The 72089-nt window shown below is 49.5% G+C and overlaps 1 pseudogene; it reads right to left on the minus strand.

Moving 5' to 3' along the window:
• Nucleotides 1–20306: 20306 nt before the first annotated feature.
• LOC141171693 (fish-egg lectin-like) lies at nucleotides 20307–32515 on the minus strand (annotated as a pseudogene).
• Nucleotides 32516–72089: the final 39574 nt, after the last annotated feature.

Below are 72089 nucleotides of genomic sequence, written 5' to 3' on the forward strand. Positions count from 1 at the left end.
ATTCCTCTCCATCCGACGCCCGGTGGGATCCTCAGGGCCTAACCGGGCTTTCCCATCCTGGACGTAGAGTACAAGGTCGGGTGTCAGGGGCCGGTACCCCTCTTGCAGCCGGAATCCCTCTGAATAGATCAGGTAGGCGAGGACAGGTGGCGTACTCCGCTCCGTCTGCATCCTCCCCGGGAACCATTTGCTAGGGAGCCACACTCTAAAGCTCCCGGGCCTTCTTGATCCTGGTCCTCGGCAGGGTTGAGACATTCCTTGTCTGCAACCTACCATTCGTCCCAAGATCAGGGTACGAGGGCTGTGTCCCATGCCGGTGCAGGCCCACACAGGATCTGCGCTCCCGGAGGGAAGTCACATTACACACAGTAGTTTGACAGCACACAGCAACCAAGGCCGACTAGCCAGGTTGTGCCAAGATGCACCAAAGACCGCTTGACAGACCGACTGCCAGCAGACTAGCAAGGGCTAGACAAAAGACCAGAGAAGAACCAAGATCAAAAATGGCATTCTATTAAGTACTAAATTTAAAGTGTAACCAACTAGTTGTTCCTCCACCCACACCCACTAACTGGTTCCTACTACTTTGTGTTCCCCAGTCTCCCTGTAACCAGGGGAGCAGCACCTAGTGCATACTAGCTCCCTCTGGTGGAAATGTGGTGTTGGATGCAAAAGGTTAGGTCACTACCATCACACCGGCCTTACCTCAGAGGAGGAACACCACACTCCATTGAAGAAGTGCAGCATTCCTGTGGCGGTCGAACCCTCAGGGGCGCCACATTCCCCCCTGGTAAAACACAGCACGTCCGCGGGCTGCAAAGGAAGTAACACCCAGGAAATTTTCTTTTTATAATAACAAACTATCATCCCTTTATGGGAGGCACATTTCTTAAACGTTGCATAACAAGGTATAAAAGTGTAAAAGTGCAAAAATACAAAATTATAAAAGTATAAAGCATAAATTAGGACAAGAGACTTTTGACAATGGCAGCAGACTTGTTAAAAGTGGCGACGGTCAGTTCAGTAGCAAGAGGGACCTGCCCTAAACCCTCTACGTGGGCCCTGGGGTGGCTGCAGGGCATGAAGATCCGGGGTTGGACCTCCACAAAAGCCACTCCAGACAGGTTTTGCTTCTGAGGTCTGAGGTAGAAGAAGAGGCACGGTTTTACATAAAACCAATAGGAAGCACCTAAATAGATGCATAACTATATACAAACGCAGTCCGCCGCCTGCCATAGTCCGCAGGGACCAAAGTCTCTGTAAACAGGGGAAAACATAAAATAGCAGCATTGAACTTAAAACTTTAACAACAGCAGCAGCCGGGGGCTGCTTTAGACCTCGGGCTCTCTTCTTGGAAAAGGCTCATTCCTTCCGACGGAGGCTAGCCGGTCACCTGAGACTGAGGGCGGGGTGGCGTCGCTCCCAGACACTTTGTGGACGTCCAGGGCATACCACCCACGCTCCCCCTGGTGGCGAGAGAATGTCACTGTGTCGCCCAGGAGGAGGTTCCGACCGGGGTGTCCCTTCTTGAGGCGCGGCTCGACGTCCCGCCGGCTGACGAACACATCGTCCTGGAACTGGGAACACCGGATGAACCCCCACCCCGCCTCATGATGAAAACGGACGACTTGGCCTTCGTACCTCGGACTGGGACGGGTGGCCTCCTCCTGACGCGCCCGAGTCTTTGCAGCTTTGGTCCTGACCTCGAGGCGCTCGCAGCGCTGCTCCCGCCGACGCTGCTCCCATGCGAGCTGGAATATCTGATTGCTGCACCACTGGCTCCTCCTTCGCGCTTCAGCCCGGGTCTCCCGAGGGAAGCCCATTAGGTCGCCCCCCTGGTTTTCCCAGGCCCACTCCTCAGCCTCGGGCCAGGTTACTGCTGGTGCAGGTAGCGGGGTAAGAACGGGTTGCTGCGAGTCCTCTGTAGACGCGGACCAGTCCGGGTTGGAGCCGGTAGTTTCCTCCGCAGCTTCAGGCACCTCTGAATCAGAATTTGGGCGGCATCGCAGGTCCCCACCAATGGCTGCCGATTGCAGCTCTGGAGCTAATGCTTGCTCCCAGGTGACCGCGTGGGGAACTAAGTACTCCGTCATGAGGTCCAGGATAGTCACTGTAGGCTCTGCAGCCGGGGCAGGGGTTGCACACTCACCCGCCGCGAGGTCACCCTCGACCTCCGTCACCGAGTTGACTGGTCCTGGGACCTCAACTCCTTGGCGGCGGTCCCGGATACGCAGCAGCATCTCCTCCCGCCACGCAGCCGTCGCCGCCTCCTGGGCCTCTCTCTGCCTTCTTAGGAGTTCCGGAGCTTCTTGCTGGAGAAATGCAATATCTCCAGGGGGTCAACACGCTGCCGCCTTGCTCTCTGCCGGGTGAAGGGCCTGAACCGGGTTCAGTAGACGCATGGTTTTGTTCCCCAGAGGCATCCATGTCTGCCTCCGTTGACTGCCAAGCTCCGACTGCCATGGCCGCACCTTGTTGCTTTTCTTCTTCCTCCTCTTTCGGGGCGGTTCCTGGGCGGAATGCTGACAGGCCCGCTTTCGTTCAGCCCATCCGGTTTGACGGGCATTACCCCGCGGACAGTCTCTGATGGGAGGGGCAGTCTACATTTTTGGCGCCAAGCGGGAGCCCAGCCCACGATGGGAGGCGTTCAAAGACAGTCTTTTTACAGCGTTATGGTGTCTGTTCTTCTTGGGCGGGCGCCATTTTAAATGTAAAACAACAGTTCAAGGTGTAAGGCACACAGTACCCGATAGCAATGGGCACTCTTCTCCGTTGCTGCGGGCACGATATCCTGCCGACTACGCCAGGTTGAGACGCCTCTACTAAGAAAGCCCGTGTTTTACCCTGGGTGTTGGGGGACTCGGTGTCGGGCCCTGTTGGAGAGATGGGATGCAGCCGTGGCCCGGGCCCGATCCGTGCTCAGGGCCGTCACATTAGAAAGAGATGGTGTGGGCTTGTCCGGGTTGAGTGGCTGATAAATGACTACGCCACCTGTGGTGCCTGGTATAGGGTCGCCAGCGCTGCTACAGTCCGCTGAGGCCCGGTGTCATGGCGGCTAAAGTTCTCACTGCTCCCCACAGGTGGAGCAAGGCCTCAGGGCAGGCAAACAGGAAAGAGAGGGGGTAGCAGTAGCGCGGGGAGTACGGGCACCGCGTCGCGTGGTATGGCGTGTAATGAACAGTCTGGAGGCCATAGGGGTGAACTTCCAAGGCTTTACTCACTCAGAGATGTTAGCGGGAAGGCGACTCCCTGCTCCTCGCGGAGTCCTGCGGCCACCAGGGACGGGGGTCCGACTATCTCCGAGGAAGTCCAGTGTTCGGTAGCGACCCTACACCAGAGTGTTCCTGCACTACGGACTTCACCCTTTCCCGTCTGTGCGTGTGTAGATAGGCCGGGTCTCCCTCTGAGCTCCTCTCAGGTGTAGGGGTCGGGTGGCAATTCCTCTCCATCCGACGCCCGGTGGGATCCTCAGGGCCTAACCGGGCTTTCCCATCCTGGACGTAGAGTACAAGGTCGGGTGTCAGGGGCCGGTACCCCTCTTGCAGCCGGAATCCCTCTGAATAGATCAGGTGTTATGTTCTGCTACCGAAGCTAAGGAAAGAGAGGAGATCTGTCCCTACTATAGGACTCAGCTGAATCCCTACGATGTAACAGGGAACCTGATCCTGCGATCAGACCTGCTAAAGTCCTAATCTAGTCTGTACGGAGACCTATAGATGTGGGGAGGGAATCCCTACAAGTACTAAGGACTGGGAGGAATATGAGACACCTCCTAACAGAAATAGTAGCAGACAGACGAACAAACAAAATAGATAGAACATAGAGGTCCGTAGACCAAGCAAACTAACAGAGCTAGATACAGAGCACAGGCTAGCTAGAAAGTAGATATACAATGAAGTCCAGCAAAGCCAGAAGGGCGGAGCAGGATTAAATAGGCCAACAAGGTCATGTGACCAGCAAAGGAAAAAAAACCTAACAGCAAGGTTCTAACATCAGGTAGGCGAGGACAGGTGGCGTACTCCGCTCCGTCTGCATCCTCCCCGGGACCCATTTGCTAGGGAGCCACACTCTAAAGCTCCCGGGCCTTCTTGATCCTGGTCCTCGGCCGGGTTGAGACATTCCTTGTCTGCAACCTACCACTCGTCCCAAGATCAGGGTACGAGGGCTGTGTCCCATGCCGGTGCAGGCCCACACAGGATCTGCGCTCCCGGAGGGAAGTCACATTACACACAGTAGTTTGACAGCACACAGCAACCAAGGCCGACTAACCAGGTTGTGCCAAGATGCACCAAAGACCGCTTGACAGACCGACTGCCAGCAGACTAGCAAGGGCTAGACAAAAGACCAGAGAAGAACCAAGATCAAAAATGGCATTCTATTAAGTACTAAATTTAAAGTGTAACCAACTAGTTGTTCCTCCACCCACACCCACTAACTGGTTCCTACTACTTTGTGTTCCCCAGTCTCCCTGTAACCAGGGGAGCAGCACCTAGTACATACTAGCTCCCTCTGGTGGAAATGTGGTGTTGGATGCAAAAGGTTAGGTCACTACCATCACACCGGCCTTACCTCAGAGGAGGAACACCACACTCCATTGAAGAAGTGCAGCATTCCTGTGGCGGTCGAACCCTCAGGGGCGCCACATTGGCATCGTCAATTCCAGGTGGGTTGGGTTGCCCCCCACCCCCCTTTTAACCGTAAGAAAGTACATACACTATGGCTTGGGGTAACACAGATGGTTGAGTCTGAAGAGCTGTTTACTCATACTATAGCCTGGGAATCAGAGGTCTGCTCCAAAGCTTCAGTGTCTGCTAGTCAGCGGAGTAGCCATCGCCTGTAGATATAATTACAAATTTTTAACTGCATCTAGCCCAGGCAATACTTTGGGCCTAGTAGCAGTGTCTGCTAGTCAGCGGAGTAGCCCAGCTGTTAAGCAAGCTACACCACCTGTGGTTTGGACACTTAATTTTTTCAAAGGAAACGCTTCGGGCCCCCGGGACACTCAGTGAAGAGCATCGGGGAGGCGCCCCAAGGCACGGGGGCTGGGACTGGTAGTAGTACGCCTTGCGGTGTTCCGCCAAGCTCGATCCTTATAAAAGCTTTTTAACTGCAGCAGCTTTAGTGGACGCTACTGGAGCTGGAATTACCGCTGCTGCTGGCATCAGACTTACCCTCCAATAGATCCTTGTAAAAGGATTTAAAGTGTACTCATTCAAATTACAAAGCCAATTTAAATTACAGAGATTAGACCTGCCTCCACCGTGGGGGGTCTCGACCCACCAGCGAACAGGCACCAGTTTTGGGAGAGGGGGGCTGCCCGTCAGGGTCCTCCTCGGCTCTGGCACAAACCCGGCGACACGGAGGTCGCACGGGCAGGAACGGACTGGCCGTGTCGGCTTCGCACTCCAGCGTAGTCCCTCTGCCCGCTCGCGCCTGTAACATTAAAAAAGGGATGCGCAAGCAGCTTTTCTTCCAAGGGCTGTTCCCCATCCAGCAGGAACGTGGGGGAGCTCAGGTCGGCCTTCCACCGTACTCACTTACCTCCCTCACCCTCTTTCCTTCTTCCGCTCTCCATCTAACCCCTCGGCTCTGTGGTGTCCGCTCTCCCTCCAGCTCTCTCCTTCTCACAGGTGGACTACCGCGTGTATTCACACTGTGGTGAACCTTTTGGGTACAGGCATAAGAAGTTGTCGAGGTAATGGATAATCTGTGGCCCCTTAGAAACGTCCATGACAACCAGTTCGAGGAAGCAACTAAACGCCTCAAATAGTGAGCAGGATCTGGAGCACCCCATGGGCAAACTGCGATCTATATAGTATGCTCCTTCCCAGAAGCAGCCAAATGGGCGCCCCCTCAATGTCTGTTTTGGCCATTAGGGTGCCCCTTCCCAACTTCTTGACCCGCCTGATTGCCTTGTCAAAGGATGTACAGTATATACTACTGTACTTGGTTCCGCGTCGATGTTGTCGTTTACTGACCTGCCCCTTGGATATGACAAATGGTGGATTAGTTCGAATGTATTGGGTTCTGTTTTTGGCACGACTCCCAACGGGGATACCACTACGTCTTGTAAGGAAAGTGTTCTGAATGGAACCGCCATTCTACCTAAAGATATTTCTTTTTTTAATTTTCTTGTCACGACGTCTGGGTGTTGGTAGGCTGATTTTAGATTTTTACTCCAGCCTTTCTTGGTTTTAGAAGGGCATGACATGCCTATATCTGTGTCTCCCCCTTCCTTTTACTCCTCCACCTCTTTTCTTTTCGCATGACTATATGTACTTGTCACTTTTCCATGTGTTAGTTGTGTCTTCTGAGCAGTTTGTCAGCTTTTGGACACCTTTGAAGGTGTTTTCTATGTGTTTCTATGTGTTTTTGTTTGCCTGCCATTGGTTTTAACAGTGTTCGATGGTGTTCGACGAACAGTACGACGAACAGTTCGGCGAACATACTGGTGTTCGACGAACCGAACCGAACCCGAACACTACGGGGGTGGCTCAACTCTACTCCTAAAAGAAAAGTAAGTTGCAGAAACGAAAATAAAAGAAAACAAAACTGGTGGAACAAGAAGTCCCAGGAAGTCAATTTGACCAAAGCTCAGAGAACTAACAAGGCAACTTAGCCAGAGCACAGGCAAACAACACTGATGTCCATCGAGGAATAGGAGACAGGTGCTGAGTAATAAAGAGTGAGGATATCACGTGACCATGAAACCAGCACCAGAGGAAAAGACTAGAAGCCAGCAAACCACAAAAAGATGGCCTGAAGTAAAACAACATAGATTCTAATAATATCTACCAGGATGGGGGATATATAGCAGGATGGGGGCCAGGATAATGGACCTATATACCAGGATGGGGGATATATATACCAGAATGGGGGATATATATACCAGGATAAGGGACATATATACCAGGATGGGGGATATATATACCAGGATGGGGGATATATATACCAGGATGGGGATCATATATACCAGGATGGGGGATATACATACCAGGATAAGGGACATATATACCTGGATGGGGGACATACATACCCGGATGGGGGACATATATACCAGGATGGGGGATACATATACCAGGATGGGGGATATACATACCAGGATGGGGGATATACATACCAGGATGGGGGCCAGGATAAGGGACATACATACCAGGATGGGGGATATATATACCAGGATAAGGGACATATATACCAGGATGGGGGACATACATACCAGGATGGGGGATATATACCAGGATGGGGGATATACATACCAGGATGGGGGATATACATACCAGGATGGGGGCCAGGATAAAGAACATATATACCAGGATGGGGGACATATATACCAGGATGGGGGATATATATACAAGGATAAGTGACATATGTACCAGGATGGGGGATATATATACCAGGATGGGGGATATATATACCTGGAAGGGGATAAATATACTAGGATGGGGGATATATATAGCAGGATGGGGGATATATAGCAGGATGGGGGATATATGTACTAGCATGGGGGATATATATAGCAGGATGGGGGCCAGGATAAGGGACCTATATACCAGGATGGGGGATATATATACCAGTAGAGGGGATATATACCAGGATGAGGGATATATATAACAGGACGGGGAATATACAGTATATACCAGGATGGAGGATATATATACCAGGATGGGGGGATAATATACCAGTATGGAGGAAATATATAACAGGATGGAGTCCAGGATATGGACTCCATACAGACTGTGCTGATGCTTTATAGTAAGTGTTTTGTCTCTCCCAAGTGCTGGATTCACAGCTATACTACTCAGTACGGCTATATAATGTTCTCTTTGCTGCTCCTGCTGCTTTTTAAAGTGTCCTTAAGCTGAGAGTCACAATCAAACATGTGGAAAAATAACTTATGTCCAGGATGGTGGACATATATACCAGGATGGGGGATATATATACCAGGATAGGGGATATACATACCAGCATGGGGGACATACATACCAGGATGGGGGATATATATACCAGGATAGGGGATATACATACCAGCATGGGGGACATATATACCAAGATGGGGATATACATACCAGGATGGAGGATATATATACCAGGATGGGAGATATATAGATACCAGAATAAGGGACATATATACCAGGATGGGGGACATGTATACCTGGATGGGGTATATATACCATATACCAGGATGGGGGTTATATATACTAGGATGGAGAATAAACATAACAGGATGGGGGACATATACCAGGATAAGGGACATATATACCAGGATGGAGGATATATATACTAGGATGGGGGATATATATATATATATGTATAAATATATATATATTTATGTACCATGATGGGGCCCAGGATAAGAGACATATATACCAGGATAAGTGACATATTACCAACATGGGACCCAAAATAAGGGACATATATACCAGGATAAGGGACATATTACCTGCACGGGGCCCAAGCTAAGGGACATATTACCAGGATGGGGGGCATATATAACAGGATTGGGTCTAAAATAAAGGACATATATACTGGGATGGGGGATATATACACCAGGATGGGGCCCAGGCAGGATAAGAGACATATATACCAGAATGGAGAACATATATATATATATCAGGATGGGGGGCCATCGGACTCTAGTTACGCCACGGGTCAAGGGATGAACCCATAAGCCATTTATTTTTACTTAAATGCATTGTGTTTTTGGCTAAACATTATTTTTGCAATTGGGTTTCATGAAAACATTTGCACCATTTTCCTTCTGTAATATGTGTATTGCGCTATTGCTCACTGAAGAATGAGTTAACTGAGAAACTGTCAGTGAGCTCAGTCTGAGGGTCCAATGCCAGAGTTTGTAACTCTTTTATCCGTCTTTTTGGATCCTCTCAGCTGATTTATGACTGCAGAGAATGTCAAAGTTGAATGTGCAGTCTGTTAAAGTAAAACGGTGCAAATTTTTTAAATAAAATTATTTTTGACCCCAAATCCATGCATTTATGAAAAAGTAAATAAACAAAAATATTCTTCAAAGGTGGTGATCAGATATTTACTCAGGGCAAAGTGGTAAAAAAAATTGTATTAAAAAGTATTTTTTTTTCCCTAGAAATAGATATGTTGTGTCTGGTATTGCAGCTCATCCCAATTGAAATGAATGGAGCTGAGCTGCAATACCAGATATGGTCCACGAGTGAGAGTGGCGCTGTTTGTTGAAAAACGCAGCCGATTTTGATATCTCCAAACAAATCATTTTGTGGTTGACGAAAAAGCAAAAGGCATCAAAAGTTACTAAAAAAAACCTTTATTGTTCACCACTTCCGTCTATGACCCTTATAGAAACATAAAAGTAAAAAAATAAATAAATTGGACTAATTTTTCTTCTGTGCTTTTAGAAATATCTCTCATTTGAGGCAAGGCCCAAAGAAATCCGGCGTCATAGGTGACATGTTTGATTGTGCTGCACTCATCCATAATGCTGTGCCGCACTCATCCACAATGCTGTGCCGCACTCATCCACAATGCTGTGCCGCACTCATCCACAATGCTGTGCCGTATGGGGCCTTATCAAAGACACCAATACTGAAAGAAAGAATAAATAAATTGTTAGGATTTGGGTCGATATAGAACAAAGGGTTCAAATGTTATTGCTAAAATGTTCCATTAATTATTTCACTTGCTGACGTAGCACCATCATATTCCACAGCGCTGTACAGATGTAATCATCACTGTCTACATTGGGGCTCACAATCTAATTCCCTATCAGTATATCTTTGGAATAATCAGAGAACACAGAGGAAACCCAAACAAACTTGGGAAGAACATACAAACTCCTTGTAGCTGTTGTCCTTGGTGGGTTTTGAGCTCAGGACTAGAGATGAGCGTTGTTCTACTCGAACTGTTCGCCAATCTCAAATTCGAGCTGTTTTGGGCGGTGTTCGAGCCGGTCGGCGAACACGAACAATTTGAGAAAAATTCGGCTGTTCGAGGTTATGTTCGATAACTGTTCGTGCACCAAAATCATAACTGGATTTTTTCTCAGTAATGATGAAAATTAATGTTAATACGCAGTTTGAGTGTACAGCGGGGTGGGGGGAGGGGCAGGGGATGGATCTCTGCAGGAACAATGAAGATCTCCATTTTTTTTTCTCTTTCCCGCATTTGCAGTGGGGAGGTGCAATCTGTCAGCCTATCAGCAGCGCACACATGGAGCGAAGTGCTTTTTTTCACACAAGCAAGTGCATGTGTCATTGCAGTGTATGTCACATGTCCTTGCCCTATAAGACCAAGCCATTTTCCCCGTCGCCACCATTTTCTCACTGCTGCAGCTGCGTGTTAGACGGCACCACTGTTGCTGTGTGCGCTATACCTTGTTAATTTCAAGCCAATTTTCGCACAAATCTACAGATAGCTTGGGAGTAGGGAATAGTTGTGATTGCAGTCCTTTTAAGGACTAGGTTACAGCATTTCCTACGACTTTTATCAGGCAGGTCTGTGCTCTTAAATAGATCGGTTGTGGGAGTAAAGACTAATTGTAATTGCAGTCCTTTTCAGGACTAGGTTACATCAGTTCCTATCAGTTTTTGCCAGGCAGGTCTGTGCCAGTGCTGTGCAAGTTTTTTTCACAGCATTTGGCTGAATCTAGCAAAGCTAATCCTTTTTGGCCTATTGCAGAGTGTGTTAGTCAGTGGAGTAGCCTATCTGTGTTGCAAGATATACCACCTGTGTATAGAATACCAATTTTTTTACTGCACCTAGTGAAGTAAAATCTTTTGGGCATAGCATCATTCTATTAGTCCATCTATACTGACCTCCATCAGGTTGCAAATTAAAACTAATTTTTATCTGCATCTACAGTACCTCTGAAAAAATATTTGGGCTTCTAGCTGTGTGTGGGACTTGTTCTATTAATCCATCTATACAGACCTCCATCAGGTTGCAAACTGAATCTAATTTTTTTCTGCATCTAGCTCTGAAAAAATATTTGGCCTTCTAGCAGTGTGTCGGACTTTCTCTATTAGTCCATCTATACTGACCTCCATCAGGTTGCAAATTCAAAATAATTTTTATCTGCATCTACAGTACCTCTGAAAAAATATTTGGGCTTCTAGCTGTGTGTGGGACTTGTTGTATTAGTCCATCTATACAGACCTCCATCAGGTTGCAAACTGAATATATTTTTTTCTGCATCTACCTCTGAAAAAATATTGGGCTTCTAGCTGTGTGTGGGACTTGTTGTATTAGTCCATCTATACTGACCTCCATCAGGTTGCAAATTAAAAATAATTTTTATCTGCATCTACAGTACCTCTGAAAAAATATTTGGCCTTCTAGCAGTGTGTCGGACTTTCTCTATTAGTCCATCTATACTGACCTCCATCAGGTTGCAAATTCAAAATAATTTTTATCTGCATCTACAGTACCTCTGAAAAAATATTTGGGCTTCTAGCAGTGTGTGGGACTTGTTCTATTAGTCCATCTATACTGACCTCCATCAGGTTGCAAACTGAATCTAATTTTTTTCTGCATCTAGCTCTGAAAAAATATTTGGCCTTCTAGCAGTGTGTGGGACTTTCTCTATTAGTCCATCTATACTGACCTCCATCAGGTTGCAAATTCAAAATAATTTTTATCTGCATCTACAGTACCTCTGAAAAAATATTTGGGCTTCTAGCTGTGTGTGGGACTTGTTGTATTAGTCCATCTATACTGACCTCCATCAGGTTGCAAATTGAATATAATTTTTTTCTGCATCTAACCCAGCCAATAGTTTTGGCCTAATACCACAGTTTGGCCACTCAGCTCTGCTCGGTTACCATCCATTGTTTTTTTGTGCAAACAACTCCAGAGTTGTGAATTAGTTAACCACCAAAATGAGTGGAAAAAGGCCTGCTGCTGGTGGAAAGGGGAATAGGCGTGTTGGGAAGGGGAAAAAAGGTTGTGTCCGTGGGGTAGGTGTTAAAGCAACAGTAACATCTGCAGAAGAAAGACCATCTTCCAGCCAAACTAAAATGTCTACTTCTTTTAGCGGACAATGTGATAAGATCCCTTTCTTACGGCCACGCCAATCGCTACAAATTCCAGATGAGGCACAAAAACAGCAGGTGCTTCAACGGATATCAAGTGCTCCTTTAAGTGGGCTCTCCTCCACATCAACTTCAACATCACAAATACTCCAGTCCTCAAAGGTGTCACCCAAATCGCACTTGCTTCCTCACAGCTCCCAAATCTCCAGCTGCCCGTCTGAGTATGAGGTAGAACAGATGGTTGAGTCTGCAGAGCTGTTTACTCATACTATAGCCTGGGAATCAGAGGTCGACTCCAGCGCTTCTGTGAATCCAGACGAGGAAATGATCTGCACTGATGCCCAGAATCTTTATGAGTCGGATCCAGGACCAGACGCAGAAGGTTCTGACCATAATGTAGACCCTCATTCCCAAACTGTAACTCCTGTTGGTGGAGACAATGAGGAAGACGATGATAAGACTCAAATACCTGATTGGAGCGACAACTTTAGTTTTTTGTCAGGGCAGGAACAGGTTGGCTCTGAGGACGACGGGTGTGATAACACACAGGGTGATGATGATGAGGTTGGAGATCCCACTTACTGTCAACCCACAGTCAGCCAAGAGATGAGGTCAGCAGAGGAGGTGGAGGAAGATGCTAGTGACGACGAGCTCAGGTTGCGCCTTCCTGGACAGAGACGTAGTACTGGAAGCACGTCAACAACTGCATCCTCAAACACAACTCTGCCTCTCACCACAAGTCGTGGTGGCTCTTCAGGTCGCATGGGTGCTAAGCCTTGCATAGCCTGGGCATTTTTTCAGATCGATAAAGATGACCCAACTCGTGTTATCTGTAACATTTGTCAGCAAAAGCTAAGTAGAGGCCAAAAAATACATAGTTTGAGTACTTCATGCATGAACCGGCACATGGACATGAAGCATAAGTTGCAGTGGGAAGCTCAGTGTGCTACAATGCGGCCTAGCCGGCCGGGCCAACCACCGTCTGCCATATCTTGTGCATCCGCGGCCTCTTCATCCTCTGTGACTGGGGGGACAGCAGTCACACCTGTTTTGGGGCGCAGACCTGCCACCTCTTTACCCGCAACAGCCAGCGTGATTGGCAGGTCATCATTTTCTTTGGAGGTGGTAACACCAGCTGGTGTTGAGCGCTGTCCGACATCGATAGCACCACCTTTGGATCAAGGCAACCTAACATGTCCGCCTGCATCTTCCTCACAGACCGGCAGTTTGCCGGGGACACCCTTATCAACCCCGTCTAAGCACAATAGCCAGCCCTCGGTCCCTCAGATGTGGACAAGTAAAAGACCATTTCCTCCTAGCCATGAGAAAGCTAAGAGGTTGAATTTCACCATCTGCAAGCTCTTGGCTACAGAAATGCTGCCTTTCCGCCTGGTGGACACAGAGGATTTTCGAGACCTTATGTCCGTCGCAGTGCCCCAGTACCAGATGCCCAGTCGGCACTACTTCTCAAAGAAAGGTGTGCCTGCGCTCCACCAGCATGTCGCACACAACATCACCGCTTCTTTGAGAAACTCTGTGTGTGACAGGGTGCATTTCACCACAGACACTTGGACGAGTAGGCATGGACAGGGGCGTTACATGTCGCTGACTGGGCACTGGGTAACTATGGTGACAGCAGGACAAGGGGCTGCTGTCCAAGTCTTGCCGTCCCCACGAGTTGTGCGTCAATCCTCTTTATGTCAAAGTTCCTCCACTGCTTCTGCCTCCTCAACCTCCTCTCGGTCTTCCACCTGCACCCAAAGCCTGTCTGGTCATGCCACAAGCTTTCTAACTGCGCAGAAGGGATCCTGCACACCTCCTTACTATGCTGGCAGTAGGGCTCAACGTCATCAGGCGGTTTTTACTTTGAAATGTCTGGGAAATGTGAGTCACACAGCTGAGGAGTTATGGTCAGCTCTGGAGAACCAATTTCATGAATGGTTGTCTCCACTGGACCTGAAACCAGGGAAGGCCGTGTGCGACAATGCTGCAAACCTGGGTGCGGCCCTTCGCCGGGGCAATGTCACACACGTGCCTTGTATGGCTCACGTGTTGAACCTGGTTGTCCAGCAATTTTTAGCCCACTATCCCAGACTAGATGGCTTTCTGCAGAGGGCACGGTCGCTGTGTGCTCACTTCCGCCGTTCGCATCCCGCAGCTCAGCGACTTACATCTCTACAGAAGTCGTTGGGCCTGCCACTTCACCGGCTAAAATGCGATGTGCCTACCCGGTGGAATTCAACTCTGCACATGTTGCAGCGACTGTGGCAGCACCGACAAGCCCTGGTGCAATACGTTCTGACGTATAGCCTGGGCCAACGAGATTCAGAGGTGGGGCAAATCACGCTGGAGGAGTGGTCTCAGATCAGGGACCTATGCACCCTTCTGCACAGTTTTGAAATGGCGACGAAGATGTTTAGTGCTGACGATGCCATTATCAGCATGACTATTCCGGTGATTTACATGCTGGAGCACATGTTAAACAGAATTCGGAGTCAGGTGGTGGCACAAGAGGAGGTGGAGGAAGTAGAGGAGGAGGAGTTGTATGCGGAAGGGCTAACATCTGCAAGGTCCAGACGGTTGGCAGCACCAAGGCGGCAGGCATGTGAGGGTGGGGGAGATGGTTTTACCAGGGCGCATGGTAGCAGCCAAACTAGTGAGGAAGGTGCAGGAGCCCAGGAAGAAGTGGAGGACGAACTGATGGAAGACTCATCAGATGAGGGATACCTTGATCACATTTCTGTTGTGCGAGGTTGGGGGGAGAGGACAGAGGAAGGAAGCATGATTGTTACCTCGCCACCAACACAACAGGGACTTGGTGCTCCTGGATGCGCAACACACATGAGTGCCTTCTTGCTGCACTACCTGCAACATGACCCTCGAATTGTGAGAATTAGAAATAATCCTGACTACTGGGTTGCCACACTGTTAGATCCCCGGTACAAAAGTAAATTTGCAGAAATTATTCCTGCCATAGAAAGGGATGCACGCATGCAGGAGTATCAGCAGAGACTGTTGCAGAATCTTACATGTGCTTTTCCACAAAATACCAGTGGTGCACGTAGTGAATCTCACAGTTCCAACTTGCCAACCGTGGGACCGTCAAGTGTTCAGCACTCAAACCGTAACAGAACCACAGTATCTGCTGGTAACATCAATTTTGCGGAATCATTTCACCACTTTTTTAGCCCATCCTTTGCAAGGCCACAGGAGACAAGAAGTCTGACACATAGTCAACGCCTAGAGACGATGGTACAGGAGTATCTCCAAGTAAACATTGAAGCCACGACTGTGTCACTGGACCCTTGCTCTTTTTGGGCTTCCAATCTGGATAAATGGCCGGAGCTAGCCACTTACGCCTTGGAGATCTTGTCATGCCCCGCAGCCAGCGTTCTGTCTGAACGTGTGTTCAGCGCTGCTGGTGGTGTGCTGACAGATAAGCGCACGCGGCTCTCCACTGATAATGTAGACAGACTCACGTTCATAAAGATGAACAAATCATGGATCCGAAATGACTTTTCTACCCCTGTGTCATCCTGGGGAGAGTAAAAGCTTGATGTTTGGTTAAAATCACCCTACCAACCGTTTTAAGCTTTCAAATTACTAATCATGTTTATCTGTATCTTGACTGGAAAATAATTTGGGCTTTGTAGCAGTGCGCAGCACTGATCCTATTAGGCCATCTATAATAAGCTCCACCAGATTTAAAATTAAAAATAATTTTTAGCTGCATCTAGCCCGGAAAATAATTTTGGGGCTCCGAGATGCGCAAGACACATAAGTGCCTTCTTGCTGCACTACCTGCAGCATGACCCTCATATTGTCAGAATTCGAAGTAATCATGACTACTGGGTTGCCACACTCTTAGATCCCCCAAACTTTTTGATCAACCTTTTCATTTTAATAAAGACCAAAAAAATTGTCATTTTTGAAATTATAAGCATTAGCAGGTTGTTAGAAACTGAAATCAAACAGTTTTCAACTCAAAACTTTATTGTAGGTGATGTTACATTTTCACATAGGACCCCTTGTTCGAAAGGAGCTTCTGAACTCTCTCGTCCATTGAATTTGTCAGGTTTTGGATGGTTTCTGCTTCAATTGTTTTGCATGAGGACAGAATACCCTCCCAGAGCTGTTGCTTAGATGTGAACTGCCTCCCGCCATCATAGACACTCCTTTTAATGATGCTCCAAAGGTTCTGAATGGGGTAGAGGTCAGGGGAGCATGGGGGGTCACACCATAAGTTTGTCCCCTTTTATGCCCATATCAGCCAGAGATGCAGATGTTTTATGTGCAGCATGAGATGGTGCATTATCATGCAGAAAAATGATCTTGCTGTGAAATACACGGTTCTTCTTCTTGAACCATGGCAGGAAGTGCTGTTTGAGAAAATCCACATACATTATGGAGTTCATCTTTAGCGCCTTCAGGGATCCTAAAGGGGCCGACAATCTCTCTCCCCATGATTCCAGCCCAAAACATTACTCCACCTCCTCCTTGTTGGCGCTGTAGCCGTGTTTGCGTGGGGTGTCCATCAACCAGCCATCCTCCACTCCATCCATCTGGACCATCGAGCGCTGCACGGCACTCATCCGTGAACAAAACAGTTTTGAAATCAGTCTTCATGTAATGTTTGGCCCACTGGAGCCGTTTCTGCTTGTGTGAAGTGGATAGAGGAGGTCGACAGGATGGCGTATGCACAGCTGCAAACCTCTGAAGGACCCTGCATCTTGTTGTTCGGGGGACGTTGGAGGCACCAGCAGCTTCAAAAACTTGTCTGCTGCTATGACAAGGCTTTCTTGCCGCTGCTCTTTTAACCTGACGTAATTGCCTGTAGGAAAGAGTCCTCAATTTGCCCTTATCAGCACGCACACGTGTGTACTGTGAATCAGCTACATACTTCTTGATTGCCAAGACACTTCATCCTGATCATCGCACAATGTTGATTGTAGTCATGCCTTGACCTAAACACTCCACAATTTGTTGCTTCTCAGCAGCCGACACATCCTTTTTCTTTCCCATTTTGGCAGAAAATGTAGGCTGCTTAATAATGTAAGAGAGCCTTCTTAAGTAGTCTTGCCTTTCATTGGACACACCTGCCAAACTAATTAGCACAGGTGTCTGCAATTGCTTACAGTGATATAAAGAGCCCTGACGCACATCACCATCAATGAGTTTAACTGACAAACAAACAAATTCTTCCCTTATCACTCCTAAACACTTTTTGCATAATAATTTGGAACGCAGTGTACATGTGCTTTTCCACAAAACACCAGTGGTTCACGTAGTGAATCTTACAGTTCTAACTTGCCAACCGTGGTCTGTATGGAATTGTTCAATAAAGGGCCCAAAATTAAGATAACATAGATGGGAGAGGTCTCTATGAATAGGAATTCCTAAGTATTTGATACCCTGTGAGGGCCAGGCAAAGGGAAAGTTGGACTGGATGGAATCCTATATGGATTTGGGGAGGGAGACATCGAGGGCCTCAGACTTCGCTGCATTGATTTTAAAATTTTACCATGTAACAAAGTGATCTATTTCAGCCATAACAGCAGGGATGGATATATGTGATTGAGTGATATATACTAGGACATCATCAGCAAATAGAGAGCACTTGTACTCGGTGCCTCCCACCTCAATCCACCTAATATTGGGGTTATGGCGAATTGATGAGAGCAGGTGCTCCGTCACTAGGATGTATAAGAGAGGGGACAGAGGACATCCCTGCCTTGTCCCATTGGTGATTGTGAAAGGTGATGAAAATGTTCTTACGCACCCCCTGGGCCTTGGGACACCCGGAGCCGGACCCTTTTTGGTGGATGCTGGTGGTTGTAGTCTTCGTGGCGGCGACCCGGTTCCGTGGCTCAGGACGGTCAAACCAGTGGCGGAACTATTTATGTGGTTTTGATGTTTAAATGTCCGACTACGCCACCCGTGGATTGCGGTCAGAGTGAACCGCCGCTACAGGGCAGACCGCTGAGGCTGGTGTTGTGGGTGCAGCAGAGCGTAGCATAACTCCCCACGGGAGGAGTATAGCCTCAGGGCAGTGTATGCGGAGGACGGGGGTGATGGTGCAGGGCAGCAGCAGTAACGACACGGAGTCAGTGATGCAGTCCAGGGCCTTTACTCACAGTTCTTATTATCCAGACCACGTCTGCAGGTAACGGCTGCCCACGTCGTACTGTGCTCACCAGGTGAGGGGCTCAGACAACTCCCAGATAACTTTGGAGCACTTCACAGGACCCCCTTTGTGTGTCCTTTGTCTGGCCTTTCTTACCAACACTTCTGTCCGGCTGCCTCGGGCCTCCTCTTGGTAAACTTGGCGCCAGTTTCCCTGACCCTATGTGGTGCCTTCCTAGCGGGTGTAGCGAGGGGCTGCGCCACATAAAATGTCAGAGCCTCCGGTTTCTAGCTGAGGGTCGTTTCCTGCCTCCACTAGTTCGGGGACCGGTCTCCCCCTTTGGCCTGACCCCTCCACGCAGGTGGATTCGGGCGTGCGGTGGCGACTCGCCCGTCCGCACCCCTGGGATCCCTTCATTCCTCGTTCCTGGAGCCTTCTCCGCTCCTCTTCCTTCCTTCTCCCTCTTCCAGGCCTGGGCCTCTGTTACTAGGCCCGCCTCCGGAGCAGAGCTCATGCAGAGCCCCTGCTCCCTGCCACTTCTGCTCAGACTTCTCTGCACTGAACTAAGATGGTGCCCACCTTTTATACTCCCTTCTCAATGCACCCAGGAACTGCTTCCTCCCTGCTCCTGCACTACAGGGTTCCCCTTCCTCAGTGTTCCCTCCCCCCACTCCAGCCAGGGACAGGGACTGTCGTGCCCATCTCAGGGGCATATTGGTCGCCCTGCCCCACGGCAATGTGGTGTAATGCATGCAGGTGTCGGGTCCTGATCCACACTCCATCCTTACCTGAGAGTGAGATATCACACCTCTGGGTGAGGTGCAATACGTCTGTAGCAACCGAGCCCTCAGGGTGCTACAGTTCCATTTATCTTCAGCCTAGGTGACGTATTGCGATACAGGGCCGTGATTTTGGCTATAAAAGGGTCCCCTAGACCCCTACCCCAAGCTTTTTAAGAGAATCATATATGGCGTGCCAGGAGACTCTATGGAATGCTTTCTCAGCATCCAACGAGAGTATCTAATTACAAATTTTTAACTGCATCTAGCCCAGGAAATACTTTGTGCCTAGTAGCAGTGTCTGCTAGTCAGCGGATTATCCCGGCTGTTAAGCAAGCTACACCACCTGTAGTTTAGACACTTAATTTTTTCAAAGGAAATGCTTCGGGACCATGGGATACTTAGTGAAGAGCATCAGGAGACACCCCAAGGCATAGGGGCTGGGACTGGCAGTAGGATGCCTTGCGGTGGACAGCCGAGCTCGATCCTTATAAAAGCTTTTTAACTGCAGCAGCTTTAGTGGACGCTACTGGAGCTGGAATTACCGCGGCTGCTGGCATGAGACTTGCCCTCCAATAGATCCTTGTAAATGGATTTAAAGTGTATTCATTCAAATTAGAGAGACAATTTAAATTAAAAAGCTTAGAGCTGCCTCCACCACAGGGGGGCTCGCTCGACCCACCAGCGGACAGGCACCAGTATTGGGAGAGGGGGGCTGGCCGTCAGGGTTCACCGCGGCTCTGGCACAAACCCGGCGACACGGAGGTGGCACGGGCAGGAGCGGACTGGCCGTGTCGGCTTCTCACTTTTTGGATTTTAGAAGGGCATGACATGCCTATATCTGTGTCTCCCCCTCCTTTTACTCCTCCACCTCTTTTATTTTCGCATGACTATATGTACTTGTCACTTTTCCATGTGTTAGTTATGTCTTCTGAGCAGTTTGTCAGCTTTTGGACACCTTTGAAGGTGTTTTCTATGTGTTTCTATGTGTTTTTGTTTGCCTGCCATTGGTTTTAACGGTGTTCGAAGGTGTTCGACGAACAGTTCGACGAACAGTTCGGCGAACACACGGGTGTTCGACGAACCGAACCGAACTCGAACACTACGGGGGTGGCTCAACACTACTCAGGACCCCAGCGCTGCAAAGCAACAGTGCTAACCACTGAGCCAACAATGGGACATTGAGGTCATGGACCTGATTATGGCACAGGGATGTCATGGAGTGGGAGAAGGTGATCTCTTCAAAAAGTATGGTGGACTCAACACATCGTACAAGAAAGCACTGTGTGATACGTTCCTACTAAACAGCTCCTCAGATCTTAGCTTCCATGAGTCTGACATGGAGTAGTAAGATATAGTCCCATTATCTAGCATGTGATCCTTTCCTTACCTCTTGTGTATAGCACCAGCTGAGTTGACACTAAAGAAGGAGCTATCGGGGCTGACCTCCAGCATGTTCAGGCTGCCCTCCAGAAGGTGCCATTTAACACCCTGGCATGAATTGGGGACACAAATTCAGGGTAGAAGACTTGGTTGGAGCTGTTGACACCCCAGCAGCCATATGGTCCACAGCTGTAATATTTCAGACAGTCATCAAGAGGATAGAACGTCACGTTTGAAGACCTTGAGACGGTGCAATTCTGCATCAAGCAAAAGATGTTGCTCTGGGCGTCCACTCCACTAAGGTACTGATTGCCACCGGCATCCACCTGCTTCAGGGAACCCGTAGATAAATGGGGAGTGATAAGAGTTATAATATGTTGGGTAATTCATAATATGGGGAGTTAAAAAGCCCTCCAAGAACTACATAAGCACAGATTATTGGTTATCCACAAAATTTTCGTAGCCCCCAAAAAAGTCTCTGATGACTTTTTCTTTTACGCTGACTCGCCCAGGGGGATATGGGGGAAACTCGGTACCCGGGCCTTGAGCTTCTGTGGGATGTCACGGCAGTCAGCTCCCGGGCCCGTACCCTGGGGTCACTTTTAAAAGGGGATTTGTTAACAGTTTGTCTCGTGACGCCACCTGTGGTTCCCGGTAATGAGTACCGGCGCTGCTGCAGACCTCCGGGGGTGATGGGATGGCAGCTGCAGATCTCTGGGGGTGATGGGATGGCAGCTGGGATGTTTCTGCTCCCCAGAGGTGGGGCAGATTCCCCGGGGCAGTGTAGGTGCAGATGGTGATGCTGGGCATTGTAGTGGAGGCGCGGTAGCGTGGTGGAAATAACGGACAGAGACAGTGGAGTGCAGTCATCCGAGTTTACTCACAGTTCTTTTTAGGTTCCTCGGGTACACTGTCCAGGTGTCAGACTCCCGTGTCGCACTGTGTTTGCAAGGCAGGGGTTCAGCACTCCTTCAGGTAGATTAGAAGCACTTAACGGGTCCCCCCTTCTTTATGTTCCCTCCTTGGCTGACTTCCTGCGCTGGGTCTTCTCCCTCCTGCCCTGCGCTCCCCCACACACAGTCCCGATCGGGTGCTTTGGGATCCCTCTGGGCAACCTAGAGTTCCCGGACCTACTTGGTGCCCTTCACGGCGTCTAGGGTGAGGTTGTGGCAACTGCACCATGAAAGTGCAGAAGCCTCTGGTTTTCTAGCCGAGACCTGGAGTAACACAGCTGGTCCAGGGACCGGTTCCCTTCCTGCGGCCTAATCCCTCTGACTCTTGGCAGATTCGGGCGTACGGGTGCCGTCCTGCACTCACCGTACCCCCTGGGATCCCTTCTGTTCCCGGAGCATTCCTCCCTTGCTCCCACTCCTCTTCTGGGCCTCTCTCACTAGGCCCCACTTTGGAGCAGAGCTCCTGAAGAGACTCTGCTCCCCTCCTCTCCTCCTGCTGCCACTTACTTACTGCACTGCACTCTAACTAAGATGGCTTCTCTTTATATATCTATTCTCTAAGTGCTCCCCTGTTCTACATCCTCCACCCACACCCACTACTGGTTCCCCCTCTCTTTGGTTCCCCCCACTCCAGCCAGGGACAGGGCAGCAGAAAAAGTGCATAATGCCCTTCCAGCCGGCCTGGAGCAGTGTAGTGTTGAATGCGGGTGTTGGGGTCCCGGAGCAGTACTCCATCCTTACCTGAGAGAAGGAGATGCCACACCTCTGGGTGAGGTGCAGTACCTCTATGGCGTCTGAACCCTCAGGGGCACCACAACGCCAATTGAAATCAAGTTGCGGCTGATGGGGAAAGAGCCACTTCGTGCAAAAAAAGTGGAAGACAAACGATTTGATTTCAAGAGTTTGCTCGAATTTGGCAAGGAAATTTGATTCCCATCAATAGTCGATGGAAATCCAATGTTCCTTACCCCCAAAGCTTAATGAACCAATTTCACCACAAATGACCCCTCCGGTCCCTTTGAAAAGCTTTGTCCGGTGTCGTCCTTCAGTGCATGAAGTTCTCTTCACTATGTGTCGGTGTTTCCGGTGTTGAATTGATCTCAAATGTCACATTATTCATTACCCGAGGTTTAGTCAGGTGAAAAACACACCAAGATATCAGAGGACTACTCCATACTGGAGGACCCTGCACACAGCTAAGGTCGCCTCGAGGTGAAGTCAAAAACCACAGTTGGAGCTTGATGGAGGACCAGGTTGGGGACTGTGGCGAAGAGACAGGTGAGCGTCAAATTGAATATCAATCTCTTTTTTTTAACCCTTTTCCCGACCCTCTACAGTTCAGTAAAATAGCAAAATATTCCAAAGAATTCAATTTACCTCAATCTGATTTGCTCATCTCTAGCGTGAACCAAAAATAAGAACAATTTGCCATAAAGAAATCATTGAGGATCTCTTTACCATATGTCTCAATATGACCAGCAACCTGTTGGGTATGGTCAAAATGTGGGAAAAATTACCCATCTATTGCTAACCACCATTCATTTACTAGAGCTGACAGCAAACCTTATCAAAAAAGTTGGCATTTTGGGGATTTTTTTACGTGTCATGGGGTTCCACATATTGTCCTGATATCTGAAGACAGTACTAGCGTTATTGACCCCTCAGGCGCCAGCTGGTCCGACAGACACATGAATGAGCTACCCGGGAACTTGCTGCCAAATGCCAAGTTGAATATCTGTCCGGCATCATTAACTCCCCACACTTGTCTGGCACCAGCATCGATCTGTTCAGGTTTCCGGGTATCAGGACACATTCGTAATCTAAAAAATCAAAAATATCAGAAATATATCACACAAATGACGCACTCCTGTTCTGTATAGATAGAAGTTGCGCCCTACTGAATAATTTCTTCTGGTGGGCTCACGGGTGATCCAGTCTACGAAACAGAAATGTGGAGCTGAATGCTGGGGCTGTCATACAATACTCTTCGTCATTGACTTTTAGGATTGCTACTGCCAACAGGTGGCGCTAGAGTTAAAGTCCTCTTCCTCTCTGAAGAGACAATTTGCATATTTAATTTCCCAGAGGAGCATTGCAAGGCTTAAAAATCTCCTCATCTTGGCTTGTCAGGCTTGACATGTTACTCTCCACAAGGAGAAACGTTACCCCTTGGATCCCTGTCAGGCGCCTCTCACCCAGCCAAACCAGATCTTAGGCTTAGTGCCCACGATGCAGAAGTGAAGCAGAAATTTTCCTGAGCATTTCTGCATTTCCTTGGCAGAAAAACGCATGCGTTTTTTTCCTTGCGGCTTTGATGCGTATTTGACGCGTATTTACATGCGTATTTGCCATGCGTTTTTCCAATGCATTGTATAGGCAAATACGCATGCAGAAACGCACAAGAATTGGTCATGTCCGTATTTTTTGTGCGAGTAAAATCTGCGCAGAAAAAATACGGACCATGTGCACAGAACTTGCAGAATGTCCTAGGAAGTCATGGGATAAGGTATGGAGCGTTTACACGCTGCAAATACGCACCAAAAATGCATTGTGGGCACACAGCCTTACACTTTGCACTGACGAGGAGCAGTACCCTGAAACACAGTATCTGCAAATTAAGATTCTAGTTTCTAGCTTTATCGTAAATCATGTTGCAAGGCACGTTTAAGGGTCATATTGACTTTTAGGATTGCTACTTCCACCAGGTGGCACTAAAGTTCTAGTCCTCTTCCTCTCTGAAGAGACGATTTGCATAAGATACTCCTTGGAGTACGCCGGTGTCTGGCAGGGACAAGAAGGCTGTAATGGTACTCTAAAGGCCCCCATACCCATTAAGGGTATGTGCACACGATGCAGAAATGAAGCAGAAAATTTCTGCATCATTTCTGCATCTCCCTGGCAGAAAAAACGCATGCAGATTGTGCATGCGTTTTTCCTGCAGAATACATGCGGATCCACATGCAGATTCACATGCGTTTCCGCATGCAGATTGACAAGCGCTTTCCAGGCGATTTTAGCATCACTTGGAAAGTGCTTGACAACTAGGTCACACTATATAAATCCATGCAAACAGCATGGATTTATATAGTCTGACCCGAGAGAGTGTATATACTTACCTCCGATGGCCCGCGCTGTCCTGCTTTACAAAGTTCCCGGCTGCCGGCAACTTTGAATTGAAAGACCTGCCGACGTCAGCGTCATGTGACCCGTCACATGACTCTGACGTCAGCGCAGGTCCTACAACTCACTGCAAGTGCCGGGAACCAAGCAGGAGCGCTGCGCGGGCCGACAGAAGGTAAGAATACATTTATTTTTTATTTTATTCTTGTTTTACAGCTTTTTTAATGGTACCTGGGTGTGGATGAGACTCTCCTCTCCTCCACACCCGGGTACCATCCGCGCATTAGAACGCGCCAATAGCGCAAGTACAGATGCAGTCTTGCGGAATTGGCGCGTTCTAATGCAAGTCAATGGTGGCGAAATCGCCGCGTTTCTGCAAAATTAATTGACATGCTGCGGATTTTTGAGCGCAGCGTTTACGCTGCGGAAAAATCCGCATCATGGGCACAGCACATGCGGATTTCCATTGGGGAACATTGCTTCCCTTCTACCATGCGTTTTTCATGCGTTTCCGCGGCGTTTACGCAACTGCAAAAACGCCGCGGAAACGCATGAAATACGCATCGTGTGAACTCAGCCTAAGATTGGCCGACATTGTAATGTTTATGGTGGTCACTTGCTTATGTTGGGGGAGAGAAGGCAATATCGACAGGTTCACCCGACATTAGTCTAACGTCTATGGAAGGACTTAAGAGAGGTTTTAAAATTGGCATGAAATTATCCCAACAATTACAGGGGTAAATGGGCAAAAAGACAATCCAAAAACACAAAAGTATAACAAAAGAAACCTCAAGATTGGTCAGTAATGGAAAAAAAGAATAAGATCGAGCAGAGGAAGAAGAAGAGCAAAAGTAGAGGCTCTTGCACACAACAGGATCAAGCTGAGGATAAAGCTCGTGGTGACCAGAGATGGAGGCAGAGAATGTCTGGAGCTGCAAACTCCATCCTATTTGAACAAGACCCCCCTACTTACACTGCAACCATCTCACTAATGATCAGAAGGACAGGGAAGTAGATAACGATCTGCTCCTTGAATCAGTCCTTTCTGTCTTCTTCGTAAAAGTGATTTAGAATATTTTTTTTACTTTAATTTTACTTAATTTTAGTAACTAATTTTTTTTACAGTAGTGTTTTATATTACTTTGCCTTTAATCTGATATTATTTTAATTTGTATTTACTGTTTTGATTTTTGTTCTGTTTTTTTTTTATTATTATAACCGTTTATACAAAGTGTATACGTTATGCGTTATATAGAAAAAATCCTTAAAAAAGCTGCAATACAAGTCATGGAAAATGTATATATTTTTTCTTTGTTTGTAGAGTATCAGAATATACCTCCTTTATTATTATTTTACTTTAGTGATATAAATTTTATTATGAAGGTGAATTTACTTGCCATTACCCTGTCTATCACTTTCACTTTTTGTATTTACGAATTTTATTTTGAGTATTTGTTAATTAGTTATTTATTAAGTTTATTAAATGCTTTATAAAACTTGCTAAAAAATGCAATGCAAGACATGAAAAATTTTGAAGAAGATTTTAAAGGATGTTAAAGTTTTTGTTGAACTTTATAAAGCCAAAGTTAAATTATACCGAATGAAAACTATTTAAAAAAACATCAAACCTGGAGCATAAGCTGTAAATTAATACTGTGTATTGTAAGGCGGCGGTGTTCACACAGTGCAGTAACTGAGGCAGTGACTCAAGCAAGTCCAACATAAGCAGCTTTTATTCAGCAAAACTTACAGGTAAACAGAAAGTCCTGCGGTTCGCAGCCAGGTTAACACAAGTCCATAACAACGGTTGCCGGGGCAATGGCGGCGCCGGGCCGCCCAGAGCCTAACGGGTGCAGAGCCTTCCCAGGCGTCAGTTCAGCTGATCACAGGTCCGCCGAGCTTTCCTGCTATGCTCCTAGCAGGTCTCAACACTGAATAACACTAATCCTTAATGCAGGGTTTTTAAAGGACCTGTGGCAAGAACCACTGGAAAACCTGGATTGGAGGGAGGAGGCCGCTCCACTGCCTCCTGTAGCCTCCTCCAAGAAATGAAGGCCCCGCCGGGTTTTACTAATCTGCCTTAGCCAGATAGCCTGACCAGGTCAACGCTCACCTTCATTCCTGCATTGCAGCCGCAGGTGAGTTTGTGACTGCAGTGCACTCCAATGGATTTAATAGGTCTCTGTACACATTCTGGGGATATATAACGTCCCTCGTATACGATCCCAGTCACTGCTGCACATATCCCCCCCTCTGTTCAAATTTGTGTCGTTGAACATTTGTCATCATACAGGGTACCCGGGAAAGGGCATCCCCATTTGCCTGCAACTTCTACAGAGAGACTGAAATTTTGCAGTGACAAAAAAGGCCTGGTGACTCACGCATTCCTCGATGACTCCTAACTGGAGCATTTGTTTTACCTCAGCCATGCCGGCTTGCCTCCGGGCTTTGGGTAACCGGTACGGTCTCATTCGTACCCTTACCCCAGGTTCGGTGACAATGTCATGTTGGAGAACCGCAGTCCTACCCGGTAGCTCTGAGAACACGTCGGTATTCAGCTGCACCAGCGAGCGAGCCTCCCATCGCTGTTGTTTAGTGAGAGCATCACTTATCCTGACCTCTCCCCCGGACGCACCCCTTTCTGAGGGTACACATACTACCACCCGATCGCCCGTGTTAAAAGACCTGACCGTGGCTCTTTTATTATATGTGCGCCTCCATGCTGCCTGGGCATCTAACAGATGTTTTTTTCACGATGGGCATGACCGCCGTGATCCGATCCTGCATACTAGCCACGTGTTCAATTATACTCCTATGTGGAGTCGGCTCTTGTCCCCACGTCTCCTTGGCTATGTCCAACCGACCCCTAGGGTGTCTGCCATACAATAACTCAAAGGGAGAGAATGCTGTGGAAGCCTGGGGTACCTCACGGACAGCGGACATCAAATAGGGTAGTAACATGTCCCAATCCCTTCCGTCCTTAGAAATCACCTTTTTTAACATGGACTTGAGGGTTTTATTGAACCGTTCTACTAGCCCGTTGGTTTGAGGATGGTACATTGAGGTGCGCAATTGTTTTATTTTTAGCAGTTTGAACAGTTCTCTTGTCACTTTGCACATAAAAGAGGTCCCTTGATCCGTCAGGTAGTCCAAGGTGACAGAACATGGCAAACAGCTCCCGTGCAATCAGTTTCACCGAGGTGTGGCGTAGTGGTATAGTCTCGGGTGGCACAGTCGATGACCACAAGTATATGTTGGTGACTACGAACAGATTTTACAATGGGCCCTACCAAGTCTATTGCAATCCATTCAAAAGGTACCTCTATCATTGGCGGAGATACCAATGAGCTACGGAAGCTTGCGGTGGGTGTGGTCAGCTGACACTCGGGGCAGGATTCGCAGTACTTTTGAACCTCTGCGTAAATCCTCGGCCAAAAGAACCGCTTCAAGATACGCTCTTGCGTCTTTTTAACCCCTAAGAGTCCACCCAGCAGGTGTGTGTGTGCCATCTCCAGAACCACCCGACGGTACAACTGAGGTACCACTAACTGTTCCACGACCTCGTCCTTGATTTTGTCTACCTAAGAGAGCAACTCACCGTTGACCACCATGCGTGGAATCACAGTATCTACACCGGGCTGTTGAGCAACACCATTTACCTCTAACACCATTTTCCGCCCGAGTCAGGGTAGGATCCTGTAGCTGAGCTGTCCCAAACGTGCAGCGGAACACCTCCAGCTCGGGGATCAATGGGGTCTCCTCAACCTCTCCTGTCAGCACCTCTAGGGGAAACCTATCGGAATTACACTCTGTCCCTAGGTTGGACACTCCTGCGGCAGATACTCCTGACTCGGGTTCTTCGGGTACAGCGCCCGTAATAAATTTTACCAGGGAAGAGTGTTTTTTGTTTTGCCACAGATTCCAGAACAAGGGCGAGTCTCTTCCCAACACAGTCCCATAGGGAAGAGTTTTTACCACCCCCACCACATGTTTCGTGTCCCCACATGGCGTGAACAACATTACCTCCGCGGTTAGATATTCTCAAAGGTCCGCATGGATACACACAACCCCGACGGTCCATCCTCTGGGGTTGTCTCCTGCCACCAGCAACTCATGTACCAAAGTCACTAGGCTCCCTGAGTCTAAGAAGGCCTCCGTTGGGTACCCATTAACCAGTACCTGGCACAGTTGGAGTTCACTGTCCAGGGAGTCGGCACTTGCATTGCAGATGGTCTGGGTGTACATTGAGACCCGGCGGTTATACCCGCAGTCCATGGGCTCTGTAGTCAGGGGGCAGTTAGCAAATACTTGTTCCGGCCCCTGACACCGCCAGCACCTAATGGTGGAGGTACTCTTAGATCTTGTGACCTTTTGGGAGGGAACCGGCCTCCTGCCACTCTCACTCCGGGGTTCCCCTTCAGCACGGGTATGGTGCTGACTGTCCTCAGCAGAGGGACGCACCCCCTTTCCTGGTTCCTGGTCTGGCAGGGTCGGGCGTGACAGCCGCGAGGGGGCAGAGTCCCGTATAAAGTCCTGAGTGGCCGAGTACTGCTCGATCAGGCTGACCACCTGGTCGAGGGTGCCGGGGTCCCCTTTCCCCACCCAACGTTGGATAGCGTCCGGCAGAGTCCTCATCAGCCGGCCGACCACCACCCTCTCCATCATCTGGGCTGGAGTCAAAGTCTCAGGCTGGAGCCACCTCCTTACCAGCTGCAGAAGGTCATAAGCCTGAGACTGGGCGGGTCGGGTCTCCAAAAAGGCCCATGAGAATACGCGCTGAGCCCTCACGTATGTATTGACCCACAGTCGGGCAAGGATCTCACCTTTGAGCCTCTGGTAGTCCTGGGCGTCCTCCCGACTAAGGTCAAAGTAGGCCTTCTGGGCATCGCCAACCAAAAATGGAGCCACCACTTCCTCCCACTGGCTGGCTGGCTGGTAGGTTTTCTCGCTCTGCTTAGCGTTTATAGATGGTCAGGAAGGCTTCCATGTCGTCCTCCGGTCCCATCTTCCTCAACGCTGAGCGAACCTTGTCCCGGGCCTCTCGTCGTTCCGGAATCGGTGTTGTGGCCATTTTCCGCAGGGCAGCAATCTGTTGCAGCAACAGTTCGTTTGTTTTTTGCTGCTGCTGGTACAGTAGCTGCTGCTGCTAATTGTGCTGTTGTTCCCGCTCCTGCTGCTGCTGAGACTGCAGCTGCTGATTGTGCTTCTGTTCCTGCTCCTGCTGTTGCCGTTGGAGACTCTGGTGCTGCTCCTGCAGTTGACGCTGAGACTGCAGCTGCTGCTGCTGGGTGAGTACCAGCTGCTTTAACATCTCCTCCATTTTGTCCACGGGGTGGGGCTGAAAGGTGGCAGGCCGGATTGTGGTCATGCAGCTGCCAGTGGGGTATGCCTCAGTCACATTGCCTGCATTCTCCACCAAGCTGTAAGGCGGCGGAATAAGTCTCTGTACACATTCTGGGGATATATAACGTCCCTCGTATATGATGCAAGTCACTGCCTCACAGTATATAGAAAGAGAGCGCAGAGAGACACAGCAGAGAAGACACTATATAGAGAGAGCATAGAGAAAAGGAGAGACGTAGCAGAAAATACCCTATACCTAGAGAGAGAGCAGAGAGAAAAAGAGAGACACAGCATAGAAGACCCTATATAGAGAGAGCAGAGAGAGAAAGAGAGACACAGCAGAGAAGACCCTACATAGAGAGAGCAGAGAGAGAAAGAGAGACACAGCAGAGAAGACGCTATATAGAGAGCAGAGAAAGAAAGAGAGACACAGCAGAGAAGACCCTATACATAGTGAGAGAGAAAGAGAGATACAGCAAAGAAGGCCCTATATAGAGAGAGGGAGCAGAGAGAGGAAGAGAAACACAGCAGAGAAGACCCTATATAGAGAGCAGAGAGAAAAAGAGAGACACAGCATAGAAGACCCTATATAGAGAGAGAGAGCAGAGAGAGAAAGAGAGACACAGCAGAGAATACCCTATATAGAGAGAGCAGAGAGAGAAAGAGAAACACAGCAGAGAAGACGCTATATAGAGAGAACAGAGAGAGAAAGAGAGACACAGCAGAGAAGACCCTATATAGAGAAAGAGCAGAGAGAGAAAGAGAAACACAGCAGAGAAGACCTTATATAGAGATCAGAGAGAGAAAGAGAGACACATCAGAGAAGACCCTATATAGAGAGAGAGAGGAGAGAGAGAAAGAGAAAGAGAAACACAGCAGAGAAGACCCTATATAGAGACAGAGCAGAGAGAGATAGAGAAACACAGCAGAGAAGACCCTATATATATAGAGAGAGAAAGAGAGACACAACAGAGAAGACCCTATATAGAGATCAGAGAGAGAAAGAGAGACACATCAGAGAAGACCCTATATATAGAGAGAGGAGAGAGAGAAAGAGAAACACAGCAGAGAAGACCCTATATATAGAGAAAGAAAGAGAAACACAGCAGAGAAGACCTTATATATAGAGAGCGAAAGAGAGACACAGCAGAGAAGACCCTATATAGAGATCAGAGAGAGACAGAGAGACACAGCAGAGAAGACCCTATATAGAGAGAGCAGAGAGAGAAGGAGAGACATAGCAGAAAAGACCCTATATAAAGAGAGACACAGCAGAGAAGACTCTATATAGAGAGAGAGAGCAGAGAGAGATAGAGAAACACAGCAGAGAAGACCCTATATAGAGAGAGAAAGAGACACGGCAGAGAAGACCCTATATAGAGAACAGAAAGAGAAAGAGAGACACAGCAGAGAAGACCATATATAGAGAGAGCAGAGAGAGAAAGAGAAATACAGCAGAGAAGACCCTATATATACAGCACAGACCAAAAGTTTGGACACACCTTCTCATTTAAAGATTTTTCTGTATTTTCATGACTTTGAAAATTGTACATTCACACTGAAGGCATCAAAACTATGAATTATCACATGTTACCTCTTGAAGCTCATCAAGAGAATGCCAAGAGTGTGCAAAGCAGTCATCAAAGCAAAAGGTGGCTACTTTGAAGAACCTAGAATATAAGACATATTTTCAGTTGTTTCTCACTTTTTTGTTAAGTATATAATTCCACATGTGTTAATTCATAGTTTTGATGCCTTCAGTGTGAATGTACAATTTTCATAGTCATGAAAATACAGAAAAATCTTTAAATGAGAAGGTGCGTCCAAACTTTTGGTCTGTAATGTATATGAATAGGCAAAAACAACCCATAAGTAAATAGACGCCCTGATTTTCGGACATTGTCTATTTTCCCTGTGCTGAGTATGAATTAAAGCTTAGTTGTGCTTGAAAACAGATCTTAGAGTACAGTACCCTAAAGCGATCCTTGGTGACCTTCATGTACATGAGCAGATAAATTGCTCCTTTATGATATCGGACTGCCTTTTACAGACATTGTGCTCCAGGAAAAAATTTGTTGCTACTTTTTTAAACTTTTTTTTTCATTTGTTTTTCCAAAAACACGCAAATAAACCAATATCCACATTGCAGCCATTACATTTCATGGTACCTAGCCTTAAAGTTATTGTTGGGGCATCTACATCAATATTGGCTTGGTAGGGGTCCACCACCACCAAATAGTTGTTACCAGAAACGGCCCAGAACTGCAGATCGGCTTCTATTCCCACATGCCATGCCTTTGTTCTGTTGACTGGGTTTACATTTTGGACCGGCCGTGATCCAGTGGGGGTTTGATGGGGTAAGTGGATGATTAAAGTCATTTATTGCCCTGTTTATAAATGTCTCCATCCACCATTCATTAAAGGGTTTTTTTTCTTTTTCAAAAGGGATTTTCTTTTTTAAAAAAAAACTTACTCACCCTCCGCAGGTTCAGCATTGAGTTTCCACCAGCGTCTACTGTTGTCTGCAGCGCTGACACCACGTTAACAGCACTGCAGGCAATCAGTGAGGTCTGAACGAGCCACCGAAAATAAACTGCACCTGAAGACAGGAGACTTCTGTAACCAAAAAACCCTTTAATTACTTTTCGTCTTTAATTTTCCCAACTCTTTGGAATCTTCTCAGCCATATCAGGGTCGTTGACCGCTTTCTCCAACTTCTGAAAGTTTACTTTGCTTTAGGGTGAAGTTTCCTATTGGTTTGATTCTTTTCCTATTGGTTTGATTCCGGGGAACCATTTAGTGCAAGATTAAGGCCACGGCCCCACTATCAGTATTCGGTCAGTATTCAGTCAGTATTTTTTCTCAGGAGTGGGAGCCAAAACCAGGTGAGGAACAATCAGAGAAAAGATATAATAGAACCAAGTCACCAATTCTGCATTTATCACCCCCTCCTGGTTTTGCCTCCCAGTCCTGAGAAAAAAATACTGACCGAATACTGACCAAATACTGGGGCCGTGGCCTAATTAGCAGAATGTATTTGTATGAATTGGAGAAGATTTAGGATCTATATGAGGGTATATGGACATTATATTTGTTTTTTCCTCTTTTTCCCTTGCTTAGCATTCCCTTGCCTAACCCTATGGGCATATCTATTGCCAATCAGTAGCAGCCCCATGTCCTACAAAAACAGCTATTTAGGCAAAATGTTGCAATACTTATTAGTCTAGATTATTAGAGCCACAGAGCTGTAAACTCTTTTTTGCTATCTTAATTAGCTTATATTTTTAGGATGGTCAACCGGGTTTTTTACTGTGCGAGAAGGGTGCCTGGGGCAGGGCACTTATCACGGAGCAGTCCCATGGGTATCATTGGATCCTGTCACATACTAAAACATTATTTACTTGCAGATATAGGGTTAATCTGCAGGTAAATAGCATGAAAATGCCGCCTGGCTGTCGAACGGTTACTAGTAGGCAATGAACTTATATTCTCCTGGGAGCTGCTCGCTTTCAATTACCGGTTGGCGCACTTGCGCAATAGAATTTTTGCACCTGGCAGGTTCCATTTGGTCCTATTTGTGCTCTTTTGGATAAACCTTTCAGCTGTGTTCACATTTCCGGTTGTCATCTGCTGTGTTAAAAAAAAGTGGATCGTTTACAAAGAAGCAAAATTGGAAACAAAATGGAAAAGAAAGTTTCCATTTTTGAATGTGTTAACAGGTAAATGGATGCAACAGCGCAGACAATGAGGAGACAGCGGTACTTAAACCAACAACTGCTCAAAAAAATAAAGGGAACACTCAAATATCCTAGATCTGAATGAATGGAATATTCTCATTGAATACTTTGTTCTGTACAAAGTTGAATGTGCTGACAACAAAATCACACAAAAATCATCAATGGAAACCAAATTTATTAACCAATGAAGGCCTGGATTTGGAGTCACCCCAAAATGAAAGTGGAAAAACACACTACAGGCTGATCCAACTTTGATGTAATGTCCTTAGAACAAGTCAAAATGAGGCTCAGTATTGTGTGTGGCCTGCACTTGCCTGTATGACCTCCCTACAATGCCTGGGCATGCTCCTGATGAGGTTGCGGATGGTTTCCTGTGGGATCTCCTCCCAGACCTGGACTAAAGCATCCACCAACTCCTGGACAGTCTGTGGTGCAACGTGACGTTGGTGGATGGATGATGACATGATGTCCCAGATGTGCTCAATCGGATTCAGGTCTGGGGAATGGACGGGCCAGTCCATAGCTTCAATGCCTTCATCTTGCAGGAACTGCTGACACACTCCAGCCACATGAGGTCTGGCATTGTCCTGCATTAGGAGGAACCCAGGGCCAACCGCACCAGCATATGGTCTCACAAGGGGTCTGAGGATCTCATCTCGGTAGCTAATGGCAGTCAGGCTACCTCTGGCAAGCACATGGAGGGCACAAAGAAATGCCACCCCACACCATTACTGACCCACTGCCAAACCGGTCATGCTGAAGGATGTTGCAGACAGCAGATCGCTCTCCACGGCGTCTCCAGACTCTGTCACGTCTGTCACATGTGCTCAGTGTGAACCTGCTTTCATCTGTGAAGAGCACAGGGCGCCAGTGGTGACTTTGCCAATCCTGGTGTTCTGTGGCAAATGCCAAGCATCCTGCATAGTGTTGGGCTATGAGCACAACCCCCATCTGTGGATGTCTGGCCCTCATACCACCCTTATGGAGTCGGTTTCTAATCATTTGTGCAGACACATGCTCATTTGTGTCCTGCTGGAGGTCATTTTGCAGGGCTCTGGCAGTGCTCCTCCTGTTCCTCCTTGCACAAAGGCGGAGGTAGCTGTCCTGCTGCTGGATTGTTGCCCTCCTACGGCCCCCTCCACGTCTCCTGGTGTCCTGGCCTATCTCCTGGTAGCATCTCCAGCCTCTGGTCACGACGCTGACAGACACAGCAAACCTACTTGCCACACCTCGCATTGATCTGACATCCTGGATTAGCTGCACTACCTGAGCAACTTCTGTGGGTTGTAGAGTCCGTCTCATGCTACCACGAGTATGAAAGCACAACCAGCATTCAAAAGTGATCAAAACATCAGCCAGAAAGCATTGGTACTGAGATGTGGTCTGTGGTCCCCACCTGCAGAACCACTCCTTTATTGAGGGTGTCTTGATAATTGCCAATAATTTCCATCTATTGTCTATTCCATTTGCACAAGAGCATGTGAAATAGATTGTCAATCAGTGTTGCTTCCTAAGTGGACAGTTTGATTTCACAGAAGTTTGATTTGCTTGGAGTTCTATTCAGTTCTAATATTCTAATATAATTCTAATATTCTGTTGTTTAAGTGTTCCCTTTATTTTTTTGAGCAGTGTATATACAGTTGTGCTCAAAAGTTTACATACCCCGGAAGAATTTTTCCTTTCTTGGCCTTGTTTCAGAGAATATGAATGATAACAAAAAAACTTTTTCTCCACTCATGGTTATTGGTTGGGTGAAGCCATTTATTGTCAAACTACTGTGTTTTCTCATTTTAAATCTTAATGACAACCAAAAACATCCAAATGACCCTGATCAAAAGTTCACATACCCTGGTGACTTTAGCCTGATAACATGCACAGAATCTGACACAAATGGGTTTGACTGGCTACTAAAGGTAACATCCTCACCTATGATCTGTTTGTTTGCAATCAGTGTGTGTGTATAAAAGCTGAGTGAGTTTCTGGGATCCAGACAGACTCTTGCATCTTTCATCCAGCCACTAACGTTTCTGGATTGTGAGTCATGAGGAAAGCAAAATAACTGTCAACGGATCTATGGAAAAAGGTAGTTGAACTGTATAACACAGGAAAAGGAAACAAAAAAATATCCAAGGAATTGATAATGCCAGTCAGCAGCGTTCAAACTGTGATTAACAAATGGAAAATCAGGGGATCTGTAAAATCCAAACCACGGTCAGGTGGACCAACAAAAGTTTCAGCTATAACTGCCAGGAAAATTGTTCGGGATGCAAAGAAAAACCCACAAATAACATCAGCTGAAATTCAGGACTCTCTGAAAACTAGCGGTATGGCTGTTTCAAGATGTACAATAAGGAGGTGACGCGCCCCCTGGGCCTGTGTTGTGCAGGGAATACCCGGAGCCGGATCGCTGGGGGTTGTAGTCTCTGTGGCGCTGACCCGGTCCGTGCCCAGGGTGGTCAAACCAGTGTTTGTAAGTTATTTGTAAGTTTTGCATCAATTGTCCGACTACGCCACCCGTGGATTGCGGTCAGTGGGGGCCGCCGCTGCGCTGCAGACCGCTGAGGCTGATGTTGTATGCGCAGCCAAGTATGGGATAACTCCCCACGGGAGAAGTATTGCCTCAGGGCAGCTAGTGTAGATGATGGGAGTGATGGTGTGAGCGTCCCTGTACTAATGGTGCTGGTGCGGCGATGAAACACAGAGACGTGTGGTTGCAGTTTCCAATGCTTTACTCACAGTTCTTTACTGGTCCTAGTCACCTCGGTACCGGCGGTGACTGCCCAAGCCGTGCTGCGTCCACCAGGCAAGGGGCTCGACCAACTCCCAGGCAATTCCAGAGCGTGGCACAGGGCTCCCTTCTCTTCCTTTCTCTGGCCGTCCCCACCAGTGACCCACCTTTGTCCAGCTTCCTCAGGCCTTCTCTTGGCGAATCCTATCTCCGGTTTCCCTGACCCTATGTGGTATGCTTTCCTGGTGGATGTAGTGAGGGGTTGCACCAAGATGTGGTCACAACCTCCGGTCTTTGGCTGAGGAATTTGTTGCCTCCACCAATTTGGGTTCCGGTACCCTGCTCTGCCAGCCTTTCACCCGTACTCTCCTGGATCTTTGGGGTTCCCTCTGTCCTCGTGTCTCTGGGCCTTTCTCTGTGTTCCTGTTCCTTTCTTACTTTCTGTTCCAGTTCCTTGCTGTTTCTGTTCCTCTCCTCTGGCTCTGGCCTCCTCTCCAGGCCTGCCTCGTGGAGCTGGGCCCAGACTGAGCCACAGCTCCCTGTCAGCCCTCTCTGGCTGAACTCCTCTTCTCTCTTCTCCTCCTGACTGAACAGACCCTGAACTAAGATGGTGCCCACCTTATATACCTCCCTCTATGTGTGAGCCCAGGTGACTAGCAACCAATGGGCTCCTACCTATGCCCAGAAACCCTCCCCTATCTGCTCCTACACCACAGGGTTTTCCTCCCCCCTTCCCCACTCCAGCCAGGGACAGAAGCGATCGTGCCTGCACTTCTGTGGGAGCACCGTTGAGCTGTCCCTCAGAAATGAGGTGTGTGTGGTGCATGCAGCTAAACGAGTCCTGGTCCACACTCCATCCTTACCCGGGAGTGGAATATCACACCTCTGGTTTGAGGTGCAATACCCCTGTAGCAGCCGAGCCCTCGGGGTGCTACAGAGGCACTTGAAAAAAATGGGCTGCATAGTTGAGTCGCCAAAAGAAAGCCATTACTGCGCAAATGCCAAAAAGTATCTAGCCTATAATACGCCAAACAGCACAGAGACAAGCCTCAAATCTTCTGGAACAAGGTAATTTGGAGTGATGGGACCAAAATTGAACTTTTTGGCCACAACCATAAACGTTACATTTGGAGAGTGGTCAACAAGGCCTATGATGAAAGGAACACCATTCCTGCAGTAAAGCATGGAGGTGGATCACTGATGTTTTGGGGATGTGTGAGCTACAAAGGCACAGGTAACTTGGTAAAAGTTGAAGGAAAGATGAATGCAGCACTCATCACCCCGAAAGCTGTGCATGGGACGTACTTGGACATTCCGAAATGACAATGATCCAAAACACAAGGCCAAGTCGACCTGTCATTGGCTACAGCAGAACAAAGTGAAGGTTCTGGAGTGGCCATCTCAGTCTCCTGACCTCAATATCATTGAGCCACTCTGGGGAGATCTCAAGCGCGCAGTTCATGCTAGACAGCCCAGGCATTTACACGAACTGGAGGCATTTTGCCAAAAAGAATGGGCAGCTTTACCATCTGAGAAAATAAATAACCTTATCCACAACTACCACAAAATACTTCAAGCTGTCATTGATGTTAGAGGGGGCAATACACGGTATTAAGAACTGGGGTATGTGTACTTTTGATCAGGGTCATTTGGATGTTTTTGGTTGTCATTAAGATTTAAAAAGAGAAAACACAGTAGTTTGACAATAAATGGCTTCACCCAACCAATAACCATGAGAGGAGAAAAAGGTTTTTTGTTATCATTCATATTCTCTGAAATGAGGCCAAGAAAGGAAAAATTCCGACGGGGTATGTAAATATATGTAAATATATAAGCACGATGTCAAGGGTAAAAGTGAACAATGACAGTACAGTAAATTACGGCACAGTCAGAACATGGTAATACAACTAAACAGGATATCTACACAACGTTATATATATATATATATATATATGTATATATGACGTGCCCCCTGGGCCGTGGGGGTTGCTCGGCAGCCGGGCCTATGGATGCCGGTGGGGGGATATCACGGTGGCTTGCCCGGTCCGTGGCCCAGGGCGTTCAATAAAAAGGGGGATTATTCATAGGGGATTTGTAAAGTTTGTGACGCCACCTGTGGTGTCTGGTAAGGATTACCAGCGCTGCGACAGTCCTCTGAGGCAGGTGTCTGGGCAGCTTTGTTAGGACGGCCCCCACGGGTGGAGCCGGCCTCAGGGCAGTGTAGGGGTAGATGGTGGATGATGGTGAGAGACGGCAGGACAGTCACGGAGGAAAGACGGACACTCACACGGGGGTAAGCTTCAGTACCTTTACTGGTGATGATGCAGGCACGGTCCAGGGTACTCCGGACGAAGGGTGCACTTTTGGACTCTCCCCAGTGAGCGGGTATAGGGCCTCCTGATCCGTGGCTTTACTCGTTAAGCTTCTGACCTGCCTGGAGCTAGGCCTAGCTTGGTTACTGTCTCTCCCTCTTGCACCTGCTGACCTGGTGGTAGGGCCTTCTCTTGGAGATCACTCTCCCTGGTCGCTGGGGCCTCCGTGACTCCTAGTCCCGGTACTGTAGTCAGCGTTTGGTAAACCTGGGACCTGTAGTCCTCCAGGGGTTCCGGTGGTCCCTACTGGGTATAAAAGGACCCCGTAGACGCGGACCCGGTGTCCGGTATATATCTCGGGGTGAGCCTGGTATGCTCCTCTGTCCCCTCGCTACTTCTTCCTTCTCCTCTCGCCTTCGGCCACACTCAGGGCCCTCACTAGGCTTCAACTCGTGCTGTAGCCTTGGCTCGCCTAAGCACAGCAGCCAGCGTGCTGCCTCTTCACTGGTCTAAGTGCCAGCACACTCTCTGACTCTAGACTAGTCACTGAGCTGCCTGGCTCCACCCTCCATATATATATCCCTAACGGGCTCCCTCTGTTGGTAGGGTGGAGGTGTGTGAATGTGTGAGGGCCTCTTGTGGAGAAGTCCATCTGACGCGCCCCTGGGCCTGTGTCGCGCTGCGTTGCGCACGCGGGAGCTTACCCGGAGCCGGATCTGTTTAGGGTTGTAGTCTCGTGGCGGTGACCCGGTCCGTGCCCAGGGAGTCAAACTGGACGGCAGTCTGTTAGCGGTAGAAAATGGTTGATGACTACGCCACCCGTTGAATGCAGCCAGGGGGCTGCTGCTGCAGGGCAGACCGCTGAGGCCGGTGGAAGGATGGTGCAGCGTGATAGTATAACCCCCAACGGGAGGGGTATGGCCTCAGGGCAGCCGACGTGGATGATGGGGGTAGCAGGAACCACTCAGAGACGGTATGGTAGCGTTCAGGGTCTTTACTGGTAACAACGATAGACCCTCCCGGAGTACTTGCTAGCGAACGGGGCCTGGTCAGTCCTTGAGCAGATGGGATCTCCCCTGGCCAGGCGTAGTTGTAGGCCTCCCAAGCTGACTGTACTCTTCTGGCTACCTTGCTAGAAGCTGATGTAAGTAGCCCACGTCCCTGAGTGTACCGTGTGGTGCTCACCCGTATGGCCGGTGACTCGGGGCCTTCTAATGGCTTCCGCTCCACGATGGCGGTGCTGGTCCCACGCGTGTGACCGGGCCTTCGGGCTTCTGGGCCAGGGGACCTGAAATCCCCTGCCTGACGGATTCTGCTGCTGGGTAGAAGTTAGTCCCCACAGCCTCGGACTCCGGGTCCGGTAAAGAATCTTCTTAGTCAGGGCGAGCTCTTTAGCTGCCAGCCCCTGACTCCTTGTGACTCTGCTGCTTCCTATGCTGCTCTTGTCTCTACTCTTCCTGGACTCACTAACCCTGCCTCAGGCCCGGGTTTATACAGGGGAAGTTCTTCCCCTCCCAAGGCTGGGCAGGAGGTGTGGCATGCACAGGATCCCTGACCAAAGGACCTCCCACCTGCTCTCAGACGTAATATCTCTATCACTGTGACAACCAGACCCCTGGGGTGTCACACTCCCCCCTAGTGAAATTTAGTACTCCGGGACTAAACACTTTTTAGAAAAATATAACAAGGTATATCAAAGAACAATAAAATACAATAAGGAAACACAATAAGATGGTCACGGATGTCCGCAACCGGGTGCAGTCTTTGAAGAAAAGCAAAGGTGTCCATTTCACCAACACAGGGAGACGTAACCAGGTAGGGGTCTGTCCTACCCCGAGTCCTTAACAGTCTCTAGTCCATCCTGGGTTACGCTCCAACTATATACAAAGGATTCCCGGTAAATCCACCGAAGACTCCTAAAAACAACTAGAAACACAAAATTACACACAAGCAACAATAAACAGGTAAACATTGTAAAACAACTTAAACATTTAGATCCTCCAACGTGCGGGTAACTGGCCTCTAGTGGCCCTAGTGGACCTACGGAGCTGACTGTCTGGCCCTGAACTACAGGGTGTAGGAGCTGTCAAGGGTAAACTGGGCAGCTGTCTACCGGCTCTTTGTCTCACTAGGGGTACGGCAGGCTCACTATAAGCAGAGGGTGGATTCTCCTGTTCCGCTTGGGTGGAGTCTTCTGCCTCCTGGACCGGCTGCTCTTCCAGCTCTACCCGTTGCTCCGTAGGTTCTTGGGATGATGGTTGGAGGAAGGTGAGTACGGGTACCACAACTGCACCATTGACTTGAGTCCAAGACCGAGGGAAGTCCCCGAGCACGGTACTAACCATATCTTCCCTTTCTTCCACGGGTCGATGGTCTTCCTGTTCCTCCTCAGGGTTCCTCAGTTGTTCGGGGCACTTCTTCAGGTGGTCCCGGGATACAATGGCTGTGGTTTCCCCTCCGTCTTTACTGATGGTACAGACCTTCGGGTTCTCGTGGCTTGAGGGCAGTATGGTGTACGGGTCCTTCTCCCACTGGTCGTCCAACTTGTGGAGCCGTCTCTTCCTCTTCAAGACCTGCTCTCCGGGTACCAGGGGAACAGCGGGAGCATACTGGTTGTAAGTCTTCTCTTGTCTTTCCCTAGCCTGACAGAGACTTCGCTCCACGCTCTCCTGTACTTTCCGGTACTGCTGCTGCCTCTCTGTGTCCCAGTCTGTTTCTGGTGAAGTGTCCTCGGGCGTCAGGACTCCCATTTCCAGGTCAACAGGTAACTTACCAGGTCTTGCCCTCATTAGGTAAGCCGGGGTACAGTTGGTGGAACCTACCGGGATGTGGTTGTATAGGTCCACCAGATCGGGCAACTTCTCAGGCCACAGACTGCGTTCTTCCAGGGGCAACGTTTTTAGAAGATCCATTACCACCTGGTTCATTTTCTCACAAAGTCCATTAGTTTGCGGATGGTAGGGTGTCGTCCTTATCTTCCGGCAGCCATACAGATTGCAGAATTCCTGGAAGACCTCCGCTTCAAAGGCAGGTCCCTGGTCCGTCAGCACTTGGTCCGGGTACCCGTGTGGACGGCAAAAGTGCTGCTGGAAGGCTCTAGCTGCTGTTCGAGCCGTTAAGTCCTTGACGGGGACGACAACCAGAAACCGGGAGTAATGATCCACGATGGTTAACGCGTAGACGTAGCCACTTCTGCTGGGGGTCAGTTTTACATGATCCAAGGCTACCAGTTCCAACGGTTGCCGGGTGACGATGGACTGCAGGGGAGTCTTCTGGCTGGCCCGGTCCTTCCTTCTCAGATTGCACGGGCCACAGTCTCTGCACCACTTCTCGATGGTTCCCCTCATGCCTACCCAGTGGAACCGCTCGCGCAGCAGGAACTCCAGCTTTTTCCACCCGAAGTGTCCAGCTCCGTCGTGGTATGCCTCCATCACCATGGCTGCGTCTCTTCGTGGCACCACTACTTGCCAGAGTAGTTCATGCGTCCTGGAGTTAACCATTCTGCGGCACAACTTCCCCTTGTAAAGGAACAGTCGACTCTTCTCTGCCCATAGTTGTTTGGATTCCTCTGGAGCGTCTGATTCCAGGCTAGCCTCCGGGCGAGTCAGCATCTCCTTCACCAGTCGGACGGCAGGGTCGCTGTCTTGCGTTTCCGCCCAGTTGTAGTGAGGTAAGGGGTTCAACGTAGCAGCTTGCTTACTCCTTACCTGGTGGGAATACTGGATAGTCCCATGACGGTGGAACGCAGGGAGTTCAACTTCTTCCAGTCCCTCCGGATCTTCTCCTCCGTCCGGCAGGTTGGGCATCCTGGACAGGGCGTCCGCGTTGGTATTGGAGCGCCCTGCCCGGTATTTAATTGTGAACTCGTAGTTGGACAGACGGGCCATCCACCTCTGCTCCAGGGCACCGAGTCTTGCCGTGTCCAGGTGTGTCAGCGGGTTGTTATCCGTGTATACGGTGAACCGGGAAGAAGCGAGGTAATGCTTAAAGCGCTCGGTGACTGCCCATACCACGGCCAGGAACTCTAGCTTAAATGAGCTATAATTCTCGGGATTCCTTTCGGTGGGTCGCAGTTTTCGGCTGGCATAGGCGATTACTCGCTCTTTCCCCTGCTGAATCTGGGACAGTACGGCTCCTAGCCCGACGTTACTGGCGTCGGTGTAGAGGATGAAGGGCTGGCTATAGTCCGGATACGCCAAGATTTCATCCCCCGTGAGGGCCATCTTCAGCTGGCGGAAGGACTCTTCCTCTAGCTCTTCCCATTTGAAGGGCGGCTTCTGGTTCTTGGCCTTCCGGGACTGGCCTATCAGGAGGTCCTGCATAGGCGCCGCCTTTTTGGTGAAACCGGGAATAAACCTTCGGTAGTAGCCTACCAACCCTAGGAACTGCCGCACTTCTTTCACGCTGGAAGGGCTTGGCCATCCTTTGATTGCGGTGATCTTATCGGGGTCGGGAGCCACTCCGTCAGCGCTCACCACGTGTCCCAGGTATTGCACCTTTGGTTTCAGGAGGTGACACTTGGAGGGTTTCACCTTTAGGCCGTAACTCGCCAGAGCTTCGAACACCTCCGCCAGGTGTTTCAGGTGGTCCTCATAAGTTTTGGAGTATACAATGACATCGTCCAGGTACAACAGGACCGTCTCGAAGTTTCTGTGGCCCAGACAGCACTCCATTAATCGTTGGAAGGTTCCTGGGGCGTTGCAGAGTCCGAACGGCATGCAGGTGAACTCGCTAAGTCCCATCGGGGTGGTGAATGCGGTCTTCTCCCGGTCCGCCTCTGCTACAGGAACCTGCCAGTACCCGCTAGTGAGATCCAAGGTAGAGAAGAAGTTAGCAGATCTTAAAGCAGCCAATGACTCCTCTATCCTTGGTAAGGGGTACGCATCCTTGTGTGTGATACGGTTGATTTTCCGGTAATCTACACACATCCTCATGGTGTTGTCTTTCTTTTTGACTAAAACTAGTGGGGCTGCCCAGGGGCTACAGCTATCCCGGATTACCCCAGCCTCCTTCATGTCTCTAAGCATCCCCTTGGCATGTTGGTAATGTGCAGGGGGTACGGGTCGATACCTCTCTTTTATGGGAGGATGATCTCCCGTGGGGATGCGGTGTTCTACCCCCTTGACTCGCCCGAAGTCTAACGGGTGTTTACTAAACACTCTCTCATACTCTTGAACCACCCGATAGACTCCTTGTTTCTGGTGTGAGGGAGTGGAGTCAGTACCCAGATGTAGTTGCTGACACCAGTCCTCCATGTCTTTCTTAGAGCCGTTACCTTCCTCCGGGTGAGATGGAGGCAAGGGTTCCACAGATTGTATAGAATTTTGATTAGTGGTATATAATTTGGCTAGCGTGGCATACCGGGGCAGGTACACTTCCCTCTCCCCGATATTTATTATGCGAACGGGCACCCTCCCATGGCGTACATTGACCACCCCCCGTGCTGTCAAAATGGTGGGCCTACTGTCTGAGTAAACTGGTTCTACCATTGCCTGGTAATCTCTACCTCTCAGACCAATAGCTGCCCGGCACCAAATCATCATTTCACTTTTTGGGGGCATGGCAATAGGAAAAGGGTCACACATTCTTACGCTACCAATCTCACCGCCGGAGAGTTCCACTTGTTGCCGTTGCATCAGTGCCCGGATCTCTTTCTGGAGCACCCGCTGCTCGCCGGAGCTGGCATTCTTGGCAACCTGCTGTAAAAGGAAAATCACCTCTGCAAGACAATTTTCAATTACATTAGTTCCTAGAGTTATTTTTGGGTGACTCTCATGTTTGTCAATATCTACAATGATCAGTCCCTGTGCGGCCAGTTCGACTCTACCAATTTTGATGGTCACCTCTTTAAATCCGATCTGTGGCACGGGCTGACCATTGCTGGCGATGATACTCAAGTCGTCGTCAGGGTAGCGGGTAATATCCGAGTCATTCCAGTACTGCTTGAAGAGCACGTACGGGATTGTGGTGACCTGTGACCCGGTGTCCAGTAGGGCACTCATGGGAATGCCATCCAGTACCACAGGCAAGACTGGACGTCCTCCCACATATCTGTCGCGCCAGTTCGATGGGCCTGGTGATCTTTTTCCTGGGGGTTGGCCCTCTACCCCAGGTTGTGCCCGTTTAAAGAACAGTACCTTTCCATATGTCCGGGTTGATTGCAGCGGCGGCAGATGGGTCGTCCGTCCTCGCTGTATCGGTCACTGGGTCTTCCTCTGGCCGGTGGGGTCCTCCTTGGTCGACGCCACGGGATGTCCTCCGGTCCGGATGCCAGCTGGATCTTCCCTGGAGTGGAAACCTGTAAAGACTGCACAGTTCGGGTTAGCGCAGCAACGCTTTTAGCTAGCTCTTGGACCTGATGGTGTAGGTCTGGAGCCGGGTCATTGTCCAAAGCCTGCGCATCAGCTCCCACAGGCCCTGCTGACAAGGGCGCCGCCTCCTGGTAGTAAGTGGTAGTGGGGCGTCTGTGGGTCACAACGCCACCTGGTGCCGGTTCTCGGAGCACCCGGATGGCTCTGTCCTTGAACTGTGCAAATTCTAGATGAGGGTCCTGTAAGGCCATTGCCCGCAACTGGGTGCGGTGGGCATTGCAATATAAACCCTCTATAAATTGTTCGGTCAACAGCCTGTCCTCGTTTCCCACTCCATTAGGGTCGGTCTGCTTAATGGCCCTCAGGGCCTCTTGTAGGTTGAGTGCATAGTCCCTTATACTCTCATGCGCTCGCTGCTTGCACCCGTAGAATCTAAGTTTAATCTCGGCTGAGGTGCGGGTATCAAAGGTGTCCTTCAGCCGGGTTAGTATCCCTGCGACAGTCTTCCTCCCAGGTGGCCAGGATTTTACTTCCCTTTTGGCTGCCCCAGTTAGTTGGGCCACCAGGATGCTCACTTTTTGCTCTTCTGTGAGGGGGTACACCTGGAAGAGGCTATCCAGCTTTTCTCTAAAGTCATGCAGGGTATGTGACTCCCCTGAGTACTGGGGTAGCCAAGCTGCTCCCGGGATATAGGGCATGGTGAAGGGCATAACTGCAACAGCGGTAGCGCTGGCGGGGGTTGAGGCAGTGGAGCTCTCCTCCGTATCCGACATCTTCCTCCCCCCTAGTGGACCGTGGCCTACCTTGCGATGATCCTGTTCCGTAGGCCGCGGCTCCGCAGTGGATCGTCAGGGTTGAGGACCTTCCGTCGCGCTCCTGTGACGTCGGCGTCTGCTGGGCTCCTTCCAGGACCTTACGCAACGTCCGGACGTGAGGCGGGGCTTCAGTTCTCGCGCGCTTTCGGAGTCCACGCCCCTCTTCTTCCCGCGCGGCGTCCTCAAGATGGCGTCCAATGGCGGGAAAACGCCACGGATGGCGGGAAGAAGGCTGAAGATGGCGCCGGATGGCGGGAATCTTCACCGATGGCGGGAATCTTCACCACTGGTAAGTTTGAACAGTCTTTGCTTTTCAGGCACGCAGTACCCGGTGGTTGCGGGCACGTGATCCTGCCGACTACGCCAAAGTTGACGCGCCCCTGGGCCTGTGTCGCGCTGCGTTGCGCACGCGGGAGCTTACCCGGAGCCGGATCTGTTTAGGGTTGTAGTCTCGTGGCGGTGACCCGGTCCGTGCCCAGGGAGTCAAACTGGACGGCAGTCTGTTAGCGGTAGAAAATGGTTGATGACTACGCCACCCGTTGAATGCAGCCAGGGGGCTGCTGCTGCAGGCAGACCGCTGAGGCCGGTGGAAGGATGGTGCAGCGTGATAGTATAACCCCCAACGGGAGGGGTATGGCCTCAGGGCAGCCGACGTGGATGATGGGGGTAGCAGGAACCACTCAGAGACGGTATGGTAGCGTTCAGGGTCTTTACTGGTAACAACGATAGACCCTCCCGGAGTACTTGCTAGCGAACGGGGCCTGGTCAGTCCTTGAGCAGATGGGATCTCCCCTGGCCAGGCGTAGTTGTAGGCCTCCCAAGCTGACTGTACTCTTCTGGCTACCTTGCTAGAAGCTGATGTAAGTAGCCCACGTCCCTGAGTGTACCGTGTGGTGCTCACCCGTATGGCCGGTGACTCGGGGCCTTCTAATGGCTTCCGCTCCACGATGGCGGTGCTGGTCCCACGCGTGTGACCGGGCCTTCGGGCTTCTGGGCCAGGGGACCTGAAATCCCCTGCCTGACGGATTCTGCTGCTGGGTAGAAGTTAGTCCCCACAGCCTCGGACTCCGGGTCCGGTAAAGAATCTTCTTAGTCAGGGCGAGCTCTTTAGCTGCCAGCCCCTGACTCCTTGTGACTCTGCTGCTTCCTATGCTGCTCTTGTCTCTACTCTTCCTGGACTCACTAACCCTGCCTCAGCCCCGGGTTTATACAGGGGAAGTTCTTCCCCTCCCAAGGCTGGGCAGGAGGTGTGGCATGCACAGGATCCCTGACCAAAGGACCTCCCACCTGCTCTCAGACGTAATATCTCTATCACTGTGACAACCAGACCCCTGGGGTGTCACACATCCATGCACCCTTCTGGGTTCTGTGGCAACAGTGCGCAGCAGGGCGCCACATCCCCCCCTAGTAAAACTCAGTACTCCTTGACTGAAGCATTTTTTTCAAAACAGGTCACAACAATAACAACAATATTATAATAATAACAATAATAAGGTTACAATAAGTCCCGTAACCTGGTGTCCATTTCACCGATGAAGGAACATGAGGAACATGAGGGACCCGCCTGAAAACCCTCAAAGTAGGCCCTGGGCATGACTACAGGGCATAGGTGATCCAGGTGCTGGACCACGTCTTCGGCCACGCCAAACGGGTTTTTGTTCCGTGGTCACTTAAGGGGCACTCCAGGGAGTGCAACTATGTACATGACAGTTTTTGGGCTGCTCACAGTCCTCAGCCTCAGAGTCCTTATATACCCTCATGGGTAACCAAGTGCTCATTGCAATGTTGAAACAGGTCATTAAATAAATACATAAATAACACAAAAATATATCCTACGGGGTAACTATTTATACTGCAGGTATTTCTCTATTTACTCTCTATACCTGACAGGGGCCTGGCCTTTCGTACTGCGTGTTGACCTGCGTAGTACGGGAGTCTGGGTGGTATCCATGTCTGCACTGTCTTCCACTCTGTCAGTTCTGCGTGTGGGTAGATTGTAAAACTGCCTTAACCTCTCTATGGGACTGGCAAGCATACCATTTTCTGGGCCTTCTGGCTCTTCTCCAGCCGGGGATCCTTCTTCCGGGAATTCTTCCTGAGCAGGCTCTTCCGGGGCACTTACAGGTCTTACTTGCAGTGGAGGATCTTCTGGTTGTTGGTAGAAGTGCATCACAGGTATTATTACCACTCCATCCAGTTGAGGCCAATCTGCCGGGAAATCTCCTAAGACAGTATGGAGTACATCTTCTTTGGGTTCTTCAGGCTCTATAAGAGGTACTTCTTCCTGTGGCTTCAACAGACCTGGGCACAATTTTAAGTGGTCTCTTGAGACTGTTGCAGTTGTCTTACATCCATCTTTACTGATTAGACAGGTTTTTCTATTGTCGAACCTGGAATCCAACACAGTGTAGGGCTCTATTTCCCACTGGTGTCAAGCTTGTGGCTTCTTCTCTTTTGCTTCAGCACAACTTCTCCAGGTGTTAAGGGTTCTGCTGGTGCACTCTTGTTGTACTGTGCTTCCTGCTTATCTCTCACCCTATTTAGACTGTCTTCGACACAGGCCTGTACTCTCCTGTACTGCTCCTGTCGCGTCGTGTCCCAGTCTTCAGTGGACATATCGGCTTCAGGTTCTACTACACCAAGCTCCAGGTCCATGGGCAACTTTCCGGGTCTTGCTCTCATGAGGTACGCTGGAGTGCAATTGGTGGAACTCACAGGTATGTGATTGTACAGATATACCAGGTCAGGTAGTTTTTCTGGCCACTGATTTCTCTCCTCTAGCGGTAAGGTCTTCAACAGGTCGATGACTATGCTATTCATCTTTTCACATAACCCATTGGTTTGGGGGTGGTACGGTGTAGTCCGGATCTTCTTACACCCATACAGATGGCAAAACTCTTTGAACAGCTCGGCTTCAAAGGCAGGGCCTTGATCCGTCAGCACCTTATCCAGGTATCCATGGGGCCTGCAGAAGTATGCTTGAAACGTCCTTGCTGCAGTTTCTGCCGTCAGATCCTTGACGGGGGCTAACACCAGGAACCGGGAGTAGTGATCCTCCATGGTCAGAGCATAGGAGTAGCCTGACCTGCTGGGTGACAGCTTGACGTGATCCAGAGCGACGAACTCCAGGGACTGGGTTGTCTTGATGGACTGCAAGGGTGCTTTCTGGCTGCTGTAGTCTTTTCTTTTGAGGCTACAGGGTCCACAATCCCGGCACCACCTCTCTATGGAACTCCGCATTCCAACCCAATAAAACCGACTCTTCAGCAGGGTTTCCAGCTTCTTCCAGCCAAAGTGCCCTGCTTGAGAGTGGTAGGCCTCCAACACCATCTGGATGTCTGTCCTGGGCACTACGATCTGCCATACCATCTCATGGGTCCTAGAGTTGACATACCTCCGGCACAGCTTCTCTCTATAGATGAACAGCCGGCTTCTCTCATTCCACAGTTGCTTGGCTTGTGGAGGAGCGTCCTTCTAAAGGGAGGAACCTTCCTGGGTTATCAGTTCTTTGATACGGCTGACAACCAGGTCGATGTCCTGGGTCTCCTTCCAACTGTGATGAGGTAAAGGGTTTAGTGTCTTACCACGATACCTCCTGGAGGTGCGCTGCTCGTGGACCATCCTATTTCTGTGGAAGGCAGGTAGCTCAATCTCCTCCAGGTCATCCACTTCTTCTTCAGTGTCCGACTGGTGAGGCATTCTGGATAGGGCATCGGCGTTGGTGTTCTTGTGGCCTGCCTGGTACTTGATGGTGAACTGATAGTTTGACAGTCGGGCCATCCAACGCTGTTCCATGGCTCCCAACTTGGCTGTCTCTAGATGTGCCAAGGGCTTGTTGTCAGTATAAGTCGTGAACTTACTGGAGGCCAGGTAGTGCTTGTGACTCGCCCCCTGGGCCTGTGCTGGGGAACCCGGAACCGGACCTGTTGTAGAATGCTGGGGGTTGTAGTCTCCGTGTGGCGGTGACCCAGTCCGTGCCCAGGGCGGTCAAACCAGTGGCAGTCTATTGGTATTGTAATTGTCCAACTACGCCACCCGTGGATTGCGGTCAGTGGGGACCGCCGCTGCAAGGCAGACCGCTGGGCTGATGGTATACGCAGCTTAGGTAGTGTGACTCCCCACGGGAAGAGTGCAGCCCCAGGGCAGTTAGTGTGGAGGATGGGAGTAATGGTGTGAGCTTCCCAGTACTAATGGTGCTGGTGCGGCAATGAAACACAGAGACGTGTGGTTGCAGTTTACAATGCTTTACTCACAGTTCTTTACTGGTCCTAGTCACCTTGGTACCGGCGGTGACTGCCCAAGCCGTGCTGCGTCCACCAGGCAAGGGGCTCGACCAACTCCCAGGCAATTCCAGAGCGTGGCACAGGACTCCCTTCCTTTCCTTTCTCTGGCCGTCCCCACCAGTGACCCACCTTTGTCCAGCTTCCTCGGGCCTTCTGTTGGCGAAACCTCTCTCCGGTTTCCCTGACCCTATGTGGTATACTTTCCTGGTGGATGTAGTGAGGGGTCGCACCAAGATGTGGTCACAACCTCCGGTTTTGGCTGAGGATTAGTCGCCTCCACCAATTTGGGTTCCGGTACCCTGTTCTGCCAACCCGTCACCCGCAGTCTCCTGGGTCCTTAGAGTTCCCTCTGTCCTCGTGTCTCTGGGCCTTTCTCTGTGTTCCTGTTCCTTGTTTCCTTTCTTACTTTCCTTTCTGTTCCTTCTTCTCTCTCTCTCTCTCTCTCTCAGGCTCCGGCCTCCTGACAAGGCCTGCCTGCGGAGCAGAGCCCATGCAGGGGCTCTGCTTCCTGTCTTCTCCTCTCACTCTTAACACTCTCTGGACTGAACTGACTGTCCTAAGATGGTCCCCACCTTATATACCTCCTTCTAACACGCGAGCCCAGGTGACTAGCAACCAATGGGCTCCTACCTATGCCCAGAGACCCACCCCTATCTGCTCCTACACCACTGGGTTTTCCTCCCCCCGCCCCACTCCAGCCAGGGACAGATGCTGTCGTGCCTGCACTTCTGTCTAGTGGGAGCACCGTTGAGCTGTCCCTCGGAAATGGGGTGTGTGTGGTGCTTGCAGCTTACTGAGCCCTAGTCCACACTCCACCCTTACCCGGGAGTGGAATACCACACCTCTGGTTTGAGGTGCAATACCCCTGTAGCAGCCGAGCCCTCGGGGTGCTACACTTGAATCGTTCAGTGATGGCCCAGACCAAGGCCAGGAACTCCAACTTGAAGGAGCTATAGTTTTCTGGATTCCTCTCGGTAGGACGAAGCTTCCTGCTGGCATAGGCAATCACCTTCTCTTTGCCATACTGCTTCTGACTCAACACAGCTCCTAGTCCCTCGTTGCTGGCATCAGTGTACAGCAGGAAAGTTTGGCTGTAGTCAGGGTAGGCCAGGATTTCTTCGCCAGTCAGGATCTCTTTCATCACTGCAAAGGACTCAGCCTGCTCTTTACCCCACTGGAAGGGGGGGGGGGTTGCCTCTGTTGGACTGTCCTACCAGGAGATCTTGCAAAGGCGCTGTCTTCTTGGTGTAGTCCTTTACAAATCTCCGGTAATACCCGACCAGTCCCTGGAACTGACGTACCTCCTTGAGGTTCTTCAGTTCTGGCCATTTCTGGATGGCAGTGACCTTCTCCAGGTCTGGTGCTACTCCTTCTGGACTGACGATGTGCCCCAGGTACTGAACCTTCTGTTTGAGCAGGTGGCACTTGGAAGGTTTCAATTTCATCCCATACTGGGACAACGACTCAATTATCTCCGCCAGGTGCTTTAAATGGTCCTCATACGTCTTGGAGTACACTATCACGTCATCCAGGTATAGCAGCACGGTCTCGAAGTTACGATGTCCCAAACAGCACTCCATCAATCTCTGGAACGTTCCAGAGGCGTTGCAGAGTCCGAACGGCTCTGTTGAACTCGCAGAGTCCCGTCGGGGTAGTGAAGGCCGTCTTCTCTCAGTCCTCCTCAGCAACTGCTTCTTGCCAGTACCCACTAGTGAGGTCAAGGGTAGAGAAGTAATTTGCAGACCTTAGTGCTGCCAGGGATTCCTCTATGCGGGGCAAAGGGTATCCATCTTTATGTGTTATGCGAATTACCTGTCTGTAATCTACACACATTCTCATGCTTCCATCCTTTTTCCTGACCAGGACCAGGGGAGCTGCCCAGGGACTACAGCTATCTCTTATTACCCCTGCTTTCTTCATGTCATGCAACATTTCCTTCGCTTTCTGGTAGTGTGCTGGTGGTATGGGCCTGTAACGTTCTTTGATGGGTGGATGGTCACCTGTGGGTATATGGTGTTGTACCCCTTTAATCCTCCCAAAATCAAGTGGGTGTTTGCTGAATACTCCCTCGTATTCCTGAACCACCCTGTGTACACCCTGTTTCTGATGGACAGGAGTGGCGTCAGTCCCAACATGGAGCTGTTGACACCAATCCCCCACCTGGGTTTCCGAGTCGTTATACTCCACTGTGTGGATAGCGTTATTTACAGTGTATAATCTGGCAACAGTGGCATATCATGGTAATTTGACTTCATCCTCTCCATAGTTTAGGAGGCGTACGGGCACCCTCCCATTGTGTACATCCACTACCCCTCTGGCAGTTAAGAGTGTAGGTCTGTGCTCTGAGCTAATGGGCTCCACTACCACCTGGTAGTTCTGTCCCTTGAGACCTATTGCTGCTGTGGCGCCCTGCTGCGCACTGGTGCCACAGAACCCAGAAGGGTGCATGGATGGACTTCTCCACAAGAGGCCCTCACACATTCACACACCTCCACCCTAAAACCTCAGACCACCAGAGGGAGCCCGTTAGGGATATATATATGGAGGGTGGAGCCAGGCAGCTCAGTGACTAGTCTAGAGTCAGAGAGTGTGCTGGCTCTTAGACCAGTGAAGTGCTGTGCTTAGGCGAGCCAAGGCCTACAGCATGAGTGGAAGCCTAGTGAGGGTCCCGAGTGTGGCCGAAGGCAGAGGAGCGAGAGGAGAAGGAAGAAGTAGCGAGGGGGCAGAGGAGCATACCAGGCTCACCCCGAGATAAATACCGGACACCAGGTCCGTGCCTACGGGGTCCCCTTATACCCAGTAGGGACCACCGGAACCCCTGGAGGACTACAGGTCCCAGGTTTACCAAACGCTGACTACAGTACCAGGGCTAGGAGTCACGGAGGCCCCAGCATCCAGGGAGAGTGATCTCCAAGAGAAGGCCCTACCACAAGGTCAGCAGGTGCAAGAGAGAGACAGTAATCAAGCTAGGCCTAGCTCCAGGCAGGTCAGAAGCTTAGTGAGTAAAGCCATGGATCAGGAGGCCCTGTACCCGCTCACTGGGGAGAGTCCAAAAGTGCACCCTTCGTCCGGTGTACCCTGGACCGTGCCTGCATCATCACCAGTAAAGGTACTGAAGCTTACCCCCGTGTGAGTGTCCGTCTTTCCTCCGTGACTGTCCTGCCGTCTCTCACCAGCATCCACCATCTACACCTACACTGCCCTGAGGCCCGCTCCACCTGTGGGGAGCCGTCCTAACAAAGCTGCCCAAACACCTGCCTCAGAGGACTGTCGCAGCGCTGGTAATCCTTACCAGACACCACAGGTGGCGTCACGAACTTATTACAAACACTATAAATCCCCTATAAATCCCCCTTTTTATTGACCGCCCTGGGCCACGGACCGGGCCAGCCACCATGATATCCCCCACCGGTATCCATAGGCCCGGCTGCCAAGTAACCCCCACGGCGCAGGGGGCGCGTCAAACTTGGCATCACGAACAGGATTTCGTGCCCGCTGCCAGCGGGTACTGTGCGCCTTTATTGAACTGAACTGTGTGTTAAACTGCGGTGAGGATCTCCGCCATTATCGCGCTGCAGCACGGGAAGAAGAAGGGCGTAACCGCGGGAACCTGGGAGGCGTAACCGCTGGAAGCGCGCAAAGCCTAAGACACGCCCCGCCCCTGACGTCGGACCAGGAAGCGTCAGGTCCTGGAAGGAGCCCAGTGGACGCTCTGATGTCAGACGCGAGCAACGCAAGGTCCTGGAAGAAGACCGTCGCCTGCGGAGCTGCGGCCTACCTGATAGAAAAAGTGAAGAAGGTAGGCTACGGTTTGCTAGGGGGGCGCAACCATGGCCGACAACCAGCAAGCCGCCGGAGCACCGGTTAACGCTCTTCATGCCCAACCTGCGCCCGACGCTGCACAGGCCGGAGCGGCCGCTCCACCAGCAGGGGTCCTGACCTCGTTGATACCAATGGCCCAGCCGTATATCCCTGGAGCGAAATGGCTTCCCCAGTATAATGGCAAACCAGACACCCTGTCTGGATTCAAGAGAAAAATATGCGGTGTACTGGACATGTATTCTATGACTGACAAACAGAGAGCCGCTGTTGTACTTGGACAATTGACTGGTGCCGCAGAGCGGGAAGTTGAAACCTGGCCAGCCGCAGACCAGGAATCAGTATCCATCATCTTTAAGAGACTGCAAACTGTGTTTGAAAAACGCACTGAGACAGATCTCTGGATGAGGTTCTACCACTGTGTCCAGAAACCTGAGGACAGTGTCCGGGACTACGCCGGGCGCTTACAGGAAGCCCTGCGGGCCCTGAAACAGGTTGGTCCAACCAACATAAATGACGAAAATAAAATTTTGAAGGAACAATTTATCCGGGGATTGAGATCCCAGGAGGAGAGCAGAACTGTATGGTGGTGGGCCATAGATCATCCAGATGCCACCTTCGACACCCTGAAGGACATGGCTATTAAGGGTCTGCAACCCCTGGAACCATCAGATACTACTATCCAGCGTTACCAGGGTGGGGCCACCCCAGTGCCCGCAGCACCCACTGCTCCTTCATTAATGGCTGAAACAAAAATGCAAACAGTGCCTCCTAGCGAGCTGGACAGCCTGCGCTCTGAAGTGCGCCAGTTAAGTAAAACCCTGGCCACTGTCCTGAGCACCCTGCAGCTACAGACGGAGCCTGAGCCGGAGGGAAGGATCCTACTGGCCGACAGCCCTGAGGATGTCCCCTGGATGAGGAGAAGAAGGAGGACAACGCCACCCCGTAGAAGGACAACGCCACCCCGGAGGAGGACAACGCCACCCCGTGGGAGGACCAACGACCAATGTCGCCCTCCAGGAGAATTCATCTGCTACCACTGCCACAAGGCAGGCCACACAGCGCGGAACTGTCCTTTAAACGAGCAAACCCTGGGGCCAAGGGCCGACACCCAGGAGTAAATCAACCAGGCCCATCAAGCTGGTATCACCGGTTCGTAGGAGGAAGGCCTTTCCTGTCCATCGTGCTGGATGGGATGGCAACACCTGCATTACTGGACACCGGCTCACAGGTAACCATCATACCTGATGTCCTCTACAAAAGGTACTGGTCCGTAGACGAACTCCAGCCCCCCAGCCCCGAACCTCTCCGTGTATGCCTCTAACGGCCTTCCTCTTAACCTAGTAGGGGTTAAGGACGTGACAGTTAAGGTGGGGAGGGCAGAACTAAAGGACCAAGGACTGATTGTAGTAGAATCTAACCCTGGTGAAACAGACTTGTATATGATACTTGGTACAAATATTGTTGGTAACTGTTTGGGAGAAGTGTTGTTTTTGCTCCAACAGATTGCTGACACTGCCAAACCAGGGCAGAGGAAGGTGCTCCAGAGAGAGATTCGAGCCCTCCTGTACCAGCAACAGGTAAAGCTAACAGGTGGTGAGATTGGTAATGTACGTGTAAAGAGCTGAATCATGTATCTGTTCTGTCCGGTTTGTGCCCTTATCCAAGATGGAGCCGCATGTATTTGTATTGCCCTTATCCAAGATGGAGTTGCATGTACGTGTTCTGTTGGTTCTGCCCTTATCCAAAATGGAGTTGACAGCCTCGGGGGCCATCTTGTTTCCTGTCTGATATCTCCTGTTTCCTGTTTGCTATATATATAAAGAGACTCTGGCCAACTATACTTTGCTTGTGTATCTTGTATCTTACCTGCTGCCAAGCTTGAAGGACTTGCATCTTGCCTGTTGCTTCTCTACATTGGGATTCCCCACCTGTTACCTGCCTGCCGTTTACCTGGACTCTCACCTGTGTGCAAAGACCCGCTCTGCATCCACCTGCAGGTCAGCCTGCTCTCTGCAAGGAGCCTGGTCCGGGCTCGGGACCCTGTGGACTGTGCGTTTCTGGACCTGGGACATCTATCGGTTTGTACTGACATCACAACCGTTTCCAGAGACTGTTTACTTATCGCTTATTGCCTATACCCGCCTGCTATAATATATACTTGCCTGCTTCAATATATCCTGTTACTACGATATATCGTGTTTGTCTTCACTCCGACCCACGCTATCGATCTCCATAAGTATAAAGTATATATTTGACAGAATACACAAGCCTCAAAAGAATGGAGTTCGCTGGGTCAGATACTGTGGAGGTGCGTCTAAAGAAAGTATGCACATATATCACTAGTGTTGAGCATTCCGATACTGAAATATCGGGTATCGGCCGATATTCGCGGTATCGGAATTCCGATACTTAATTCCGATACTATTGCAATATCGTATACCGGAATCGGAAGTTCCCATAATGCAATGAGACATTTTCATTTTATTCAGCCAATGAGGATCCTAAGAAGTGTGGGCACATCCTGTTAGGCATGTAGGCATCTTAACTAATGGCATGGCTGTGATTGGCTGCTGAAATGATGTCATGATGCACTATAAAAGCCACCGCCGCCATTTTGAGCTCACTCTGCTGTGAATTCAGTTAGGGATAGGACGCTGTTGTTCTGAGGGACAGTTTTAGCTACCTATTTGCTCTATACTGCTTTACCCAAGCTACTTTCTAAATCACTGTGCCTTGCAGTGCTAGTGCACAGTTCCCTGTGCTGTTCACCGCTATCTGCAAGGTCTGTGTGTGTGAGTGCAGCTCACCCTGTAGTGTGTGCTTCAGCCAAGTCTGGTTGTAGTGCACTCAGTGTGTGTCACTGCCTCATACATTGTCCTTTTTTGCCAATTCATAATTTTTCCTGATATCTCCTATTAGTGTGGTGGTTCCATCTGTATTCAGCTAAATTGGTTCCAAACACACTATATAGGAGTAGATAGAGAAATTTTTTTCCGTCTTGCAGCACTAGTGCACAGTGCTCTGCATCTGTACTGTTCACCGCTGTCTGCAAGGTCTGGTGTGTGAGTGCAGCTCACCCTGTAGTGTGTGCTTCAACCCCGTCTGGTTGTAGTGCACTCAGTGTGTGTCACTGCCTCATACATTGTCCTTTATTGCCAATTCATAATTTTTCCTGATATCTCCTATTAGTGTGGTGGTTCCATCCATATTCAGCTAAATTGATTCCAAACACACTATATAGGAGTAGATAGAGGAGCCTTTCTGCAGCATTGGGCCCTGCAGCCCCAGCCAGATTAGTATTAGCCTATTTTTTGCAGCCTCATCTATTGCATTGTAGGTTACCTTCCTACATTGTAATAGCTACAAAAAGTTTGTGATACTATCGTTATTACATCTTTAGGCACATCCAGTGTCTTTTTGTGACAAAAAAAACCTAAATAAAGTTCACCAAACACTCCACTTTACAGTTGTGTAGGCCACATTAGCTCATATTAAAGTCTAGTCCACACTTTATAAAATTAGTGTTTCTTATACCTGTTAGCAGCTGTTCAGGAATAAGCACACTAAGCCCTTAGTACTTTTCTGCCTATCTTTATCAGTCTACCAAGATGAAGAAGGCAGGGAGTAAGGCATGTGGTCGTGGGCGTGGGCGTGGGCGTGGAGTTTCTGCAGGGAGAGGACGTGAGGATTCTGTGCCTGCAGGGAGAGGACGTGGGGATTCTGTGCCTGCTGCGGGCACCAGTGACTCAGCATCCCCCAGTTTTACCAGGGAACAGTCCTTTATGCGCAGCTTTGTAGGAGCTAGCCGTACCCCACTGCTGCGCGAGGACCAAATTGAAGCCGTTGTCGGATGGATGGCAGCTAACGCATCGACTTCAATTAGTTCCAGATCCTCTCAGGTCCTGAGCACTGAAGAGCACCCATCTGTCTCTTCACCACCTGCCAAATTGCCCAGGCAGTCAGAGAGCCCTGGACAGGAGCCATCTCTACTTCTGTTCTCTGAATCTCTTGGCTTGGAAAGAGGGGGCCAGCCAAGCAGAATTCGAGAATTTGAAGAAGAGGTAGTATGCAGTGATGCGCAACCGTTTTGTCTCTCTGAATCTGAAGAGGCGGGTGGGCCAGTGCCTATGGTCAGCAGCACACCTCAGTACGCATCTGATGATGAGACTCAGGTGCCACTTTCTGGTGCGTACTGTGCTGTCGAGACTACCCAGGAGAAGCAGTTGTTTGAAGAGGGTGGTGTAGATGATGAGGTCCTTGACCCATCATGGCGTGAGGGACAGGAAGGTGGTGGGAGCAGCTCTGAGGAAGAGATTCCCCGAACGGCCCAAAAAGGAGGGAGAGGGAGGGGGCAGACTTGGTTGCCTGTAGCCTCCACTTCGGCACCCATTAGGAGCATGGCTCTTCCAAAATCCAAAGCGGGCGCTCCCAAGACTTGCAGTGCCTGGTCCTTTTTTGACACAGTTGCAGATGACATTTGCTTTGTCAAATGCAAGCTGTGTAATCAGAAGGTGAAAAGAGGGAAAAGTGTCAGCAACCTCAATACCACAAATATGTGGAAACATGTGCGGACCAAGCACGTGGTGGAGTTACACAAACACACTGAAGACCTAGGCCAACCTACAGCGCCACCTACCACCTCTTCAGCTCGTGTTGTAGCCTCTTCCTCCAGCTCACACACAGCTGGTTCGGCTTCCTCACAGGATCGCCATGGAAGAATCTCTGGCACTGTTGTACAGAGACACAGTGTAATTCCACCCACAGCACCACTTTCCCAGTCATCCTCACACTCCCAGGCCAGTCTACAGCCATCGTTAGCACAGGCATGGGAGAAAAGGCGCCCATACTCGGCAAACCACCCCCGAGCACAGGCTCTGAATGCTGGCATTGCTAAACTACTGGCCCTTGAAATGCTATCATTCAGGCTGGTGGAGACTGACACATTCCGTAACTTTATGGCATTGGCAGTCCCACAATACAACGTGCCCAGCCGCTTTTATTTCAGCAGGCAAGCCGTCCCTGCCCTGCAACATCATGTGGAGGGAAAAATTAAACATGCGCTACAAAACGCCGTCAGTAGCAAGGTCCACCTGACCACTGATGCGTGGACCAGTAAGCATGGACAGGGACGATACCTTTCCCTCACTGCCCATTGGGTAAATGTTGTGGAGCCGGGTACAGATCTTGAGAGTGGCGCTGTACGTGTTCTGCCAACTCCAAGGATTGCAGGAATCCAGTCTGTACACATTGACTCCTCCTCATACTCCAGTTCCTCTGAATCAGCGCTGCAGGAGCCGTCACGGTCTACCTCCACATCGACCCGTGAACGGTTACCTGTTATGATGACCGATATGAGCACAGCCGTGGCCAAACGTCAACAGGCCGTATTAAAATTAATTTCTTTGGGGAATCGAAGCCACACAGCGCAGGAGCTCTGGAATGCCATCAAGCAGCAGAGTGACGTGTGGTTTGTGCCAGCGAATCTCCAGCCAGGCATGGTAGTGTGTGACAATGGCCGAAATCTGGTGGCAGCTCTGGGCCTAGGCAACCTCACTCACATCCCATGTCTGGCACATGTGCTCAACTTGGTCGTGCAGAGTTTTTTGAGGGACTATCCGGATCTTGATGCACTGCTTCACAAGGTCCGCATAGAGTGCGCTCACTTGCGGCGTTCCAGCAATGCAAGATCACGCATTGCAGCTCTGCAGCGCCGATTATGTCTTCCGGAACATCGCATCATATGTGACCTACCCACCAGGTGGAATTCAACGTTACATATGTTGGAGAGGTTGTGTGAGCAGCAGGCAGCAGTAATGGAGTACCAGCTGCAGCAGGCGCAAACAAGTCGCAGTGCGCGCCGTTCACACTTCACCACCACTGAGTGGGCCTCTATGAAGGACATTTGCCACGTTTTGCGTGCCTTCGATTATTCCACGCGGATGGCGAGTGCAGATGATGCACTAGTCAGCATGACTATCCCCCTTATCTGCCTGCTTGAAAAAACACTGCAAGCACTAAGGGACGAGGTTTTGGAAGAGGTGGAGGATGAGGAGTCACAAATGCCATCTGCTTCTCTACAGTCTGCGCAATGTGGTTCCTCACAAAGGCCTAGGCAGGGGACACTTTGTGAGGAGGATGAGGAGGAGTCAATGGATGAGGAAGACATCTGTCCAGAGGAGGGAGGTACACAATGCTCTAGTAGTCAGTATCTAGAGCGAGGGTGGGGTGATGCAGAGCAGGCAGAGATCACGCCTCAAGCAGGGGACAGCGTTTCTTGGCCAGTTGGCAGTCTGCAGCACATGGTTGATTTCATGCTGCAGTGCCTCAGAAACGACCGCCGCATCGCCCACATTCTCAACACGGCTGATTATTGGGTGTCCACCCTCCTAGATCCTCGCTACCGGGACAACTTACAAAGCCTCATAACACCATTGAACCGGGAGCGTAAAATGCGGGAGTACCAAGACGCACTGGTGCATTCCATCATGTTCTCCATTCCAACCGAGAGCAGTGCTGCTAGTGCTTTACAAAGCAGCTCAGTGCGTCGAGGCAGTGGAGGAAGCTCTGCACAAAGAGGGAGCAGAAGCAGCGCCTCAGCACAAGGCAAGACCAGTATGGCCGAAATGTGGCAAAGTTTTGTGTCCCCGCCGCCACAAATGTCTACACCATCACAGACAGCTCCAGTCAGCAGGAGGCAACGTTTCCGTCAGATGGTGACAGACTACATGTCTTGCCCTCTTAGTGTACTCCCAGACGGCTCTTCTCCCTTCAAGTTTTGGGTCTGTAAGCTGGATACATGGCCAGAGCTTAGTCAGTATGCACTGGAGGTGCTAGCTTGCCCTGCTGCTAGTGTATTATCGGAACGCGTCTTTAGTGCCGCAGGTGGTGTACTAACAGACCGTCGCATGCGACTATCCTCCGATAACGTTGACCGGCTTACTTTTCTCAAAATGAACAAGGCCTGGATCTCTCATGAATTTGCCAGTCCTCTTCCAGAATAAATAATTGGTTGGCAACAGTATCCAGGTCTCCTGTTCTGTTCATGTTTCTACCACCTGAACTGTAATCCCTGAGCTCCAACACCGCCAGTTGGCGCTCGGAAGTGCCGTCTGCACAGTCAACACTTGCTGCCGTGTTATTGGGGTTCAGTAACGTCAGCTGTTCTCCTGCTGTGCGGACGGCAATTTCTCCTGATTTGTCCACATCCACTGTACTACACATTTTAAAGTTGCTCCAATTACTCCTCTGGCTCCTCTGTTTTCATTCTTATCCCTGGGCTCCAGCACCGCCAGTTGGCGCTCGGAAGTGCTGTCTGCACAGTCAACACTTGCTACCATGTTATTGGGGTTCAGTAACGTCAGCTGTTCCCCTGCTGTGCGGACGGCAATTTCTCCTGCTCTGTCCACATTCTCACTACTACAGATTTTAAAGTTGCTCCAATTACACCTCTGGCTCCTCTGTTTTCAGTATTATCCCTGAGCTCCAACACCGCCAGTTGGCGCACGGAAGTGCCGTCTGCACAGTCAACACTTGCTGCCGTGTTATTGGGGTTCAGTAACGTCAGCTGTTCTCCTGCTGTGCGGACGGCAATTTCTCCTGCTTTGTCCAAATCCACTGTACTACACATTTTAAAGTTGCTCGAATTACACCTCTGGCTCCTCTGTTTTCATTCTTATCCCTGGGCTCCAGCACCGCCAGTTGGCGCTCGGAAGTGCCGTCTGCACAGTCAACACTTGCTGCCGTGTTATTGGGGTTCAGTAACGTCAGCTGTTCTCCTGCTGTGCGGACGGCAATTTCTCCTGCTTTGTCCACATCCACTGTACTACAGATTTTAAAGTTGCTCGAATTACACCTCTGGCTCCTCTGTTTTCATTCTTATCCCTGGGCTCCAGCACCGCCAGTTGGCGCTCGGAAGTGCCGTCTGCACAGTCAACACTTGCTGCGGTGTTATTGGGGTTCGGTAACGTCAGCTGTTCCCCTGCTGTGTTCACGGCAATTTCTCCTGCTCTGTCCATATTCACTGTGCTACTTATTTAAAACTTGCTCCAATTACACCTCTGGCTCCTCCGTTTTTAGTATTTACCCTGGGCTCCAATACCGCTAGTTGCTGCTCAGAAGTGCCGTCTGCACAGTCAACGCTTGCTCCAGTGTTATTGGGATTCAGTAACGTCAGCTGATCCCCAGCTGTGTGTCCGGCAAATTCTCCTGCTTTGTCCACATCCACTGTAGTACGGATTTAAAACCTCCTCCAAATACACCTCTGGCTCTTCTGTTTTTAGTATTTACCCTGGGCTCCAGCACCGCCAGCTGGTTCTCGGCAGTTCCATTGGCTCTTGTACCTTCTGCTACCCATCCGGGTTCCAGTACCGTCAGCTGGTCCTCGGTAGTTCCATTTGCTCTTGTATCTTCTGCTACCCATCCGGGTTCCAGTACCGTCAGCTGGTTCTCGGCAGTGCCTTTTGGATTAGGTGCCTCCTTCTCGGTATCCAAGTTCCACCAACGTCTGCTGGTCCTTGGTAGTGCTTTCTGGCACAGGTACCTCCTGCTTAGTAACCGAGTTCCAGTAACATCAGCTGGTCCTCGGTAGTTCCATTGGCTCTTGTACCTTCTGCTACCCATCCGGGTTCCAGTACCGTCAGCTGGTCCTCGGTAGTTCCATTTGCTCTTGTATCTTCTGCTACCCATCCGGGTTCCAGTACCGTCAGCTGGTCCTCGGTAGTTCCATTTGCTCTTGTATCTTCTGCTACCCATCCGGGTTCCAGTACCGTCAGCTGGTTCTCGGCAGTGCCTTTGGATTAGGTGCCTCCTTCTCGGTATCCAAGTTCCACCAACGTCTGCTGGTCCTTGGTAGTGCTTTCTGGCACAGGTACCTCCTGCTTAGTAACCGAGTTCCAGTAACATCAGCTGGTCCTCGGTAGTTCCATTGGCTCTTGTACCTTCTGCTACCCATCCGGGTTCCAGTACCGTCAGCTGGTCCTCGGTAGTTCCATTTGCTCTTGTATCTTCTGCTACCCATCCGGGTTCCAGTACCGTCAGCTGGTTCTCGGCAGTGTCTTTGGCACGGGTACTCCCTCCTGCCCAGCCTGGTTCCAGCACGCCAGCTGTTTCCGGGTAGTGTCAACGTCACTTTGCCTCCAATGCGTTGTCCTGTCGTGTTGCGGTCGGGTTAGCCGACTCTATGGTGCCTGCAGTTTAGGTGACTCCTATGTGGGCTGCGGGATCTGGCAATGAAGGCTGGTTCCATAGTGCCAATAGGACAAGCACCCTTTGTAGGACTGTGGGTTTTGGTAACTGCGGCCGGCTCGCGGCCTTGAACTTTTTTTTTACATGGGTACCTTCTGCTACCCATCCGGGTTCCAGTACCGTCAGCTGGTTCTCGGCAGTGCCTTTGGATTAGGTGCCTCCTTCTCGGTATCCAAGTTCCACCAACGTCTGCTGGTCCTTGGTAGTGCTTTCTGGCACAGGTACCTCCTGCTTAGTAACCGAGTTCCAGTAACATCAGCTGGTCCTCGGTAGTTCCATTGGCTCTTGTACCTTCTGCTACCCATCCGGGTTCCAGTACCGTCAGCTGGTCCTCAGTAGTTCCATTTGCTCTTGTATCTTCTGCTACCCATCCGGGTTCCAGTACCGTCAGCTGGTCCTCGGTAGTTCCATTTGCTCTTGTATCTTCTGCTACCCATCCGGGTTCCAGTACCGTCAGCTGGTTCTCGGCAGTGCCTTTGGATTAGGTGCCTCCTTCTCGGTATCCAAGTTCCACCAACGTCTGCTGGTCCTTGGTAGTGCTTTCTGGCACAGGTACCTCCTGCTTAGTAACCGAGTTCCAGTAACATCAGCTGGTCCTCGGTAGTTCCATTGGCTCTTGTACCTTCTGCTACCCATCCGGGTTCCAGTACCGTCAGCTGGTCCTCGGTAGTTCCATTTGCTCTTGTATCTTCTGCTACCCATCCGGGTTCCAGTACCGTCAGCTGGTTCTCGGCAGTGTCTTTGGCACGGGTACTCCCTCCTGCCCAGCCTGGTTCCAGCACGCCAGCTGTTTCCGGGTAGTGTCAACGTCACTTTGCCTCCAATGCGTTGTCCTGTCGTGTTGCGGTCGGGTTAGCCGACTCTATGGTGCCTGCAGTTTAGGTGACTCCTATGTGGGCTGCGGGATCTGGCAATGAAGGCTGGTTCCATAGTGCCAATAGGACAAGCACCCTCTGTAGGACTGTGGGTTTTGGTAACTGCGGCCGGCTCGCGGCCTTGAACTTTTTTTTTACATGGGTACCTTCTGCTACCCATCCGGGTTCCAGTACCGTCAGCTGGTTCTCGGCAGTGCCTTTGGATTAGGTGCCTCCTTCTCGGTATCCAAGTTCCACCAACGTCTGCTGGTCCTTGGTAGTGCTTTCTGGCACAGGTACCTCCTGCTTAGTAACCGAGTTCCAGTAACATCAGCTGGTCCTCGGTAGTTCCATTGGCTCTTGTACCTTCTGCTACCCATCCGGGTTCCAGTAACATCAGCTGGTCCTCGGTAGTTCCATTGGCTCTTGTACCTTCTGCTACCCATCCGGGTTCCAGTACCGTCAGCTGGTTCTCGGCAGTGCCTTTGGATTAGGTGCCTCCTTCTCGGTATCCAAGTTCCACCAACGTCTGCTGGTCCTTGGTAGTGCTTTCTGGCACAGGTACCTCCTGCTTAGTAACCGAGTTCCAGTAACATCAGCTGGTCCTCGGTAGTTCCATTGGCTCTTGTACCTTCTGCTATCCATCCGGGTTCCAGTACCGTCAGCTGGTCCTCGGTAGTTCCTCAGCTTTCTTGTACCTTCTGCTACATTTCCAAGTTCAAGCTTTTTGAAATGGTTCTTGGTAATCACTCTGGATCTCCCTGACGAGGACCCTGAAGACGAGGACCCTGAAGACCAACCCTAAGAAGACGAGGACCCCGAAGACAATGACCCTGAAGACGAGGACCCTGAAGACCACCCCGAAGAAGACGAGGACCCTGAAGACCACCCCGAAGAAGACGAGGACCCTGAAGACCACCCCGAAGAAGACGACGACCCTGAAGACCACCCCGAAGAAGACCAAGAAGATGACCCTGAAGAAGTTGACCAAGAAGACAAAGAAGAGAAGACAAGCACCAAGATACAGAAAAACAAGAGACAGAAAACCAAGAAGCAGAAATACAAGAAGCTGCAGAACAAAAAGCGGAAGAACATTAAGCATAAGACTAAAAATCAGAGCAAAAGATAATATCTAAATTATAAGCAGAAGATGACTAAGCAGTGTATGGGGGTGAGTCCGTTCCTCCTCGTGGTGCCCCTGGAAAAGACCTGCTGCTGCAGGCCAAACTGAACGCGGACAAATCCTGTTGTAAATCTTTTGTGACGGGCAGAACGAAAGGTGTAATGTCCAACCTTTTATAGATAACAACTACAGGAATGCCTGTCACAAATAAGAATATGATGAAGAAGAAGAATATGAAGAATGTAAAAAAAAGAATAATACGAAGAAGGTGAAGAAGAAGAAGGTGAAGAAGAAGTGGATGAAAAAGATGCTGAGGATGATGAAGGAGAAAGTGTGGGAGAAGTAAAAAAGAAGGTGAAGAGCATGGAAGTAGTGAAACATAAATATCTGACAAAATATAAAAATACTTAACATAGTTAATATTTCCGTAACTCAGAACATAATAAAAAAATATTAATTCCTGCTATTCCATTTGACTGGGCTAAACCTCTATGCCTTTATTGTCTCCCCCACCTCCCCCAATACATTCTACATTATTCTTAGTTGTTTTCCTTCATGTAGAAATAACCTACAAGGAAAGAAAGGGTTTATTTTAATTCCGATATTTATGTCCCATTGACTTGCATTGGTTTCCGGTATCGGAATCGGCGATATCCGATACTTTTTCGGTATCGGTCCGATCCAATCCGATATTTCCCGATATCGGAAGGTATCGCTCAACACTATATATCACAGGACTTCATGGGGACCTGCAGGCTACTAAAACAAAACTAGCGGCATTGGAGACTCAAATTCAACATAATGCTAATGTGGCCGACTCGTCCATTCATGCATTAGCAAATCGCCTGTCAACTCAAGAGACTGCAGCTGCAACTCCGGTTCCAGTATCAATGCCAACTCCGGCTCCGGCTTTTCCTAAACTCCCACCATTCAGGTTTGGTGGAGAAAGAGAAAAATTCCGTGGGTTTTTAAATCAGTGCCAACTGTATTTTTCTACACAGGCAGCTCACTTCCCAACTGAACGAGCGAAAGTATTAACCATGATAATGCTGTTAACTAACAAAGCTCTTGCCTGGGCAAATCCCCTGATTGAAACTGATGATTTGTGTTTAAATTCGCTGAAAGACTTTATTGCTGCAATGTGTCAAATGTTTGGTGACCCCAATCTGAGTGCCACAGCAGAAGCCGCACTATTGACACTCCAACAGGGAAAGCGCTCTGTCGTAGAATATGCAATGGAGTTTCGGAGGTGGGTGCTGGACACTACGTGGTGCGATTCGGCAAGACATGCAGTGTTAAGGAGGGGTTTATCCGCTGCAATTAAGGATGAGCTGGCGTGAGGGGAGTCACCTGTTGCCCTGGGAGACTTTATCAACCATTGTGTTCGGCTAGATGTTCGCCTCACAGAACGTCGGCAAGAGAAATGGGCAGATACTAATCGTAACAACTTGCTATCTTTTTCTCCTCCCTCCAGAGAAACTCAAAGTAAATCCTCTCTTCAGGTGGAGTCGAAACCTATGCAGGTGGATGCAATTCAAAGAACTCGTCCTGACGCACGCAAGGAACATCGTTTCAGAGAAAATTTATGCTTCTATTGCGGAAAATCGGGTCACTATATTTCAAATTGTCCCAGTAAAATTCGCAGGACTGCAGTGATCGAATACGACGTCTCAGATGAAGCCTCAGTAATTTCTCAACCAAGTCCTCCTCGGGATAAAGAAACCGACCAGGATTACGATTTCTCTGACTGTGCTTTTGAAACATCTTCACCCGTGAATGCAGCCGTTCTTTCAGTAGGCTCCACTACTTCGGCCTCAGAGAGCTCAAAGAAAAATTCACACTGCTACTTTCCTCTCAAGATAAAGATTCAGTCCGGCTGGGTTACTAGCTCTGCTATGGTTGACTCTGGAGCCAGTGGTAATTTCATGGACATCGCTAAAAAACACGGTATACGTCCACAGAGGAGAATCGCACCGGTATTAATGGAGACCGTGGATGGGTCCCCGTTAGCATCTGGGCCTGTTGACCTTCAAACAGCAGCATTGAAGGTTCGTATGGGGGCGGACCATGCAGAAAGACTGTCGTTTTTGCTGATCTCTTCTCCCCACTTTCCTGTAATCTTAGGCTTACCGTGGCTACAATTACAAAACCCTACTATCAACTGGGCAACAAAGGAATTGCAGTTTCCAGAACGGCAGATGTCTTCCAGGGAATCAGCTTTAATCGGGTCAGCATGTGTAAGTGATCTAAAACTACCAATGGAATATCAAGATTTTGCAGCTGTATGTGATAAAAAGAACGCGGACAAGCTGCCACCACATCGGCAGTATGATTGCCCCATAGAATTCTTACCTGGCGCTGCGATTCTGTTCGGTAGCATTTATCCTCTGGCCGGACCTGAACTAAAAGCTCTCAAAGAGTATATCGATGAGAATTTAACTAAGGGGTTTATACGACCATCTTCCTCTCCAGCCGGTGCCCCAATCTTCTTCGTGAAAAAGAAGGACGGTTCACTCCGACCATGTATTGATTATCGTGAGCTCAACAAAATTACTGTCAGAAATTCTTATCCACTTCCACTAATTCCTGAATTACTTGAGAGGATACGACAAGCCAAAATCTTCACAAAATTAGACCTTCGTGGAGCTTACAATTTAGTACGGATTCGCCCTGGTGACGAATGGAAAACAGCTTTCCGGTCACGTTACGGACATTTTGAGTACCTTGTTATGCCTTTCGGACTTCGTAACACACCGGCTACTTTTCAACACTTGGCAAATGATATATTTAGAGACATACTCGATATTTTTGTTGTGGTTTATTTGGATGACATTTTAATTTTTTCCAGCAACTTCGAGGATCATCAGCGGCATGTGAGAATGGTGTTGGATAGTGTACGGCAAAATCAGTTGCACATCAAGTTGGAGAAATGCGAGTTTCACAAATCGGAGATTCAATTTTTGGGGTATGTTATTTCTCCCCAGGGTCTCAGCATGGATACAAGCAAGACTCAAGCCATTCAGGAGTGGCCAATTCCCAACACACTAAAGGAGGTGCAACGATTTATTGGGTTCGCCAATTTCTACAGACGGTTCATTAAAAATTTCTCGGAGATTGTCTCACCCATTACCCAACTGACATGGAAAAAGACGCCGTTGGTCTGGTCGCCACTAGCGCAGACAGCATTTGACAGGTTGAAGTCTAAATTCACGTCAGCTCCCATTCTCATACATCCGGACCCGGATCGGGCCTTCATAGTGGAAGTGGATGCCTCGGACTGTGCGTTAGGGGCTATACTTTCGCAGAAAATGGGTGAGAAAGATCTTTTGTATCCCTGTGCTTTTCTTTCACAGAAGTTATCACCTGCAGAAAGGAACTACGACGTTGGAAACAAAGAATTGTTGGCCATTATAACGGCATTCAAAGAATGGAGACATTTGCTACAGGGGGCATCCCAACAAATTGTCGTACTTACAGACCATCGTAATCTTGAATTCATGAGGTCGGCAAGGTGTCTAAAACCCAGACAGGCTCGGTGGAATCTTTTTCTTAATCAGTTTGATTTTGTTATCTCCTATAGGTCGGGTTCTCGTAATGGGAAAGCAGATGCACTATCCAGAATTAATTCGGTTGATATAAAGCCGGGTGCACCTCCAAGAACCATACTCTCTGAAAACAACTTTATAGGTCTGTTACACAATCAAGATCTATTAACAGCTATCAGGGAAGCGTACGCTGCAGACCCGTTCCTGAGTCAACCGTCCAGCCAGGTAAATCTAACCTTGCAAAATAGACTTTGGTTCCAGGGACAACGTCTGTATATTCCGGAAACGGTTACATTAAGGGTGCTAAAATTAATGCATGACTCTAAGATCGCGGGTCATAGAGGAGTTCAGAAGACTCAGGAATTCTTGTCTCGCTTCTTCTGGTGGCCAACTTATCGGAAAGACGTTCAGCATTACGTCTCATCTTGTGAGGTATGTGCAAGATCAAAGGTTCCTCGCTCCTTACCTACTGGACTGTTGCAACCCCTTCCTATTCCATCCCGTCCCTGAGGGTCTATTTCAATGGATTTTATTGTAGAGTTGCCTATGTCAAAAGGAAAGAACACTATCCTAGTAGTAGTTGACCGCTTAACCAAGGCTGCTCATTTTATTCCCTGTACCGGCTTACCAACAGCGAAACAGACAGCGGATCTTATTATACAAGAGGTTTTTCGCCTACATGGGGTTCCTGATGAAGTGATATCAGATTGAGGGGTCCAATTTACTTCAAGATTTTGGCGAAGCTTTTGTGCTGCTCTGGACATTAAGGTAAATCTGTCATCTGCTTTTCATCCGCAGTCTAACGGCCAAACGGAACGGACAAACCAGACTTTGGAGCAGTATCTGCGTTGCTACGTGTGTCATTTGCAGGATGATTGGGTAAACTTACTTCCGTTGGCCGAATTCACGTATAATAATTCACAGAGTACATCCACCAAACAGTCTCCGTTCTTTGCTAACAAGGGGTATCATCCCAGCATTCTTCCACGGTTTCCAATAGATACATCCGTACCCGCAGTAGCCGATCGGATTACGCTTCTTCAACAGAATCTAGAGGTCTTAAAAGAAACGCTGGCCACAGCTCAAGAAAGATATAAGAAGGCGGCAGATAGGTTCCGCAAGCCAGCACCAACAAACAAGGTAGGAGACATGGTTTGGCTTTCAACAAAGAACTTAAAACTAAGAACTCCAACGTCTAAATTGGGGCAGAAGTATGTTGGGCCATACAAAATCGGCAAATTAGTAAGTTCTGTAGCCTGCCAACTCAAGTTGCCAAAATCCTTGAAAGTACACCCTGTTTTTCATGTCTCTCTGCTCAAACCGGTAGTACCAAATCTTTTTCCCGGACGCATACCTGCTTCACCCAATCCAGTTCTTATTGACGGGCAAGAGGAATTCATCGTGAAGGGGATCATCGATTCTCGGATTCCTAGAGGACGGCTCCAGTACCTGGTGAAATGGCAAGGCTATCCATCGGAAGAGAATTCTTGGGAACCTCGGGTAAACATCCACGCTACTCGTTTGATTGAACGGTTTCACAGCAGATACCCCAACAAACCGGCTCCAAGGTTGTCCAGAGGACAACCTTTAAGGGGGGAGTAATGTAAAGAGCTGAATCATGTATCTGTTCTGTCCAGTTTGTGCCCTTATCCAAGATGGAGCCGCATGTATTTGTATTGCCCTTATCCAAGATGGAGTTGTATGTACCTGTTCTGTTGGTTCTGCCCTTATCCAAAATGGAGTTGACAGCCTCGGGGGCCATCTTGTTTCCTGTCTGATATCTCCTGTTTCCTGTTTGCTATATATATAAAGAGACTCTGGCCAACTATACTTTGCTTCTGTATCTTGTATCTTACCTGCTGCCAAGCTTGAAGGACTTGCATCTTGCCTGTTGCTTCTCTACACTGGGATTCCCCACCTGTTACCTGACTGCTGTTTACCTGGACTCTCACCTGTGTGCAAAGAGCCGCTCTGCATCCACCTGCAGTTCAGTCTGCTCTCTGCAAGGAGCCTGGTCCGGGCTCGGGACCCTGTGGACTGTGCGTTTCTGGACCTGGGACATCTATCGGTTTGTACTGACATCACAACCGTTTCCAGAGACTGTTTACTTATCGCTTATTGCCTATACCCGCCTGCTATAATATATACTTGCCTGCTTCAATATATCCTGTTACTACGATATATCGTGTTTGTCTTCACTCCGACCCACGCTATCGATCTCCATAAGTATAAAGTATATATTAGACAGTACGGGTGACAGACCCGATACCCATTGTGATTCCCACCATGAGTGAAATGCTGATTTGGTGTAGGGCAGCAATAGGTCTCAAGGGACAGAACTACCAGGCGGTAGTGGAGCCCATTAGCTCAGAGCACAGACCTACACTCTTAACTGCCAGAGGGGTGGTTGATGTACGCAATGGGAGGGTACCCGTACATCTCCTAAATTGTGGGGAGGATGAAGTTAAATTACCAAGATACGCCACTGTTGCCAGATTGTATACTGTAAATGATGACGCCATACACAAAGTAGAGTCCTTTACCTCATCAGACACAGTAGAGGGTAATGACTCAGAAACCCAGGTGGGGGATTGGTGTCAACAGCTCCATGGTGGGACTGACGCCACTCCTGTCCATCAGAAACAGGGTGTACACAGGGTGGTTCAGGAATACGAGGGAGTATTCAGCAAACACCCACTTGATTTTGGGAGGATTAAAGGGGTACAACACCATATACCCACAGGTGACCATCCACCCATCAAAGAACGTTACAGGCACATACCACCAGCACACTACCAGAAAGCAAAGGAAATGTTGCATGACATGAAGAAGGCAGGGGTAATAAGAGATAGCTGTAGCCCCTGGGCAGCTCCCCTGGTCCTAATCAGGAAAAAGAATGGAAGCATGAGGATGTGTGTAGATTACAGACAGATTAATCGCATAACACATAAAGATGCATACCCTTTGCCCCGTATAGAGGAATACCTGGCTGCACTAAAGTCTGCAAATTACTTCTCTACCCTTGATCTTACTAGTGGGTACAGGCAAGTAGCAGTTGCTGAGGAGGACCGGGAGAAGACGGCCTTCACTACCCCGACGGGACTCTGGGAGTTCAACAGTATGCCGTTCGGACTCTGAAACACCCCTGGAACGTTCCAGAGATTGATGGAGTGCTGTTTGGGACACTGTAACTTCGAGACTGTGCTGCTATACCTGAATGACGTGATAGTGTACTCCAAGACGTATGAGGACCATTTGAAGCACCTGGCAGAGGTATTTAAGTCGTTGTCCCAGTATGGGATGAAATTGAAACCTTCCAAGTGCCACCTGCTCAAACAGAAGGTTCAGTACCTGGGGCACATCGTCAGTCCAGAAGGAGTAGCACCAGACCCGGAGAAGGTCATTGCCATCCAGAAATGGCCGGAACCGAAGAATATCAAGGAGGTACGTCAGTTCCTGGGACTGGTCGGGTATTACCGGAGATTTGTAAAAGACTACACCAAGAAGGCAGCGCCTTTGCAAGATCTCCTGGTAGGACAGTCCAACAGAGGCAAAAGCCTCCCCTTCCAGTGGGGTAAAGAACAGGCTGAGTCCTTT

Source organism: Phyllobates terribilis, unplaced genomic scaffold, assembly GCF_046119375.1.
Source record: "Phyllobates terribilis strain yellow unplaced genomic scaffold, ASM4611937v1 Scaffold_12__6_contigs__length_324123572, whole genome shotgun sequence".
In the NCBI taxonomy this organism is placed as follows: Eukaryota; Metazoa; Chordata; class Amphibia; order Anura; family Dendrobatidae; genus Phyllobates; species Phyllobates terribilis.